Source organism: Pseudonaja textilis, chromosome 2 (assembly GCF_049901715.1).
Source record: "Pseudonaja textilis isolate UNSWEBS1 chromosome 2, rPseTex1.2, whole genome shotgun sequence".
Lineage (NCBI taxonomy): Eukaryota > Metazoa > Chordata > Lepidosauria > Squamata > Elapidae > Pseudonaja > Pseudonaja textilis.
In genome coordinates this window covers 7,950,877-8,020,342 of record NC_141991.1, presented here as the reverse complement: position 1 = coordinate 8,020,342, position 69,466 = coordinate 7,950,877, and the positions used below count along the sequence as shown (strand labels likewise).

The following is a 69,466-nucleotide window of genomic DNA, read 5'->3' as shown; positions in this document are numbered from 1 at the left end:
AAGGCAAAAAACCCCATTGGTGGTTCTTGAAGGTGCAGAAACTGACATCTCCATCCAAATCTCAACTTTTCTGGATGCCTACAAAATCCCACAGGTGTGTCTTTGCTGAGAAGGCAATTGTCAGCCATGCAGCTTTCCATCCGAGCTATACAAAGAACAGAGTTTGATGATGAAAGTTATAGGCTTTCAGGTTGAAAGCTCAGGTTACTAAAAGGAAGGGAAGGATGAATACATAGCATAGAACATAGAATGAAAGAGTGGAAAGGGACCTTGGGGGTCTTCTAGTCCAACCCGCTGCTCAGATAGAAAACCCTGTCCCATTTCAGACAAAGTGTTGTCCAATCTCTTTTTGAAAGCTACCAGTGATGGAGCGCCCACAAATTCTGAAGGAAAGCTATGCTTTTTCTCCCATTGTGGTCCCAATCCAGACTGAGTCACCCTTGTGTGCCCAAAGAAATATATTTGAATTATCGCAAAATAAAATTCCCACTTGCTAAGATTTATTTATTTTTAATGATTTTTATTGAGTATTTCCTAACAGGTTATAACACATATGGACTCTTCACAACCTTCCAGCATTGTCAACATTCATATTCACATATTAGTTGTAGTATTACTTTTCTTTCTATTATTTAACCAAATATACCAGGCGTCCCAGACTAAATAATACTCCCATTCACCTCTCTCTTTTAACTCAAGAGTAAGCCTGTCCATTTTCACTTTTTACTTTTTTAATTTATGTGATAGCCATCTCCCTGGTTTGTTTGCATACCCAAAGTAATTTTGTCTCACCATTCTAATATTTTGTGCCCATTCTTCTTGCATCAATAGATTTAGTTTGTGCCTAGCTAGGGCTTTTTCTTCTTTTATTTTGTTATTTTGTGGTTTCTTTTGTAATACTAATTCCAAACCTTTGAGTTTATTTTGCAATATAGTTTGTTGTTTTCTTTTTTCTTTGTTTCTTCAAGCAGTGTTAATCCTCTTATGTATGCTTTTGTAGTATCCCACAAGTTTTGAAGTGATATTTGTTGTTTCATGTTTTCTACAAAGAATACTTCCAATTCTTTTTTCATCATTTGAACATAATCTTTCTCTTGTAGAATCTTTTGGTTCAGCATCCATCTCATTTTATTTTCTGTCCTTTCCAACTTACTTTTATAGGGTTATGATCCGCCCATGTGTTTGTCTCAATTTCTATTTCCTCTATATCTCTTCCTAATTCCATATTCATCCACATGTTTGAGGGGCTGCCACAGAGAGGAAGGGGTCAAGCTATTTTCTAAAGTGCCTGCAGGCCAGACAAGGAATAATGGATGAAAACTGAACAAGGAGAGATTTAACCTGGAAATAAGGAGAAACTTTCTGTCAGTGAGAACAATCAACCAATGGAACAGAAGTTGCCCTCGGAAGTTGTGGGAGCGTCATCACTTCAGACTTTCAAGAAGAGATTGGACTGCCATTTGTCAGAAATGGTGTAGGCCAGGGTCTCCAGCTTGGCTGGTGTTGTGGTTATCCGGCAGCAGGTGCAGATGGCTGAGGAGAGTTAGGACTCAGATGAGGGACCAGAACCTTTAGGGAGTGATCTATTGCCTTCAGAGATTGAGGGGGCTGGCAGCAATGATGAGGTGGTTCCTGAGGAGCCTGTGCCAAATGTGCGTGCGTGCAGGATTGCTCGTAGGAAAGAGCAGTGTTGAAAGGCTGGAAAATGCCTTTCTTTTGAGGATTCGGTTTTCCTGCTGGGAGGGCTCCAGTACAAGGACACAGACAACTACTTGGAAGCAGGTTCCTTTAATTTTCAGGAAGGCAAGAGATAGCAAGAAGTCTGCGTTCCTGGGGCTAGCCATCTTTGTATAATAAACTCCTGATTTTTATACCTTTTCTCCTTTTGTGTGTGAGTGCTTGTGTTTGTATTTCTTAATGTTTTAAATCCTGTCAGGGGGTTGTCTTCATTTCCACCAGAGGGTAAACTCTGCGGGGTGGTTTGATTGGATTATCAGTTTCATCCTAATGTTTTCTTATATTTGTTTGGTGGCAATCTCCTGTCTGCTATGGAATTCATTTCGTATCTTTTGTCTATTTGTTTTGCTGATTTGGCATGACCTTTTTGTTTGTAAGGGATTTCTTTTTCTTGTTTCCCTAGCTTTCTTAATTACTTGGCTTTTGTCTAGGGGGCTTCTTTCAATACCTTTTATCAAATCTCTTTTCCTATGCAAGTTTGTTTTATGGCTGGCCTGATGTTCCCTTTGGGCTTTTCCTGCTTGGGTATCACCACTGTCCTCATGAAGTTCCCTTTCCACAATCCTTCATTTTTATTATTTTTTTAAAGGGTGGTCTCTGATTGAATGTCTGGGTATACTTGTTATTTGTGGTCAATCTGGATCATTATCATAGCTGCCTGTCTCCCCTTTAATTTTCTCTTCTGAGAGGGAATACAGGCCTTTAGGCAGCTAAGGCAGGGTGGTATGCATCGACAGAGGCAACACATGAGGGCTCCAAAGACACAAATGGTGACTGTGATTGTTATAAGGATTTTGAGCCAATGGAAATCTGGCATCCATGAGAAGAGCCATGAAAAGTCCAGGAATGATTGCTCCTGACCAATATTCTGAGATAGCTCTTTCAGGTGGTGGATGTCCCTCCCTACGAGTTCTGAGGTTTCGTCCAGATTGAGGCAACACATCCCTTGGAATTTTTCGCAGCCATAGTTATGCTTCAAGAGAAGGAAGCCTATTGCTGCCCAATTCTCCAAGGTGGCTTCTCTGACCTCCCTCAGTTCTCTGTTAAGGGCATCCAGGGCATGGGAGGTCAAATTCAAGCTTTTTTTGCCAGGGTACATGCTAGTCTATTCAAATTTTTAGAATTTCGCACTGCCAATCCAGGTACCCCTACCAAGGATATTGCCAATGAGATGTATTCTGTTTTTGTGGGAAGGGAGACTTTGGAATCACAGTCTGAGTCTAGGGTTTGGAAGGCTCTCCTGTGTCGTCTCTGTAAGGATGGCATAAGAATGGTTAACCTTCCCAAGGTGCAGGGGCCATTTGTGGCATTTGCAGGAAGGTATGAGTAGGTTTTTAAGCCACAAAGGAAAAACCATCCTGGTGGCAGCTTCAGGTAACTATATGAAAATGATATGGTCTCTGTATAGTTGCATTTTAGTTCTGTGTTGCTAAGACTGGTGTATTCTGTGACCCTAGGTGTGCTGCACCCAGTGACATTATGATTTCCCTCCTGCTAAGCAAACGTTAATGGTGTTGAGTATTTCTCTTGCTAAACATTCCCATATGTTTTCCTTTCTCTGGGATAAGCTTTGGTTCCAGGAACGCAGTTTCTTGTGTTACAAATGTTACAATTATTACAGAAAATAATAATAATAATATATAGAATATATTGCATTTCATGTTCCCTGTTGCTTGATTCCTTTTCTTCCCTTCCTCCCCCCTCCTCTTTTTTTTTTTTAAATAGCAATGAAAAAAAATGTAAAAGGTCGAGTATCAAAAAATTATGAGTAAGGTATGGTTAAAGTCCTTTTTGTTAAAAAAAAATGCAATGAAAAAAGGTTTTTAAAAAAGGAAAAAATGGAGAAGGTGAGACAAAAATTAAAAAAAAAAGTTTATAACTCAGCACCTGAGAGTCCAGTTTTGTGTAATGCAACCTTTGCACTTGGTTCCTCACAGTGGTGTGGTTCAACAGTGTTGAAGAATGCTGCAAGCGTCCATTGATCTGTGTCCCGATCTTTCTTGAGTTTGATGGGTGGGATTGATTGTGGTGGAGTTTGGCTATGGTCTATGACTGCTGGCTTTGCATGTGTCCAATGTAGCCAAAAGTCTCATTCTGCAAACCTTTATGGCAGTGTGTGTAGTCAGTAAAACTTGGTAGGGTCCTTTCCACCTGGGTTGTAGAGGGGAGGTTCTGGTGAAGAACTTGATCCACACCCAATCTCCTGGCTCATATGGATGCAGGGCTTCTTCCAGGGGTAAGGTCTGTGTCAGCGCACTCTGGGTCCAGAGGGTCTGTAGTCTCTTTTGCAGGGCTGTAAGATAAGAAGAGAGAACCCTATCCCCCTATCTAAGCAAAGGGAATGAGGATCTAGGCTGAGAATGAGGATCCTAGTAGGGTATGGGGGGTGACCAAAAATGATCTCAAGGGGGGAAATACCTATATCTTGTCTTGGTCTGGTTCTGAAATAAAAGGGCAATTGGGAACACTTGTGGCCAGGAGAGGTGTGTCTCCTTTAAGTAGTCCCACTTCTGATGTATCCCAGCCCCATAAGGAGGGTGGCAGGCTTTTTAAATCTTCATGAAGCCCTGTGTTGCTGGTTATCAGCATGATTGTCTTGTGTGTGCCTTTTCCTGGGATTTCCAATTGCAGCCCCTGTTTTTCACATGTTATGGTAGCTCCCATTTTACATAGGAGATCCCTTCCTAGTAGAGACAGTGGGGACTGGGGGCAAATAGTAAATGCATGGTCTACTGTGAAAGGTCCTAGTTCTACTTTACAGTTCCCTTTACAGGTCCCTAGTTCCCTTTACATTGTGGGTAAATTCTACAGGGATTATTCCTCCCCCCACTCCCATTATGCTATCCTGAGCCCCTTCAGCCACTGAAGCTTTATATGGTGGTTCAGTAATGAGGAGGTGGCTCCAGTGCCAACTAAGCAATTGTATTTCTTTCCTCCTATAAGAATGGTTACAATGGGTTCCCCTTCTGGGCCATTTTCTAGGGGGATAGCCAGCCCGTTAAAGGTAGCCATGAATTCAGTGCTTTCATTGTCATGTTCTAGTCAAGAAGTGGGTAAATCTTGTTCTCTCCTTTGCTCCCATTGATGTCTATTATTATTTATTGGAGGAAAGGGAGCACTGGGTGGTGCCTGGTGACTGAAACTTTGTTGCTCAGTGTAATGGACTGGATTATTGGCTGGCCTCATGTTCCTAGGTGGTGGGTGATACCGGTTGCAGGGGGTTGTTGCCTACATTGCTTGCTGAAATGACCTTCCTGTCTGCACCTATAACAATGCTGACATTTGCCGTGCAACCATCCTGCTTTATCGCAGTGCCAGCATTTCTTTGAATTATAGGGGGTTTTACCTGGCATTTGTCTGGCATCATGTTTCATTACAGCAAACATTTTTTTAAAGTCTTCCTGTCTTTCTATTCATCTCTTTCTATCTTTCTCTTCCTCTTTCAGCTTGTCTCTTTGATCATAGACAAAGTTAGCAATCCTGGGCAACTCTGCTATGTCTAAGGTTGGCCAGTTAGAGGTGAAGCGGTGGAAATGTTCTTTAATATCTAAGGTGGACTGATCCACGAAGGTTGAAGCTAAAATCCTTTGGTCCTTCAGGCAGCTAAGGTATAGGTGGGCATATGCAGTAGCTGCTTCTGACAGGCGGACCCAAAAGGCATCAGGGTTTTCCTTTTCCCTTTCTGTTGTTTCTTTTGAAATTCAGACTAGTTTAAAAGTTTTTTTTTTCTTATTTCCTCTAGAGCTTCTAGTAAATTATCTTTTGCTCTAGTGTATTTGTCCCATTGATTGGTATCATTATAATCCCAGTCTGGGTGATGTATTGGCCCTGCGATGTGGGCTGGGGCTGCCTGACCAGGGATAGTTGGTGGTTTGGCTATTTGGACTGTTTTTGTTTTTTTCCAAACAGTTTTAATAGTTCGTCTTTCATTAGAAAGACTTGTAACAGCAGAGTCATGTCACCCCAGGATGGATTATAGCTGTCTATGATAGATTTCAGGGTTTTAATAACTGTTTGAGGATCAGCCCTGAAAGCTGGGGTATCCTTTTTCCAGATGACTAGGTCAGAGGCAGAGAAGGGAGTGTGGGTAAAAACATATTCTAGTTGTCCCCTATTTCTGCCTGGCACTGGCTTGCTTAAAAGGGGGAGCCATAATCCGTGCCTCAGTATTCTCTTCCCTGAAATGGGTTTCAGGCTTTTCTTTCTTTTTTTATTTTTCTCAGTCAGGTCTTTGGTCCTAACAATTTCAGCCCAGCAGTACCAATAGGGTATTTGGCTGGGCTTAATGCATGTTCTAAGTGCTTTCAGGGTTTTATAATCTAAAGTACCACTATCAGGCCAAATTTGTCTACCCATGTCATCTCGCAATAAAGCCCACTTTTTGCAAATTCTTTGCGCTTCCTTTCTATTCATTCCAGTTAGGACAGGCACTTGCCTTTCGTCCCAAGCCTCAAGTAATTTATCCAAGGGGGTCTCTTCCATTGCCCTCGAGCTACAACTTCCCATATTCCCTACCTGATGTGGGGATTACTTTGGTTTAGCCGGGCTCCCGCCGTCAGTTTTCAGACAAAAGGTCTGGAAAGGACTCCGGTTTCCCTACACACAGAGTACGGGCCCCTTTCTCGTAGGGAAACTCCGCCGTCAGTTTTAAGACCCCCTAAAAATGGGATCTTGGAGGACCGTCTGCCCCCTAGCAGCACAGTACAGGCCCCTTCCTACACTCCACCGTCAGTTTTCAGATCTCCCTTAAAGGTGGGGATCTGGAAGGACCTGCTCTGCTTTGTAAGGCAAACTATTTCCAATTTTGTTTGCCAGCAGCCGGACGGGCCCCTTCTAAATGCACAGGGCTTTACTTGCGGATGCACTGGGACTATTTATTCTGCTTTCTATTTATTTCCCAACAACAGTTCCTTTCTCAGCCCACTCGGTTTTTCTTACATCCTTCAGAAGGACTCACACTCTGTGATTACCTCTGCGTTCCCAAATCCAGCCGGTCATGGCTTGTTGGAGCTAGCAGCTGGCTGGGGTGCGGCTGGCAATCACAGAGGAGGTGAGGTCCCACTGTTTCAGCAGAAAACCCACAATCACACACCTGGTACACTCACGCTTCCTCCCTCCCTAGTAAGATTATAAATTTGAAGTGGTACTCACCTGCTTTCAAGCAGCTGTTGAGCAGAAAAGCCCAAGGACTCCCTTTACTACCCTTTTGCCTTCCTGGCTGGGTCCGTGGATGTTTTCCCTGGACAAAGAAGGTCCATGCTGGCTGGGTTTGGATCTGCAGGCCCGGTCCGGTGACAGGGTTGGCTGGAAAACCTTCATGGTCGCCAATTGTTGAAAGGCTGGAAAATGCCTTTCTTTTGAGGATTCGGTTTTCCTGCTGGGAGGGCTCCAGTACAAGGACACAGACAACTACTTGGAAGCAGGTTCCTTTAATTTTCAGGAAGGCAAGAGATAGCAAGAAGTCTGCGTTCCTGGGGCTAGCCATCTTTGTATAATAAACTCCTGATTTTTATACCTTTTCTCCTTTTGTGTGTGAGTGCTTGTGTTTGTATTTCTTAATGTTTTAAATCCTGTCAGGGGGTTGTCTTCATTTCCGCCAGAGGGTAAACTCTGCGGGGTGGTTTGATTGGATTATCAGTTTCATCCTAATGTTTTCTTATATTTGTTTGGTGGCAATCTCCTGTCTGCTATGGAATTCATTTCGTATCTTTTGTCTATTTGTTTTGCTGATTTGGCATGACCTTTTGTCTGTAAGGGATTTCTTTTTCTTGTTTCCCTAGCTTTCTTAATTACTTGGCTTTTGTCTAGGGGGCTTCTTTCAATACCTTTTATCAAATCTCTTTTCCTATGCAAGTTTGTTTTATGGCTGGCCTGATGTTCCCTTTGGGCTTTTCCTGCTTGGGTATCACCACTGTCCTCATGAAGTTCCCTTTCCACAGCAGTTACAACAGCACGGGCAACTCGGGAGTAAGGCTGCAAGGTAATGGCCCCTCCCTCAAGAAGATAAAAGCCAGCTGTGAAACTAAACTTCTTTGCAGAAGGCAAAGAGATTTTGAAACTACAGCCTTGTGGACATTCCTGTATCCTGAGTTTGTATTTGAATCTTTTTTTATTGCAAATTATTTCTTGTCTGCTATCTTTTGGCAGGCCTTGCAGTTTGGCTTAGGAAGGCTTGTGCTTATCACAGCTAATTATTTTGTAAAAGCATTACAAAGTTTTTGTTCCTTTTGAATTGTGTTTGATTTGTTGGAAAAGGGCATGGGTCAGAAGAGGTGGGGGGGGTTGGACTACCATGTTTCTCACAAAATAAGGCCGGGCCTTATCTTTTTTTGAGCCTCAAAAAAACGGCTAGGATGTCTTTTCGGGGGTGAATTAATTTCTCCCCCCCCCCTCCCTGCATGCACCTGCACCGTTTCCAACAACAGCGTCTGAATCGCTCCCGCTTTCCCCCCATCCCCGTAACAACAGGGGAAAAAAGATTTTGAGGTACCTGGAAGCGCTGTGTGCTGCATTTTGGTTTAGTCCTGAGTGGCTGGGTGGGCGTGAGAAGAACTGAGCGAGCATCTCTGCTGCTGCTAGCCTTGGTGCTCCAGCCTCGGGCTCTGCAAGTTTGCAAAAGTCCCAGTGCGCAGCCCGTTCCTGCATTCTAAGCGCCCAGGCCAAGCTGCAACTGTCCTTCTCTCACCAGCGCCACCTCCAATAACAGCAGCAGCAGCAGCGGCGGGAGCCATGGAAGCGTTTCAGCCGCTTCTCGGGTGGGGGAGCTGCCTCCATAACTTCCACAGTTAACCTTTACCCTTCCTCATCTGAATAGATTTGTTTGGAGTTCAGTCTTTCCTTGATATATACCACTGTTCCTCTTATTTTTGTTGGGCAAGATATAAGTCAAGCTTTCCAAGTTTTGTAGATTCTAGACTTTTGCCATATTGCTTCTTGATTTGCACTCCTGTAAACATATAATGTCAATATTTTGTTTCTGTAATTTAGCTAGTGTTTGTTTCCTTTTTGATGGGGAATTTAATCTGTTGATATTTACTGGAAGCATCCTGATCTCCTCCTCCGTCTTATTCTTTATTTGTAACTTGCTGATGTCTATTTGTCCTTGTTTCCCTCTGTGGTGTTGTTCTTGCACCTTCTCTTTCAAAGCGTTCTGTTTTCTCCCATCTTTTTTCTTCTTCTCTGTCTCTTTCTCCTCTGATTGTTGTTCTTCCTGGCTCCTACTTTCAGTTTCTTCTCTGCTACTTTGGTCTTCCTCTGTCGCTATGTAGAGGTCGAAGAATTCCTGTGCCTTATCTATATTATCTATCTTGAATTTCCTGTCTTGCCAAGAAATCAGCATTCCGTCTGGGATAAGCCACCTGAAAAGTACATGTTTAGTTAGTTGTGACGCCAAGAATCGATAGTCTCTTCTCTGTTCCCTCACTCTTCTTGGGATTTGTTTCAGAGTTTGAATTTCTCTTCCCTTAAAAGTCAGTGGCTCATCCCTTGTTATTTTATAGATTTCGTCCCTTGTTGTTTTTCTGGAAAATCTTATGTAGACCTCCCTCGGTAGTTTATGTTGTCTCACATAATTGGTGTGAATTCTGTTCACCTCATCTATTTCACCTCTTGTCTGCTTCTCTGTAGCGTCTCTGCCAATAATTCTGACATAGTTCTCAACAGATCTTCATCTTTGATTTCAGCCACGTTTTGAAACCTCAGGAAGAAGATGGCTCTTTCCATTTTCAGGTGGACAATTGCTTCTTCCAAGGATCTGTTCCATTGTTTCAACTTTCATTTTGGTTTGTTCAGCCTTGGTTTCTACCATCTTTATTTTTTGTTCATTCTTGTCGATTGCCTGTTGTATTGTCCCGATCTTGTCATCGAGTTTGCAGATCTCACCCTTCATCTCTCCCATCTCACTTTTAAGTTCTTCATAATTTCTCATTATCACTTCTTGGGTCTTTATCATCATTTCCTGGATTGTTAAGAGGGTCATTTGCATGGTCTGCATATTTGAAATAGAACTTGATTTCTCAGAGCTCAGCATACCCTCAATTGATTGTTGGACCAAAAGGGATGTTATTGTCAGTGATGGATTAGATGTTGTTGTTTTTTCCTGCTTTTGTGATTGTTGCTGTGCTTGACATTTCCAAAGCTCTAAAAATATCTTTCAACACTATCATTAATTTTTTATCTTTCACCCCTGTTGTTTTCTGCTATCAGTTTGTTCTGTTCTATTTCTTTCCTATCTATTTGTATCAATTTAAGTTATGGATTCTCTTTACTATTGACTTCTAACGCTCTTCTCTGTTTCAGTATTCCATTACAATATTGACCCACTCTTTTTGTGCTCACACTCAAATGAACAATGATATATTCTGCTTCAATAGCCTACAGCAATCTATGTTGAATCAATTTGATAAATATTTATCTTCGTTTCACAGTTATTTCAATAATTCAATTTTGTATTATTAATTAATTAATTAATTAATATGGAAGAGTAATAATAAATTAGTATACTTGATCTGCTTAATATCTCAGTAAATAATTATAATAAATAGTATATAATTATTATTTGTGTACCATAAATATCAATATCCAATACACAATAATACAGTAAACATAAGTCTCTACAGTGTTTCTCACAAAATAAGGCCGGGCTTTATTTTTATTTTTTTTGAGCCTCGAAAAAATGGCTAGGACATCTTTCCGGGGGTGAATTAATTTCTCCCCCCCCCCCCATGCACCAGCATCATCTCCAATAACAGCATCTGAGTCACTCCCACTGAAACACTTCCACGGTTCCCACCACTGCTGCCGTTGTTATTGGAGACAGCGCTGGCGAGAGTGGGAGAGCTGCAGCTCAGCCTGGGCACTTAGAATGCAGGAATGGGCTGCGCACCAGGACTTTTGCAAACTTGCAGAGCCCAAGGCTGGAGCACCAAGGGTAGCAGCAGCAGAGACACTTGCTCGGCTCTTCTCACACCCATCCAGCTGCTCGGGATTAAATCAAAATGCAGCACATGGTGCTCCCAGGTACCTCAAAATGGTTTTTTGTCTGTTGTTACGGGGATGGGGGAAAAGCTGGAGTGACTCAGATGCTGTTGTTCGAGACGGCGCTGGCGAGAGAGGCGCCAGCACCAGTGGGAACCATGGAAGCTACGGAGGCCTGAGAAGCGGCTGAAATGCTACTGGACATCCATGCCGACGCCACCTGCCTGCTGACCTGGGTAAGGGAGGGGTAAGGGAGCCCCCCATGCTCCACCATGATTGGCTGTTAGGAGCAGCTGGTGGTGAGGCATAGCTGCCCACGGGGCACTCCTAATGGCAAGTTCCCCCCACCTTCCCCCTCCCCAATTTTGCATGTTTTAAACTAGGCCTAAATTTGGGGGGGCGGGGCTTAATTTTATTTTATGCCTAGAAAACATGCTGGCTCTTCCTATGGGAGGGTGGTGTATTGTTGGAGAAACACGGTATAGATCTGAAATAATAATTATTTCATGCTTCCAATCTTTAAAAATTACTAAAAGTAGAAGTATCCAGAGTTAATATAATCAAGGTATTTTGATCTATTGTTATATAGTTTTCAATATAAAATAAGTAAGTGTGTGTGTGTGTGTGTGTGTGTGTGTGTGTGTGCGTGTGTGTGTGTTTTCTTATGTTTTCATGGGTATTTATATGTATGGTATTCAGCTTTATTCGGGTATTTTCTCATGTCTTTATAGTTGTGCTTTTAAAGTTGTAGTGACGTTTCAGCAGAATCTCATCTGCCATCATCAGGCTTGTGTATTGGATTCATCTTCATCGTGTGTGTCAGGCTTTCGCAGAAATGTAATACTATAACAGCTATAATACTGTTAATTTTTACTGATGTACTGATGTATATTTTAAGGTCTTCTTTTAATGTTTGGCTACTTTTGTGAAGGTTTTGCGAAGCCATGGTGGTGCAGTGGTTAGAATGCAGTACCGCAGGCTACTTCTGCTGACTGCCGGCTGCCTTCAAATTGGCCATTCAAATCTCACTGGGCTCAATGTTGACTCAACCTTCTATTCTTCTGAGGTTGATAAAATGAGAACCCAGATTGTTCAGGACAATATGATGATTCTGTAACCCTCTTAAAGAGGGCTATAAAAGCACTGTAAAGCAGTATATAAATCTAAGTGCTATTGGTATGGCTATTTAGGACCAGTGGTCCAAACAGATTGATTGATTGATTGATTGACCCTAGTGGTTCTTTGCGATAGCAAAATGCTGGATTCAAAGAGCAGTGAGAAGAGTAGCAATATATAAGCCAAAGCAGCAGAAAAATCCCCACCCAATGGTCTTCACTGCAAGAGGTGGTCTTCATATGGAGAAGCATCTTTCCTAATGGATTTTTATGGATATCAAATTATAGTCTATTTTCTTTCTCTCCTTTTCAGGTCAGTTACACTTTTGCTTCACACATTCTGAGTGACAAGACTCAGTTTCCTTTTTTTTATCCAATGGTCCCCATTGAAGGAGTCCAGTATCCAGGAATTATCAAGCTTCTCCTCCATTTCAAGTGGACGCTGGTTGGTTTGGTTGCTCCAGACACTAGCAATGGCCAGAGGTTCATGAATACGTTGATTTCTATGCTAACAAAGAAAGGCATTTGTGCAGTTATATCAGAAAGTTTTGGTGTGATTGCCAGCAATATAATGGTAAAGGTTGGTCAATACAACAAATGGAAACAAGTCAATGTCTTTGTTTACCATACAGAGATGAGTTCTTTCCTGGAAGGCATAGCAGTTATAGAAAAAGTGCTCTCTGCCTTTAAGAAACCCATTGTTGGAAAAATTTGGATCACAACTGCCCGCTGGGACTTCACTTTAGGTCTGAAGTTTGCTATCTCTTTTTTTCACAACATACATGTCATTTTTTCCTTTCTCATGAAAACAAAGAAAGCAGCAAACTATGATGAATTTAAGCTGTTGTATTCTTTCATGGATCAATTTGTAGAAGAAACCTTCCAATGTTCCTATACAAAGGCCGCACCATCTGTGAAAGTCTGGAGATGGTGCAGAGAGAGAGAAGACAAGGAGCCCCTACCCCAAGAGAAGATAGAACAAATCCTGGCTCTAGACAGCTATTTCATTTATAACACGATCTGGGCTCTGGCGCGGGCCTTGAATTCTGCCAATTTATCCCAGTCTAGGAGACCAGTCAGAAAAGTTGGCCAGTGGTTGGAGGTTCAAAGCCTGAAGCCTTGGCAGGTATTTCTTCTCCATGAAATACATGTTTTCTGTGCAATTACTTTGAAAAACATAATTTATTCTAAAGAAAAATGAATCAGATAACAGATAATAGATAATCAGAGTTGGAAGGAAACTTATAGTTCATCTAGTCCAACCACCCTGCCCAAGCGAGAGGCCCTACACCATTTCTGACAAATGGCAGTCCAATCGCTTCTTGAAAATCTTAAGCGATGGCACTCCCACAACTTCCGAGGGCAACTTCTGTTCCATTGGTTGATTGTTCTCACTGTCAGAAAGTTTCTCCTTATTTCCAAGTTATATCTCTCCTTGTTCAGTTTCCATCTGTTATTCCTTGTCTGGCCTACAGGCACTTTAGAAAATAGATTGACCCCTTCCTCTCTGTGGCAGCCCCTCAACTACCGGAAGACTGCTATCATGTCTCCCCTGGTCCTTTTCTTCACTAGACTAGCCAAGCCCAGTTCATGTAACCGTTCTTCATATGCCTTAGTCTCCCGTCCCCTAATCATCCTGGTTGCTTTTCTCTGCACTTTTTCTAGAGTCTCAACATCTTTTTATAGTGTGGTGACCAAAACTGGATGCAATACTCAAGGTGTGGTCTTACTAAGGCTTTATAGAGTGGTATTAGTACCTCTCTTGATCTCGATTGTATCCCTCTGTTAATGCAATTTAGGATTGGATTAGCTTTTTTGGCTGCTGCTGCACACGGCTGGCTCATATTTAGCTGGTTGTTCACTAAGACTCCAAGATCCCTCTCACAGTTACTGCTATTGAGCCTGGTTTCACCCAGCCTATATGGGTACATTTGGTTTTTCTTGCCTAAGTGTAGGACTTCACTTTTCTCTACATTGAATTTCATTTTGTTAAATACAGCCCAGTATTCTAGTCTGTCAAGATCCATCTGGATCTTGAGCCTATCTTCTTGAGTGTTAGCTATTCTATAAAACATTCCTATGCCTGTTTTAGTAGTTGCCATTAAAAAGTGGGGGAGGAAGGAAATCTGGAAGAGCAATGCAACAGTTTGAAAGCAAAGGTGTCAACTCATAAAATATTTCTGTGGTCTTTTTAGAGTTGCCAACAGAAAGGTGGGGGGAAGCAGTGGGCAGCTTGCATTCCATAAATGTTTTCAAAGATAGCTTCTAGGTGACCAAAATTTCTGCCATAGAAAAGTCTAACTGGAGAGCATGACTGATGACTCTTGGCTATGGATGTGTCCCATTGGAGAATATGAATTATGATATACCCAGGGGATGAGGAAAACCACGGTCAAGGGTAACAATGAATGATGTGTCTCAGAGTCAGCTACACCCAGGCAGCTCCAGCATGTTTACTCCTAATAAATCTTCTTGTAGTTTGAAAATCCAGCTAAAGACTCATGATTTAAATGGGGGTAACTACCAGAGCCCTGACAGAAAGTACATTCCAACTCTTATCTTTAAAAGATTGTAACTAAAATACCAGAGTTTTTGCCAATGAATATATTTAATTGGAGAATGTGAATGATGACACCCACCCTTGAATTTGCTCATTTGGGGAATCTGGTTTATGAGACACCTGGGGGGAGGGGGGAAACAGGGTCACAAGTGATTGTAAATGACATGTGCCAGAGTTGGCTTCAAACAGGACAGTGCCAGTATGTCACCTCTAATAAATCCTTTGAAGTTTTTTAAGTTTGACTTGAGAATCATGTTTTAATTAGAGCGGTTGCTGGAATCCTGACATTATCTTCACTACCAGGCCATCTTTGTTCTTCATTTCATAGAACAACATCTGCTTCTTGAGAATACATCTTGTTCTCCTTTTTGAGGTTTTTTTTCTTTGCACACTGTCGCATGACTATCCTGTCCACTTGAGAGCTCTCCCCACTGATGGAGTGTTCATGTCTGCTGAGGAGTATAAGCTATCTGGTTCAACCACCTGCTGAATCTCAAGTTCTGGTCATCTCCATTAGACCAGAGTCTGTCTCTTTCCTTGGCTGCAGTCAGTTCTCTTATTCTGTCTGATTAGAAACAACCCATGAGGAAGGGTCAGTCCCAACTGGAGACATTCCTCCAGACACTCCCCTCCAGGTACAGGGTCACATGTCCTTGACTTTCTGAGAAAGAATGTTGTTGAGTCTAATCTTCCACTGATTCTTGAAATCCCAATTCCCAGGCACTAAATGTGGCAACCTTGAAGCTTCCAAGTAAAATATGGCTTCCAAGGCTGACAGAAAGAAGGGGGTGAAGGAGAGACTGGCAGAATAACAGAATAATAGTGTTGGGAGGGACCTTGGAGGTCTTCTAGTCCAATCCCCTGCTCAAGCTGCAGCTCTGCCATATGCAAAGATCAGGTCCACATAAGAAAGTCCAATTAAACTGATGTATTCCTAAATGGCCCATGCACAGGAATCTTCGAGACTAATGGTTAGCACTTGCTTGGAGTTGGATAATAAATGGAATTCAAGGGAGATTGGACTTAGTCCACTTGGGGGCTACATAGGGATTCTAGTGTGATCCTTCTCTTAACTCAGACCCAAGGATCTGCCAGTCCATCTCCTACAACAGGAGTGTCAAACACACACCATCATGATGGCGTCACATGGCGTATCAGGACTTTTCCCCCCTTCGCTAGACCGGGCGTGAGTACGGCCAGCATATGACATATCCGGCCCATCCTACAAGCATCCAATTCATCTTTCATATATGGAGTTATTGTATCTTCTCCAGAGTGGTATTCAGCAGGTTCTGACAGTTCTGGAAAACTGGTAGCACAGATTTTGAGTAGTTCAGAGAACTGGCAAATACCATCTCTGACTGGCCCCAGTCCCATCTATTATTTGCCTCCCGAGTCCCACCTGACTGGCTGGGTCTTCTTTTGTTGCTCTGCACAGGAGAATGGAGTTGGAAATCAGGTTAGTGGGGTGGGGAGGGAATGGGGATTTTACAGTATCCTTCCCCTGCCATGCCCACCAACCCACGCCCACAGAACCAGTAGTAAAAAAAATTGAATCCCACCACTGATCTTCTCCCCAAACTTCTTTAATAAAAGTCAAATTGCAATAAGCTAGAAGAGGAAGTGCAAATAATATTCAACTTCCTTCAAAAAGCCGAGGAAGGACAGAAGTGCAAACCGAAGCGGTGAAGAGATGGCTATGGCATAGATGGGAGCAATTTTGATTTACTTTCTAAAGCTTGTTCTCTCTTTTCCATCCCAGCTTCACTCCTTCCTCCAGAGTCCCCAGTTTTATAATAATTCCATGGAAGGTGTATACTTGGATGAGAAAGGAGATCTGGCAGCTAACTTGGACATCATAAACTCTGTAATTTCTGCCAATAAAACCATCATTAGAATGACATTGGGACATCTAGAAAGACATAACTTCACAATTAATCAAAATATTATTGCACAGATGGAAATGCTGAGCAAAGTGAGTATTGGATTTATTCCATACCTTCTAATGCCTTTAATAATATAGTTGCTCTTGATTTGGGAAGGAGGGATTCAATTGCCAGACAATTTTATCTCATTAGTTCTTGATGGTAAATAATATATTTATTGATACTGATCTATTATTCACTACAGTTATTAAGTGGATCATGTGCTTGTTAAGCAAATCCAGCTTTCCCCATTGACTTTGCATGTCAGTAGACAACTTGGAAAATATTCCCAGGAGCCCAGGATGTGGCAAATATCATAAATACATGTTTTTTGCCAAATGCCCAAATTTTGATTGTGTGACTTTGGGGAAACTGCAATAGTTGCAAGCGTGAGGACCAATCACAAATCACGTTTTTCAATCCCACTGTAGCACTTAGCCAATAGCACTTAGACTTATATACCACTTTACAGTGATTTACAGCCCTCTCTAAGCAGTTTACAGAATCATCCTATTGCCCCCCGCAACAATCTAGGTCCTCATTCCACCCACCTTGGAAGGATGGAAGGCTGAGTCAACCTTGAGCCTGGTGAGATTTGAACTGCCAAATTGCAGGCAGCCAGCAGTCGGCAGAAGTAGCCTGCAGTACTGCACTCTCACCACTGTGCCACCATGGCTCTTAATCTCGAACTATTGCTAAATAAACATTTATAAGTCTAAGACTACCTGTATTCCATCCAACCTTCATTGGAATAATGTAACATTAATCAATCAGAATAGAGCTGGAAGGGATCTTGGAGGTCTTCTAGTCCAACCCTCTGCTTAAGCAGGAGACCCTATACCATGTCAGGCAAGTGGCTGTCCAATCTGTTCTAAAAAGCCTCCAGTGATGAAGCAGCCACAACTTCTGAAGACAAACTGTTGATTGTCCTCACTGTTAGAAAGTTTCTCCTTAATTCTAGGTTGCTTCTCTCCTTGATTAGAGTCCATCCATTGTTACTTCTCCTGCCTTCTGGTGCTTTTGAAAATAAATTGACCCCCTTCTCTCTGTGGCAACCTCTCAAATACTGCAATACCGCTATTATTCACCCTGCCCCCAGTTCTTACTTTCTCTAGTGTAGAATGTCTCTGGAGATTCTCAAACATCCAGGTCATGGCTGTCCCAGAAGTGCTTTTCCATAAGTCAATAGAATAAAATAGAATTATTTAATTGGCCAAGTGTGATTGGACACACAAGGAATTTATCTTGGTGCAGATGCTCTCAGTATACATAAAAGAAAAGTTACATTCATCAAGAGTCAAGAACCATAAGGTACAACACTTAATAATAGCCATAAGGTACAATAAGCAATCAAATCATACTAGGAAACAGTCAATATAAAGATGCAAGCGACAAAGTTACAGTCATACAGTCACAAGTGGGAGGGGATGGGTGATAAGAAGTGATGAGAAGGTTAATAATAATAGTAGTGCAGACTTAGTAAATAGTTGGACAGTGTTGAGGAAGTTATTTGTTTAGCAGAGTGATGGCTTTCAGGAAAAAACTGTTCTTGTGTATAGTTGTTCTGGTGTGCAGGGCTCTATAGCGTTGTTTTGAGGGAAGGAGTTGAAACAGTTTATGTTTGGGATGTGAGGGGTCTGTAAATATTTTCACAGCCCTCTTTTTGATTCGTGCAGTATACAGGTCCTCAATGGAAGGCAGGTTGGTAGTAATTGTTTTTTCTGAAGTCCTAATTATCCTCTGAAGTCTATGTCTGCCTTGTTGGGTTGTAGAACCAAACCAGACAGTTATAGAGGTGTAGATGACAGACTCAATAATTCCTCTGTAGAACTGGATCAGCAGCTTCTTGGGCAGTTTGAGCTTTCTGAGTTGGCGCAGAAAGAACATGCTTTGTTCTCCTTTTTTGATAACATTTTTGATGTTAGGTATCCATTTTGGGCCATGTGATATAGTAGAACCTAGAAATTTGAAGGTCTCTACTGTTGATACTGTGTTGTCTAGTATTGTAAGAGGTGGTAGTGTGGGAGGGTTTATTCTAAAGTCTACCACCATTTCTACAATGTTGAGTGTGTTCAGTTCCAGATTGTTCCAGTTACACCACGAAGCAACTGGAGTTTTTTTAGTTTTTTCCCTTGAAAACATTTCTATTCTCATCTAAGGTGTTTCAGAACTAAAGAAGCTTCTTGGATGAAAAGCAAAATATTTTCAAGAAGAAAAAAACCTAAGAAAGTCCAGTTGTCTTTTGGAAAAACATCTTTAGGACATTAATGTAGAACTTAAATCTAGAAAAGAATAGTTTGAAATTTTGGAAGAGAAGATACCCCAATAAGCAATATATAGCTGAATCAGTGAGATGACCACCATGTTTTGGATAGGCTTCCAATTAAGCAAAGCTAACCTTAAACTAAAGATCACTATTCATTCCTTACTATTCTCTACCTCTCCCTCTCCCTCCCCTCCCTCCCTCCCTCAGCTTTGGAAGCCATATTGAGATCTGATGCTCCCACGCTGCCACATCTGAGCCTGGGAAAGTGGGAGGGGAGAATATATTGGAGTATATCTAGTTATACATAATAACATTCTTTTTCTGATTCAAGGTCAGGTTGTGTTGCGCATAAGTGAGAGGTCTTAACTTGGGACAGATGGTGATTGGGCCATGTGATATGATGATGGGTGCAAGGGATGGATTTTGTAGTTTTTACTTATTGCAAGCAAGCCCAGAACTTTCAGATTCAGGATTCCCCAGTTGTGCCAGTTACTGTCCAAATAAAAAGGAACCTTTGAGAAGATGTCTGTCTTGGGAGTTATTGGGCAGAATGGAATGTTCCTGGAACACTGACCCTCTCTCTTGAAGTAAATTCATTTCTTGGATGTTCTTCTTCTCTCTGTTTAGCCATTGCCTCCTTCCAGGTGTGTAGAAAGCTGTCGTCCTGGATTTGTGAAGGTAGCTCGGGAAGGAGAGCCCATTTGCTGCTACAACTGTTTTCGATGTGCAGAAGGAACCATCTCAGTTAGGGAAGGTGGGTGACATTAGAGAAAACAGGCAAATCTTGAGGAATGCCATCCACCAACATTCTCCATGGAAAGCTATACAAAGGGAATTCTAAGCTTGGTTCTTTTCTTGTCAATATTTTAAAAAGAACATGAAGAATTTATTTCACAATATTGGAGACTAAAAAAGGAAGAGATGGCATTGGATGTTAAACTTGGGCAGTACATAAAAAATATCATGGGACAAAGAGGGCCTGGGATTATAAGAAAAGGTAGCACACTGGTTAGAGTTTGCCCACTGCCAGGAGTTTGACCTCGATGGGATCCAAGTCCTTTTTTACTCAGTAAAAGAGGCAGAGTGCCTCAGTGACTTAAAGATTCTGGAGATGATCTATGCTCTGGTGATTCAAGTCCTAGCATCATGTGGAAGAGAGAGTTCCTGTTGCTTGCGTAAGCTTCTGCCCACCTAGCAGTTCGAAAGTATGCTACATGTGACTAGGTCAATAGATACCACTTTGGTGAGAAACATGGCAGTGTTTCATGCAGATGGTCAGATCCATGCTGGTGCTAGACCATCCTGGATGCGACACTCACCTGCCAGGTGACATCAGTGATGAGAGAAGGCCTTGGTGTCAGGGTTCCAACAGATGCCCTAATTAATTCATGTGCCTCAAGCCAAGTTTCAAAAGAAATCCAATTATTTATTAGGAGCAACATGTTGGTACTTTCCCGAGTGCATTCGGCTCTGCCCCATGTAATTTACTGCCCACCTTTGACCCTGTTTCCCCCATCCTCCCAGGGTGTGTCATAAATCACATTCTCCAAAGGAGCACTTTCAAGGGCTGTAGAAAAAACACCTCTCCAGCTGGTCCTGGTAACCTGGGATACAATCTGGAGAAAAGTATGTGTGGAATGTATTTCTGGTCATAGCAACCAAGCTGCTCCATCAATTCTCCCACCCTCCTACCTATGGCAACTCAAGAGCAGGCCAGGAATGCTTTACTAGTTGACACTTAGATGATGAATCTTGTCCTTCTGGTGCAGAGCTATTCTGCCTCCTGTGGTGCATCCTGGATAGTGCATAAGTGCAAACTATATGGACTAGCACTCTTCAATGGTCAAATAACTACTTTGTACTAATACTGTAGTCTCCTGATTAGTTGTACCTTTGCCATATGCTTTCTGAAAATCCCTTTCCACTTCAAAAGAGAAAGATTCCTTCTAAGGGCATGGAGAAAAGAGAAAGTGCATCTCCATTCCATGCCCTTTCCAGAATCATTGGCCATCAGCATTCAAAACTTTTATTTTGCTTCCTAGATATTTTAAGGCCTTTTGCCACATACATTAATTCATATTATCACTTCCGTCTTTTCAATCTTTCAATATAACCTCTCACCCAAACAACACATTTCGTATAATTGTAATGGTCTTTATTTTCTTTCTTTATGTTATTGATGTTCCTTATAGATGCAGAAACTTGTACCAAATGTCCAGAAGGTCAGCATCCAAATATAAACCAAGATCGTTGCATCTCCAAGGTTATAACCTTCTTATCCTATAAAGACTCTTTGGGAATTGTCCTAGCAACCATTGCCCTCTTCTTGTCACTAATCACCGGCTTTGTTTTAGTAATCTTCATTAAATTCTTAGAAACTCCAATTGTCAAAGCAAACAACCAGGACCTTTCCTTCATCCTCCTGATCTCACTCCTGCTTTCCTTCTTGACCCCCTTCCTCTTCATCGGTCAGCCAACCAAACCAACCTGTCTCCTGCAACAAATGGTCTTCAGCATCATCTTCTCAACTGCCATCTCTTCTGTCCTAGCAAAGACAATCACAGTAGTAATGGCCTTCTTGGCCACAAAACCAGGGAATAAACTGAAGAAATGGCTAGGAAAGAGCTTGGCCAACTCCATCATTCTTTCTTGTTCCAATGTCCAGGTTTTCATTTGCATCAGCTGGCTGGCCACTTCTGCCCCATTCCCTGACTCTGACCCGCACTCTCAACCTGGAGAGATCATCCTGCAATATAATGAAGGCTCTGCTACCATGTTTTATGTTGCTCTTAGCTACATGGGCTTCTTGGCTGTTGTCTGCTTCATGGTGGCTTTCCTAGCCAGGAACCTCCCAGGGGCTTTCAATGAAGCCAAGCTGATCACCTTCAGCATGCTTGTCTTTTGCAGTGTTTGGGTATCCTTTGTGCCTACCTACCTGAGCACCAAAGGGAAATATATGGTGGCTGTGCAGATCTTCTCCATCTTGGCTTCCAATGCTGGCCTGCTAGGCTGCATCTTCATCCCCAAGTGCTATATTATCATTCTGAAACCAAATCTGAATACAAAAGAACATTTGATGTTAAAATAAAACAGTAACTATTACAAATTACTTCTTAACAATGTCATTTGATAAATCCAAGTGAAGCATAACCTTATTTGACTAAAAGTAAATAAATAATGGGTTTCTCTATGTAATTTTGCATCTGCTTTCTTAGAATTATTGTGTGTCTCTACATCTCAATGCATATATTTCTTTAATTTAGGGGTCATTCATCTTTTGAATTGTTACTATTTGCATTATGTTTAATAAAAGCCTTATTAATTGAAGAAATATACAGTCAAGGTTTCTTCTAGCTTCACAAAGACTAGTGATTTTCTCAATCCAAGAACAGGCTATTTGTTGTTGTTTTATGGAAGGAGACGGATTGTACTTGAACTAACCAAGGCCAGCAAGGAGACATCTTCGCTTTCTCTTCAGTTTTGCTGATTTTTAAAAGGGATAAAAAGGAATAAAATTAACAAGAAATGTGTTTGATGATCCCCAATTTGTCAGCATAGTTAGTGTTAGGAATATAAGTCACCTAACAGGTATTTGGGTTAGAAATATATAAGCCAGGATAGACATTTTAGTATTATGTCTTTAAGAGATTGCAAAAACTGCAATTGGGTGTGGTTTCTCAAATGGCCATAAGATGGAGCCAGAAACCTGGGTTGTTTAGTCTGAGTCTCAGAAGAGAATGTGAGTGTATCTCTGTTTTCCTTCTGTTGGAAAGTATTGCCGTTGCTCCATTTTTCCTAATTGACTGCTATTTCTGGATTTAATGTAAGTCTAATACTGAACTGTTTTTGACACTGGACTTTCTAATTGGATTATCCCTGGATTGAAAAAACTGACTGATTTACCTGTGGATGACTTTGGATTGCTTGTTTGGACTTTGCTTAATATTTCTGGAAGTAAAAACCTACATTTACTGTACAGCATATCTGTGTGCTCTGTGTGTATTATTCCAACAATACTCTCTATACGTCTCCCTGTATGCACTCATTCTCCTAATGGGGAATTACCTCAACAGTTAGAAGGCAGTATTTCAGGCTAACTCACTGCTCACTCCAGGAGTTCAAGCCTGACCAGCTCAAGGTTGACTCAGCCTCCCATCCTTCTGAGGTTAGTAAAATAAGAACCCAGATTGTTGGGGGCAATATGCTGACTCTGTAAACTGCTTAGAGAGGGCTGTAAAGCACTGTGAAGCAGTATATAGGTTTAAGTGCTAGCGTTATTCAAAACAACAGCTCCTGGCTTCCTCCATTGCTCATCCTTCACTGCTAACTAAACCAATGTAGCTCTAATCCTCTATAAATCTAATCTACAGAGATTACAGCCAAGAAGAGAAAGTTCTAAGACCAGTGGTGGGATTCCAACTTCGTTCCTACTGGTCTGTGGTGGGATTCAAACTTTTTTTCTACTGGTTCTGTGGGCATGGCTTGGTGGGCATGGCAAGGGGAGGATACTGTAAAATCTCTAGTCAGAGGTGGTAATCAGATGTGGATCTCCACTCTGCCATGTGAATCAGCTGAGCTAAAAAAAACAAGAAATATATGACAGGAAAGGGCAAGGGTGGGTGGGTGGGGCCAGCCAGAAGTGGCATTTGTCAGTTCTCCAAACTATTCAAAATTTCTGCTATCAGTACACTAGAACCTGTCTGAACCTGCTGAATACCACCTGTGTCCGAGACTCACTAGAGTGCTGGAAAGGTCATAAGAAAATCTCAAATAATTAAGAACAACAAGCAGAGGGATGGTTCAGGTTGAGACTTGAGACTTTCAAGAAGAGATTGGACTGCCATTTGTCAGAATGGGCAAAGGGGTTGGACTAGATGACCTACAAGGTCCCTTCCAACTCTGATTATCTGTTATCAGGTTTTATTTTATGAGAAAAGAGGAGACTATCCTCGAGTGAAAAAATAACAATAGTGTCACAACTCCAACGATGATTGATATGGAGCTGAGACAACTGAGGCTCAATACACCAGCACTCACACCTCCCTTACCTTGAGGAATGAACTTGGCTGTGTTGGCATTTTGCTGAGACATTCCAATGCTTAGCGAGTTCTGATGACTTCCTGAAACATGATTAGATGACGTCAATGCCCTGGGCAGGAGTTGTGCAGCAGTGAAAAATCTCAGCTAAAGACTGCAATGATTAGAAGTCATGGGGGGAGGGGTGATGTAAATAGGTGGTGCAATAGGCACAGAAGGGGGTGAGTTGGTGACGAGGGTATATGGAGTTGCTGATAAGGGGCTGGGAGTTATTATTGCATTTAATTTCAATATTCTGGATGTTAGGCAGCAATGGTGGCCAGAAGGTAGCTATAACTATGTTGTAATTACATTGTCAGGCATCCAGAAAGTATCCATGATATCAATCACTCTGAGACCATTATCTCTCCAATTGATTTATTAGAAACAGATCTGGCATGTCAAAAGCAATTTCCCAAGTGAAAGTTTTTTTGCGTATGCACAGGGGGCATGGGGTGTGTGTGAACATGGTCTTCTTGGAGCCCAATAAGGTGAGCCACCACTGTTCTAAGTCAAGGACTACCTGTAATCTTTTTAGCTGGTTTTAACTGCCAAGAGGAGGGGATGACTCAGTGGCTAAGATGCTGAGCTTGTCAATCAGAAAGGTCGGCAGTTCGGCAGCACACACACCCCATGCCCCCTGTGCATGTGCACGCAATTACTCTGTGGGCCACATGTCTCTGTGCATGTGCACATGTTCACCCTGTGTGCCATGCATCTCTGCGCATGCATGCATGTTCATCCCATGCACCCTGTGCATCTGTGCATGCTCACAAGACCCCCCTGCATGCCCCATGTGATTCTGCACATGCACGTGCATCTCCTGTGCACCCCTGCACCCGCACATGTGCACCATATACCCAACGATCAGCAGGCAGGCAGGCAGGCGGTGTGCATGCATGCAAAGTGGGGCTCTTCCAGGCAACCTCTTGTATGCCAGCAGAAGTGGCTGTGATGACCCAGGGTGTGACACAAAAATAACAAAGTCACCAAAGTAGATAAATTCCCTTTAATGCCTCCAACTTACCCCCCAATGTCTAGTTATCCTCAGCTAGAGATCAAACTCTTCCAAAAACTGTCTATGAAGGGAAGAAATGCAGTCCGAACCCAAAGTAAAGATAATTAGAAATTAAAAAACCAACACAAACCACACTGAAATAATTAACACAACAAGCCAGGATGATAAATTGCAGACTTCCAAAAGGTAACATAGCACCCACAGTTGGGAGGATGCCAAAACCCAGATAAGCCTCGACAACGATAATGCACACTTTGCTTCCAGCAACTTTGCCATGTTCAGTTTGCCTTTTAAAGCAGTCTTCCCAGCTGCATCCCATGGAGGGAATCAGGGCCCTTTCCTCCCCCATAAACAATGTTGCTCCCTTCTCCATTCCTCCCTGTGTGCCCTAGGATGAAGAGGGGATGTCCTTGGGTCTTCCTCTGAATGCCCAGCCGCCTGTGCCCTTTCCCAGTTTCCTCCACAGCCACCAGATGCACACACCCACTCCCTATCAGCTGCTCAATCTCCCTCTCAGACTCCAACAAGGGCATGATAGCGGCTCTGCATGCCACTTCTGGCATGCGTGCCATAGGTTCGCCATCATGGACTTAGAACAATTCATGTAATGACTGTTTGAAGTTACAATGGTACTGGGAAAAGTGACATATGACCATTTTTTGCACTTACAACTGTTGCAGCATTCCCATGGTCAGGTGATCAAAATTTAGGTGCTTGACAACTATCTCATATTTATGATGGATGCCATATCCCAGAATAATGTAGAGAAAAGTAAAGTCCTACACTTCGGCAAGAAAAACCAAAAGGACACATGTGGACTGGGTGAAACCAGGCTCAATAGCAGTAACTGTGAGAGGAAGCTTGGAGTCTTAGTGGACAACTAGCTAAATATGAGCCAGCAGTGTGCAGCATCAGCCAAAAAAGCTAATCCAATCCTAAATTGTATTAACAGAGGGATAGAACTGAGATCAAGTGAGGTACTAATACCACTCTATAAAGCCTTAGTAAGACCACACCTAGAGTACTGCATCCAATTTTATTCACTACATTGTTAAAAAGATGTTGACACTCTAGGAAAAGTGCAGAGAAGAGCAACCAGGATGATTAGGGGACTGGAAACTAAAACATATGAAGACCGGTTACAGGAACTGGGCATGGCTAGTCTGGTGAAGAAAAGGACTAGGGGAGACATGATAGCAGTGTCCCAATATTTGAGGGGCTGCCACAGAGAGGAAGGGGTCAAGCTATTTTCTAAAATACCTGAAGGCCAGACAAGGAATAATGGATGGAAACTGAACAAGGAGAGATTTAACCTGGAAACAAGGAGAAACTTTCTGACAGTGAGAACAATCAACCAATGGAACAGAAGTTGCCCTTGGAAGTTGTGGGAGCTTCATCACTTGAGACTTTCAAGAAGAGATTGGACTGCCATTTGTCAGAAATAGTGTAGGGTGTCCCACTTGGGTGGGATAGGTTGGACTAGATGACCTACAAGGTCCCTTCCAACCCTGATTATCTGTTATCTGTTATTTTTTGTAACTTTCTGACAAAGTTAACGAGGAAGCCAGATTTTCTCAATAACTGTATTGTTAACTTAATAACTGCAGTGAATCACTTAACGGTACCAACAAAGGTTGCAAAATGGGGCAAAACTCCTTTATCAGATGTCTCACTTAGCAACATAAATTTTGGGTACGCGTGAACCTTTCTTTTTCAGTTGTACAGCTGTACAGAAGAACATGGACAGGAGATAAATGTGCATTGTTGCAAGACTGTTCAGATTCAAGTTTGGGGTCAAATTCTAATTTTCTAAGTTTGAAGCCACATCTGCAAGTTCTCCCTTTGGGCACCATCCTGCTGAATATTTTTAAGTTTCTAGAGGGGATTTTCCATTCTTTACAATTATTCTAATCATTGAGTTGCATTTGTTATCTTCCTATTAAGTCTCAAGAGACCTTTCTGGAATTATTGAGTAAATTGGTCAACAAGCACATCCAAAACATGTTTTGATGTCAATGCCAGGCACCAGAGTAATCCTGCATTACATCTTCTCATCAGAAAGGTTCATTGATAAATGGTTATGGAGAAAAAGGGAGCTTTGTAAGGTAGGCAGGGGCTGTGTTTATTCCCTTCCTCTTCAGATGTGAATCCTTGTCTGGCCCCTGAATTAAGAAAGCCAGTGAAGCTTGTATTTTGGAAGGCAGCTTTTATTTCCTCAACCCATTCTTCTCATTCTTTGAGAAGACATTTGCAATGCATCATGGTGGAGCAAGCCAGGAAGTCATGTTGCTGCTACTTCTCCTGGTGCTGCTTTTGTGGCCTCCGGCAGCTTCTCAGCAGCGCAAAGCCAAATGCCTCTTGACTCTGGAGCAGGAAGAAGTTTATTCACAGAATTATTACAAGCCAGGAGATTATCTCCTTAGTGGGATAATCTCTGCAACCCAGGCTAGGTTTCTACCATTTAGCTTCAACAAAACTCCTTCCATTCAGTTATTCTTGTAAGTCAGTTCCAGCCCTCTGAAAATGACCAGGTATTGTCCCCTTGAACTGCTACTTATGCTCTCTTTCTGTCCTATTATATCTTGGGGACCTATTTTACACACTGCAGTTGATGAGGCTCCTCGACACCTATCAAGTAAGATGATCAAAGTGGAGATCTTTGCTATCATTTCAACATGCAGAACAAACAGTCCCTTTCTTCACTTCCTTTAAGCAGAACTACCTTGGGCCTATGGAGTATGGAGTGGTCCCTCCTTACTCCCCTCTGGCCCCAGAAGACAGTCATCCTCAAAGTGATATTGATTCATGAAAATGACATAGAAATAATCTATTTTCTCCTTAAACTGGTGATGGGATGACCTTCACAATTCCTGTTCTATACTAAGATTTACTGTTGAGATGAAAGTCCCAAAGGTGCTTTTCAAAAGGCAACAGAATATAAAATAACACAACTGGAAGGGATTTTGGAGGTCTTTTAGTCCAACCTCCTGCTCAGGTAGGAAACCCAATAGCATGTCAGACAAATGGTTGTCCAATTTTGTCTTAAAAACTTCCAGTGTCGGAACAACCACAACTTCTGGAAGCAAGTCATTCCACTGATTAATTGTTCTGTCTGTCTGAAAATTTCTCCTTAGTTCTAGGTTGTTTCTTTCCATTGATTAGTTTGTGTCCATTTTTCCTTGTCTTGCCTTTAGCTGCTTTGGAGAATAGCTTGATTCCCTCTACTTTGTGGCAACCCCTTAGATATTGGAGCACTGCTATCACGTCACTGAAGAAGCAATTGAACACATTCCTTGGTTGGGAAGTGAAACATTTTCAAAGAAAAAACAAAAAAAGTCCAATTGCCTTTTGAAAAACACCTTTGGAACAACCATGACTTGGATGATTGAGAATCTCCATAGATTGGAGATGAAAGAATTACAGTTAAGAATGTACTCGTTCACTGATTTTGCAAGTGTATGAATAGAATAGAATTATTTTATTGGCCAAGTGTGATTGGACACACAAGGAATTTATCTTGCTGCAAATGCTCTCAGTGAACATAAAAGAAGAGATACATTCATCAAGGGTCAAGAATCATAGGGTACAACACTTAATGATAGTCATAGGGTACAATAAGCAATCAAATCATACTAGGAAATAGTCCATACAATGATTCTCATTGATGAATTTATGTCAAATATTTAATGCTACCAAGCTCAACAAAAATGAAATTCTAAACTATAGCTCTAATGCAAAGATCCTGATGATGACAATTGTGTGCTTGGCTTATGTTTACATCAAAAAAATTAGACAGTAGAATTGTTCTCCTAAGGATCCTTTCCAACATTATGATTCTATATTTAATATTGATGAATAGGTAAAATTTCCAAATATTAAAAGCTGGGGAAGATGATTTTAGAAAAGAGTGAGAAAAAGAGAATATCTCTTTAAACTAGATTGAATTCTTGGTCCAACTTCAAAGGAGAATCAGCAAAATCAGAATCAGCAAAAGCCAATAATAATTAGATTTGTTTAGAGATAACATGAAGTCAGTATATTGCTATCTCAGCACATCAACCATCCTTAATAGGGGAGAGTTAAATAATCCATTGTAAAATGCTATGAAATGTCATCAATCTGTTCATAAAATTGACTTTCTGTTCTTGTTATAAACTGAGATAGTACTTTTGAAACAAGACTTTAAAACTTTTAATACTACAATTTATTACCTTGACTATTTTTCTATATTAATATTTTCAGGGACGCTTTAATTGTCACATAAGAACTCTTTGATAGTGGGTGAAGTAGAATATTGAATAGTATTTCAGCAAAATGTTCTTTGGATTCATTTCCTAATATGTTTATATGTGCAGGGGACAATACACCAAATACTGGAAAATGCTCTCTTTCCTTTCTGCTGTCCACCAGTTCAACCAGGACTCTAGGAGTCTCTCACTTAACATCACTCTGGGTTACAATATCTATGAACACTATTTCAGTGAACAAATCACTTTGGATACTCTTCTGGACCTGCTTTCAGATGGGGAGGCCAACATTCCCAACTACAGGTGTGGAAAGCAGAAAAGCACGCTCACCGTTCTGGAAGGGGCCAATGCTGACATTTCCATCCTCATTTCAAACATGTTGGGCACCTACAAAGTCCCACAGGTATTATTTCTTTACTGAGAGGATGATATTTAGCCATAGAAACTTAAATTCAAGAGCAGAGTATTATCACAGACCTTGGAAATGAGGGATCAGGATTCCCAAAGGCAAGATAAGAAACAAGGGATGGAAACTAATCAAGGAGAGAAGCAACCTAGAACTCAGGAGAAATGTCCTGAGAGTGAGAACAATTAATCAGTGGAACAATTTGCCTCCAGAAATTGAGAATGGTACTAATACCACTCTATAAAGGCTTAGTAAGACCACACCTAGAGTATTGCATCCAGTTCTGTTCACCAGATTACAAAAAGATGTTGAGACTCTAGAAAGAGTGCAGAGAAGAACAACCAGGATGATTAGGGGACTGGAGACTAAAATATATGAAGAACGGTTGCAGGAACTGGGCATGGCTAGTCTAGTGAAGCAAAGGACCAGGAGAGACATGATAGCAAGGTTCTAATATTTAAGGGGCTGCCACAGAGAGGAAGGGGTCAAGCTATTTTCTAAAGCATCTAAAGGCCAGACAAGGAACAATGGATGGAAACTGAACAAGGAGAGGATCAACCTAAAAATTAGGAGAAACTTTCTGACAGTGAGAACCAATGGAACAGCTTGCCCTCAGAAGTTGTGGGAGCGCCATCACTTGAGACTTTCAAGAAGAGATTGGACTCCCATCTGTCAGAAATGGTCTAGGGTCTTCTGCCTGAGCAGGGGGCTGGAAAAGAAGACCTCCAAGGTCCCTTCCAACTCTATTATTCTGTTAAAAGGAGAAAAGAGAGTAGACCTCTTCATCTGTCTATGGAGATTCACAGTCTTCCAGGTGATGGTTGTCCCAAAGATGCTTTTTCAACTGGACATTTTTCTTTGAAGACATTTAGCTCCTCATCCAAGAAGCTTCTTCAGAACTGAAGAAGTTTCTTAGTTGAGAAGCAAAGCATCTTTAAGGAAAAATAAAATCCAGTTGCTGTCAACTCATAAAACATTTGTATGCTTGTTTTAGAGTTGCCATGAATGGGAGTGGGGAGGATTTGAAGGAGCAGTGGAGCAGTTTAAAACCAAGGATTGTAACTAACCTACCGGAATTTCTGCCATGAAAATCCCTAATTGGAGAATGTGATTAATGACACTTAGTTATGAACTTGTTTTGTTGGAGAATATGAATTATGATACACCCAGAAGGGAGGGGGGGGAAACAGGGTCATAGGTGATAGTGAATTACGTGTCTCAGAATTGGCTTCATATAGGTCATGACGACATGTTTGCTCCTAATAAATCCTTTGAAGTTTTTGAAGCTTGGTTCGAGGCTCATGATTTAATTAGGGCAACTGCCAGAATCTTGACAGCAAGCCGATTTTGAAAAAGCATCTCTGGGATCTTCCATTCTGCTATGATCCCAATCTAGATAGGAGGATTCTTCCGACGCTTTGGAATAACAAAATGGTGCACTTAGGGAGCAAGTGGAAAGAAAAGCAATACCTGAGCAGAGAAATAAAGTCACCGTGTGTGATTGGCATTGAAGGTTCCTTCAATGGCCATAAGATGGAGCCAGAAACCTGGTTTGTTTTCCTTGCATTTCCTGTATTGCCCTGTTGCCTGATCGTTGTTCTGCTTGGATTGCTGTGAGTCTTGCAACTGTTAGCAGACTCCATTTACTGAACTCTGTTTAAGATAGTTGACTTTGTTTTTGGATTATCCCTGGACTGATACTAACTGCTTTAACCATGTATGATTTGGATTGTTTGTTGGACTTCGTTTACCTGTTTACTGGAAGTAAAACCTACATTTTACTATTCAGTGTATCTGTATGCTGGTCGTGTGTTATTCAACATCACTCTCACTACATTTCCCTGAGTGCACTCATTCTCCTAATGGGGAATACCTCAAAACCGTGATCTTTATTTCAGAAGTGTTCAGTGGGAAGGGGGAATGTATGAGTCACTTAATACATTTGTCTTCCTTTTTCAGATCAGTTACAGTTTTGCTTCCCCAATTCTGAGGGATAAAACTCAGTTTCCTTTCTTCTACCTGATGCTCCCTGCTGAAGGAGTCCAGTACCCAGGGATGGTCAAGCTGCTCCTCCATTTCAGGTGGACCTTGGTTGGCCTAATGGCTCCAGACACGGACCAGGGGGAGAGGTTCATGAGGACAATGACCTCCATGCTGATCAAGAATGGCATTTGTCCAGTTTTATCTCAAATGTTTTCCATAAAAATCAGTAACTTGGTGTTGAGTTTGGAACCATTTGCCAAGTGGAATCAAGTGAATGCCTTTCTTTATGGTGTAGAGATTAGTTCATTCCAGATTGGAATATTCATCATGCACGTCATGCTTATACATCTTAAGGAACCTGTTACAGGCAAAGTCTGGATCACAACAGCCTGCTGGGATCTCACTTGGGATTTCATGGAAAGCAGTATCTCTACCTTCCGAAACATTGGTGGCTTTTTTTCTTTTCTTGTGCAGACAAAGAAAATGGTGACCTTTGACGCTTTTAAGCAACTTCACTCCTCCATGAAACTCTTTGTCGAGAAATCCTTTACGTGTTCCTCCATCAAGGATGTCTTGTCTGTGAAAGCCTGGAGACGGTGCAGGGAAAGAAAGCTGGAGCTTCTACCCCAGGGAGAGATGCAACAAATCCTGTCTTTTGACAGCTCTTTCACTTACAACATAATCTGGGCTGTGGGGCTGACCTTGCATTCAGCCTATTTCTCCAGATCCAAAAGGCCAGTAAGACACAGTGGTGAGAACCTGGGAGCTCAAAGGCTAAAGGCTTGGCAGGTATTTTGGTGCACAACTCAGTTCCAAACCATAAAGAGGGAGGGTTCTGCATCCAGATGTTTTCTATCTGAAATAAACCAAAGGCTGGAAAGTGAAGGAGAGAACTCATGACTGGCTCAATGCCTATGGAAATTTTCAGTCATCCAGGTTTATTAGTATTATTAGCATATGGCCTTGTTACAGTGCAGAGTACAGAGTACAGAACAGAGACCACAATGCTATTGCAGAGTAGTAGTTTGGCTTGCCAAGGTGACAGCCCTGTTATAGGAAATGCTTGTGCACTTCCAAGATGTGCCACAGGAGGGCGACCTGGCTTCATACCAGAGGGAAAGATGAGCGGCTCTTTTTTCGGGATCACATAATGCCCCTCCCTTCTGGCAGCTGCCTAACAAATGGGTGACACAACCAGGAAGATTCGGAGCCCTCAGGAATTTGACTGCCTGCATAGAACACCAGCTTGTCTCCCCATCAAAGTGGTACCTATCTATCTACTCTCATAGAACATGCTTTCATCAGAGGTGGGATGCTACCGGTTTGGCCCAGTTCTATAGAACTGATAGATCTGAAGAGCAGCAGTCACCAAACTGGTTTGCTGCAATGACCTTTTGGTTGTCTTTTTGGCCCGCCCGCCCGCCTGGGCTCTTTATTTCCTGCTTTTTCAACCTCAGCTGCTTGGAGTGGCACAGCTGAGGTTGAAAAAGCAGGAAAGAAGAGGATTTTCAAAGCTGTGCACCCCGCACAGTGCTTGTCAGCTGTCTGGGCGGCACAGCTAATGTTTTCTTGCAAATGCTGTACACGTGCGCACAGCGCACAAAACGTACTCTCACTGAACTGCTAGTAATACCAGTTGAATTCCACCCCTGGCTTTCATACTGTTAGCTTGACAGAAGCTAAAGCAAGTGACAGGAGCTCACCCTGTCATGCAGAACTAGGGCTCAAACCATGAGAACTAAAACCATCTTCAGCATCATTAACCCACTGAGCCATTGTGCCTCTGGATCATCCAAGTCATGGCTATCCCAAAGGTGCTTTTCAAAAGGACAACTGGACTTTCTTAGTTTTTTTTTTTCCTGAAAATATTTTGCTTCTCATCCAAGAAGCTTCTGAAGAACTGAAGCTTCTTGGATGAGAAGCAAAATGTTCTCAAGAAGAAAAGTGATAAAATCCAGTTGCCCTTTGAAAAGTATCTTTGTAATATCATGATTGGCTCTAAGATTTCTTCAGTAGTTTTACCAACTGAAAAATACAAGCTCCATTCTCCTTTGCAAGAGCAACAAAGGAAGACCCAGCCAATCATCTGGGACTCAGGAGGCAGATAATAGATGGGGGTGGGGCCACTCAGAGGTGGGTTTAGCTGGTTCTCCGAACTACTCAAAATTTCTGCTACCAGTTCTCCAGAATTGGTCAGAACCTGCTGGATACCACCTCTGGTTTGTATGTATTTAAGCAGAAAATTAGTAGCTGTTATGGTTCAAATATTTACAGTTTCTGCCCTGAAGGAGTAAATAAATCTAGAATCTGGACTTTGTATAGAGAAATATTCAGATCAGGCATCAGGCAAAACATACCATAGGACTTCTGGGTTCCTTTCCAAATATTCCCCATTTCCTCTTCCTTTTCAGTTTCATGCTTTCCTTCAAACCCGCCAGTTTTATAATCATTCCATTGATGGGGTATATTTGGATGAGAATGGAGAGCCGGCAGTTGACTTGTACGTTGTGAACTGGATGGTTTACAAAAACAAGTCTGTCACCAGGATGAAATCTGGGCATCTAGAAAGACAGGGAATTCAGGATTCCAAACTGGTGATCGACCAGAACAATATTGCTCAGATGGAAAAAATGAACAAGGTGAAGAAAACCTCTTTATTTCACTCTTTCTTACATTCTCCTAATGGGGTGATAGTGGTTTCAAGGACTGACAACTCAAAAATATTTCTCTGGTCTTTTAGAGTTGACAGCAGAAAGGGATTGGGGGATTGCATTCCTTAAATGCTTATAGATAATTTCTAGGCAACTGAAGCTTCTGGAGTGCAAGATTATTACTCGAGAGCACAATTGATGACTCTTGGCTATGAATGTGTCCCATTGGAGAAGATACATCCAGGGGGTGCAGGGAAGACTAGGGTCAAGGGGGAAATGAATGATGTGTCTCAGAGTTGACTGCATCCAGGTAATGCTGGCATGTTCACCCCTAATAAATCTTGTTTGTTTGTTTTTACTCTGAGAGATGCAGGAAGAGACTCATGATTTGAATGGGGTTGGGTAACAGATAATCAGAATTGGAAGGGATCATATAGGTCATCTAGCCCAATCCCCCATCCAAGCAGGAGACTCTACACCATTTCTGACAGATGGGAGTCCAATCTCTTCTTGAAAGTCTCAAGTGATGGTGCTCCCACAACTTCTGAGGGCAAGCTATTCCATTGGTTCTCACTGTCAGAAAGTTTCTCCTAATTTCTAGGTTGAATCTCTCCTTGTTCAGTTTCCATCCATTATTCCTTGTCTGGCCTTTGGGTACTTTGGAAAATAGCTTGATTCCCTCCTCTCTGTGGAAGCCCCTCAGATATTGGGATACTGCTATCATCTCTCCCCTGGTCCTTCTCTTTACTTCAGGCCCAGTTCCTGCAACCGTTCATCGTATGTTTTAGTTTCAGTCCCCTAATTATCCTGGTTGCTCTTCTCTGTGCTTTTTCTAGAGCCTCAACATCTTTTTTATAATGTGGTGAACAAATGCAGGATGCTGGAGCCCTGACAGCCTGCTGATTTCACTTCAGAAATTTCACCTTTTTCTTGACCTTTCCTTGAAGAAGTCAGTATCAGCATTCCAACTAACAAACTCCAAACCAATCTAAACTAATCTAATTAAAAAACTTGTGTGTGTTCTCGTCTGTAGATGGGGTGGGATACATTGGCGAGTAGCCTGAAGATTATTCTTTAGGTGAGGCTGTCGATCCTTTCCTATTTTTCTTTAAATAAATTCGCTCTATCTCTCCCTCCTCAGCCCCTGCCTCCTTCCAGGTGTGTGGAAAGTTGCCGTCCCGGATTCAGGAAGGTAGCTCAGGAGGGGAGGCCCATTTGCTGCTATGATTGCATTCCTTGTGCAGAAGGAACCATCTCTACCCAAGAAGGTGGGTAACATTGGGGACCTCAAATAGGTGTTCTTCAATATAATTTTAAAGGTGTCATTGCAGGATGTAAGCTGTTCTAAGTAAAGCTGCCATTTGCAATTGACTGGATGTGATTTTGTCAATGCCGATAATATTCAAGTGGTGTTCCAGATGTTTTGGACACTGATTACTATTGGTGCTATCTTTGCTTTCTTTTGCCACAGTTGTACTTCTCTTTGCAGGTCTTTATATTTTGTGATTTTCTCCCATTTCCCTTTTTCTGTACCACTATACTACATCTGTTATTCAGATTTTTTGTCTTTCTTATCAACAATGGTTAAGTCTGGGCTATGTGGCTATTTGAATTCTATACACTTTAACTTCTTCATTTTATATTTCTACTTTCTCTATTTTATGGTCCCACCAGTTCTTGCTGGTGGGCAAATGGTATTTATTGCAGATCTTCCAGTAGCAATACCAACAGCATTTAGACTTATATACTGCTTCACAGTGCTTTTATAGCCCTCTCTAAGCACCTTACAGAGTCAGCCTACTGCCTCCAACAATCTGGGTCCTCATTTTACCCAGCTTGAATGGATGGAAGGCTGAGTCAACCTTGAGCCTGGTGAGATTTGATCTGCCAAATTGCAGGCAGCCAGCAGTCAGCAGAAGTAGCCTCCAGTATTGCATTCTAACCACTGTGCCACTGTGACTCTTAACCAGTGTTGCTATTTTATCATGCCATTGCTGGTTGTTAATCTGGGTGATCTTGCAGCAGCTAACCGGGTGGTCTATTGTTTCTTCAGCTTCTTTGCAGAGGCATCATTTGCTGTCTGTTGCTATCTTCACAATTCTGGTTTTGAATGCTTTGGGATATTTTTAAGGCTTGATGTTATGCATCAAGCCTTAAAAGTTACCCCCTTATCTCTTTGAGTTGAGTTACACCCCTATCTCTTCAAATGTCCTGCTTATAACTATTGCCAGGTCTTGCTGTTATCTGCTCTGTGTGTGTGTGTGTGTGTGTGTGTGTGTGTACTGGCCATGTCTCTTTTCTATTCTTCATTTGGTCTTTCCTGTAGGCCAGTTTGGTCTTTCAAATTACTTAATAAGCCTTCATATGTACTAACTTCAGTGCATCTTAAATATTCTTCAGCTAATTTTTCAAATATCCTTTTTCCCTCTTCAATCATCTATTGTAACATTCCATGCCCACATATACTCCTTTGTAAGTAGAGCCCATCAATATTACTTCCAATTGTTGGGGGGGGTGGAATCCAGTCCAATTCCAAGTTGGGAGAAAGGCACTGGAAATAAAATGGAGGCTGACTGGAAAGAAGGTTTCTGTTTATTGATGAGAAGAACCAACAACAGCATGTAGTTCTGGGACAGCTGACAAATTGGTTTGATGAGTACATGGGTTTTATAGGGTTCTGAGATGCTGCAGGAGGTTGTGCAATGTAATGAGCCTTGTGCCTTTTGCTATTCTAATGGTGGTAGGTTAATCCTATTATGTCCTAAAAGTCATGTCCTGTCCTTCTTAATCCCACCAGCTGGAGCTGACGGGGTTTTGTTTGTGAAAGGATTGGCCCAGTCTTTCTTAATGGGCACAAAATAACCATCTCTAAAGACATCAGGCATCTGCTGGAGGTTATTAAGAAAGACTGGGTCTGCTTTCTGCCTTTAAGAACATGCTGCTCCATTTCTCCTTTTAGGAAATATAATATTCTGCCTCTTTTAATATTCCCCCCAATATTTCATTCTTGGGAGGGCTTCCTACAATTCACTCTTTGTGCCAATAGTTATTTCCTTTTTAAAAAAACAGTTTTTATTAGTTTATTAAATAGCACACAAAGAAAATGCAAAAGTAAATAGTAGGGAAAATAGGAAGAGAAAAGTGAGGGAAAGAAAAGAGGGAAAAGAAAAAAAGGCATTGACTTTTGATTCTCTTTGGTGCAGTAGAATAAGGCATTAACATCAAACCTCAACTTTTTACTGTTACATAATAGTAAAAATAGTATATATAATAGTGTAAACTAGCCATTTCTATTGCAGCAAATCTATCTAATTGGTAAAATCCAAAGTTTCATTTTTTTTCCACCTCAAGCACAAAGTCCAGAAGTGGTTTCCAGGTAGAAACAACATTATTTGTATCTTTTTCTTTGAGCAAAACAGTCAATTTAGCCACCTCTGCTAACTCCATCAATTTTTGCAGTCATTCATCCATTTGTGGGGATGAAAGTGACCTTCCATTTCAGTGCATGCCATCAACGTATATAATATGATATCAAAGTTCTAAATTTTTTGCAACTTTATTATTTCCAGTGCTTCCTTGATTTTCCTTGCCTTTAGGTGATTTTTCTTGATCTGTTTTTTTTTAATCTTCTTGTTTTTCAGCTTCTTTTCTTTAATCTGTTTTAGCTCACTTATACCTGATCTTAGCATGCTGATCTTATTTTCCAGGCTGATCTTCCATTTGAATTTTATTTATTTATTTATTTGATTTAATTTGATTTGATTTGTCAGTCACTTACAAGATAATAGGTATAAGTACAAACATGAGTAAGAATGTAGGAAATAGGTATGAATGGGGACAATAGGACAGGGACGGTAGGCACGATGGTGCACTTATGCACGTCCCTTACAGACCTCTTAGGAATGGGGTGAGGTCAATAGTGGATAGTTTAAGGTTAAAGGAGTGGGAGTTAGAGGATGTAACAATAGAATCAGGTAGTGCATTCCAGGCATTGACCACTCTTTTACTGAAGTCATACTTTCTGCAGTCAAGTTTGGAGCGGTTTACATTGTATCTGTTGTGTGCTCTTGTATAGTTGTGGTTGAAGCTGAAGCTGAATTGTGAACTCTGCAGAGTTTGCTGCAGGGGAAATACCTTATCTAGCATGGAGCATTCTGCTTCTTCATTCTTGCAGCCTCTCTGTGAACAGCATTAATTCTTTACTAATTTTATGCAAATAATAGCTTCAGTAAAAGGTGAAAGAACCAGTGGTAATATTCTTGCTCTTTTCAGATTCTGAAAAATGCACCCCTTGTCTAGAAGACCAGCATCCAAATATCAGACAAGATCGTTGTATGCCTAAGATTAAAACCTTCCTAAGTTATCAAGAATATTTAGGGGTCATGTTAATTTCCATTGCCGTGTTCCTGTCTTTAACCACAGCCTTTGTTTTGGGGATCTTCATTAAATTCCTAGACACTCCAATCATCAAAGCCAATAACAGAGACCTTTCCTACATTCTCCTGGTCTCCCTCCTGCTTTCCTTCTTCACTCCCTTCCTCTTCATTGGCCAGCCAAGGAGAGCCACCTGCCTTCTCCGACAGATAACCTTTAGCATCATCTTCTCAGTTGCCATTTCTTCCATTTTGGCAAAAACAATCACAGTGGTGCTGATTTTCTTGGCCACAAAACCAGGGAATAAAGTTCAGAAATGGCTGGGGAAGAGCTTGGCCAACTCTATTATCCTTTCTTGCTCTGGTCTTCAAATTGTCATTTGCAGCAGCTGGCTTGGCACCTCTCCCCCATTTCCTGACTCTGACCCACACTCTCAACCTGGAGAGATCATCCTGCAATGCAATGAAGGATCCGACACCATGTTTTACTGTGCTCTTGGCTATATGGGATTCCTGGCTGCCATCTGTTTCACGGTGGCTTTTCTGGCCAGGAATCTGCCTGGAGCCTTCAACGAAGCCAAGCTGATCACCTTCAGCATGCTGGTCTTTTGTAGCGTCTGGGTCTCCTTCATGCCCACCTATCTCAGTACCAAAGGGAAGTACATGGTAGCTGTGCAGGTCATCTCCATCTTGGCCTCCAGTGCTGGCCTTCTGGGCTGTATCTTTTTCCCCAAATGCTACATTATTATTTTGAGACCAGACCTCAATACTAAGGAACAACTAATCACGAAAGCTAAAAAAGAAACATGATTCTAATAAGTGGTTCATATGTCACAAACAGCAAAAAGAACTCTTTGTCTTCTCCCTACTTCTGTCCCTTGTGCCCATTCAATGGTTTGGATTTATCAAGAAATTCCTCAATTAAAAGAACTTGTTTCATTTTCTTCCCATCTGAAAAACATCTAAAATTGTTTATTACTTTTGTTTCCTAGCTACTACTGTGTGATTTAGTAATTAAACATTAAGTTTAATAATAAAACTGACAGTGGTGGGACTCAATTTTTTTTTACTACTGGTTTTGCAGCGTGGCTTGGTGGGTGTGGTGTGGCTTGGTGGGCAGGCTTGGAGGGTGTGGCAGGGGAAGGATACTGCAAAATCTTCATTCCCCCCCTATCCCACTAACCTGCTTTCGAGCTCTGTTCTCCTGTGCAGGGCAACAAAACAAGACCCAGCCAATCAGCTGGGACTCAGGAGTCAGAGACTAGATGGGGGTGGGGGCAGTCAGAGGTGGTGTTTGCTGGTTCTCTGAACTATTCAAAATGTCCACTATCAGTTCTCTAGAACTGGTGAGAACCTGCTGAATACCACTTCTGGATAATAGGTACAGTAGATAGAAAGTTTTCTGACCAAGGCTTCCTGAAACAGTAACAATCACACACTGCTCCCAAAAACCTTTTGTTTTATTTCAACAACTGTGAATTATATGCATTCACAGCCCGTAATAAGTCCCAAACAATTTATTTATTTATTTATTTATTTATTTTTATTTGATTTCTCAATTGTTTACAAGATAATAAGTATAAGTGTATACATAGTTATGAATACATGAAATGGGTACATATAAGAAAAGAAAAATAAAAGAAACAATAGGACAGGGACGGTAGGCACGTTGGTGCGCTTATGCACGCCCCCTAGAGACCTCTTAGGAAAGGGGTGAGGTCAATAGTAGACAGTCTAAGGTTAAAGTTTTTGGGGTTTGGGGAAGAAACTACAGAGTCAGGTAGAGTATTCCAGACATTGATCACTCTGTTGCTGAAGTCGTATTTCCTGCAATCAAGCTTGGTGCGGTTAACCTTGAGTTTGTATCTGTTGTGTGTTGTTGTGTTGTTATGGTTGAAGCTGAAGTATTCATTGACAGGTAGGACATAGCAATGTATGATTTTATATACCATGCTTAAATCAGACCGAAGACAGCGTAATTCAAGGTTTCTAGTTCTAGAATTTCAGGTCTGGTGGCATAAGGTATTCTGCAACGAGTATTTATGAATAGTCCAGCAGAAGTCTGCCACAGTCTTTCGGGATAAAGCTGATAAGCACCCACCTTATCTCCCTTGAAACACTGCCAACTACTAAATTGCCAATTAGCTGTACAAGGCCAAATGGACCACAAAGTCAACACGGAACTTGAGAGTTTAAACCAACCAGAATGAACAAAGTTGCTTCCTGCAAAGGCTTTGTTGTCCCTTTGCTCCTCCTTTATGGGAGTGGACAATCATCTCCAAGCCTTACTCCCGAGTCACCTCTTCTGTCTTAACTAGTCTTGCCTTCTCACGGTTCTGCACAAGAGCGCTGGGAACTGGCTCTCCCTGTTCCTCTGCCTCGCTGATGTCAGATTCTGGAGGCTCTGGAGTCCACACATAACTCTCAGATAGCACTGGTCCCATCTTTGTGTAGGACACAGATCCCTTGTCCAAGCCGTTCCCAGACTCCAGAACTGGCCCATGTTCCTCCCCACTGTCCGACTCTGCTGCTACCTCCACAGGCTGCTGATGGACCACAACAGAAAGATAGAATTCTCAAGGACCTTAAATTCTGTTTACAATTTAATGAACTCTCTTTTCATGTTAATGTTGTAATCCTGATCCAAAACAGTCCCAATGAGCTGTGGATGGGAAGGGATGAGATATAGGGCCATCCACCAAACAAATGCATTCTAATAACAAATTTTATTAGAGGGTGTTCTGACCCAGACCCTTTTCCAATTAAACAAACACAAACCAAAGGGAACAGAGACCTTCTTACGAATCCCCAGTTAAAAGGCTGATGAAAACTAATTAACTTTGATAAGCATGAGCCTTGCCAAAACTGTGTGAGGCTACCAAGAATAACAGATAAGGTTACCTAGAAATATTTTGCAACACAAGAGTTTTCAAATACTAAGATACTGCAATGTCCACAAGGCTCGAATTTCAAAACATCCTTGCTTCCTGCAAAGAACGTCTGATTCACAACTGGCTTTTATCTTCTTGAAGGAGGGGACATTACCTTGCAGCCTTACTCCTGAGTTGCCCATGCTGTTGCAGCTGCTGTTTCTGCAAGCAGCCCTGCATGCACGCAAACTTGGCACAGGCTCCTCGGGAACCTCCTCATCACTGCTGCTAGCCCCCACAATCTCTGAAGGCAGCAGTCCACTCCCTAATGGTCCTGGCCCGTCATCTGAGTCCTTGCTCTCCTCAACCATCCGCACCTGCTGCTGGCTAATCACAACAGAGGGTATGACTAGTTTCCATTCCCATTTTAGGTACACAGCTCACAGTTTTGGATGCCCAGAATTGTCTATGGACATTCTCAATCGTTCAGGTCAAACATTAACTGGAGTTCCTTTATTTATTTCATTTATTTATTTAATTTGTCGAGCATGTATTAGATAACAGATATAAGTATAATCATGATTGTTAAAATATGAAATGGATATGAGTAAAAGAGAACATTAGGACAGGGATGGTAGGCATGTTGGTGAGCTATGCACACCTCTTAAAGTCCTCTTAGGAATGGGGTGAGGTCAACAGTAGACAACAGTACTATTAATAGTACTATTAACAGTAACAGTACTGTTGAACAGAGGTCAACAATAGAGTCCTTTGTTGTTGTTTTTTCTTGAAAACATTTTGCTTCTCACCTAAGGAGCTTCTGAAGAAATGGACAAGCTTCTTGGATGAGAAGCAAACATTTTCAAGAAAAAACAAATAAAACCCAGTTAACTTTTGAAAAGCAACTTTGGGACAATGCCCAGAATTGTAGAAGGAAGTAGAATTATTGGACAAAAGTTAGAATTTTGCAATGATTGAAGGTTGCCAGTCCAAGCTAATCTCAATCTCCACCTTGGGTTGACCAGCCCCCAAATGGCGTTAAGGAGGAATATGATATATGCCCTCCAGAATATAGATTGTGCTTAATCACTGGATCTGATTTAGAGCTTTAGGTAAACATTGAAAACACCAGAAGCTGGTAGAGTCCTACCCTCTTTAGTTACTCATTGAGTTCAAACACTTTGCAAATTGTCCCAGTTTGGTGTGGAATGCTAGTATCTACAGATGATGACTTTAGAGCAACCAACAGTGAATTTTACTTTAGGTAAATTTGGGGGGGGGGAGGTTATTTGTTTGTTTGTTATTTGTTTAAGTAATAACATCTCTGTGTATATACACTTTTCTCTGAAAATAACTAGCAAAAATATTATTAGCAAGTACTTAGTATTTATGTTTTGTTGAGTTCTTTTGTTCCAAATTTTAATGAGTTCACACTCATTTTCTGTCTTTTCTTTTATTGGCCTCTATTGACAAAATCAGAGATAGGAGAGGAAGTACTTTCTTTCTTTGGTATCTGTTAAACTACAGGGTAAGAATTTGAAAAACTCAATCACAGCATTAATCAAATATTGATTGTCAATGCACAACATGTGTACAATGAAATTGAAAAGCATGAGATGAGTTATGTTCCCTCCAGCAATAATAGCATCCTTCACATGTGTCCACTCTTTTTGAACTTGCCTCATGAGGTCACACATCTGTATGTAAGAAACAGAATTTACTCTGAGGCTGCATTAATAGAGTGATAGCATCAAGATACTGTGAAGTGTTATGTCAGATGGTGCTCCATTCAAAATCCAAGAAAGACACTCTTTGGATCCATTAGTATAGAGAAAAGAAACTTTTACTGGAAATCAATTCCATCAAAGGAATTCTAGATCTGAGGATTTACGTGTGAAAAACACATATACAAAGTGATGGCAACATTCCCATCCACAATAGTTCAAATAGTCCATCCAATCGAAGATGTGTATAATGTCATATGGGGCATCTTCAGGTGGTGATGCAGTCATCTGGCTGTTGACCTTGACCTGGTTTGATAAAGAGCTGTAGTTGTGCAGTAAGCAAGTAAGTAAGCATAAACAATAAACTTCCCCCCCAAGCTATATAGTTCATTGTTCCAGTGTTGGACCATCCACAACTTCTGGAGGTAAGTTGTTCCACTGATTCATTGTTCTAATTGTCAGGACATTTCTCCTTAGTTCTAAGTTGCTTCTCTCCTTGATTAGTTTCCACCCATTGCTTCTTGTCCTGCCCTCAGGTCCTTTGGGAGAATAGCTTGACTATCTCTTCTTTGGGGCAGCCCCTGAGATATTGGAAGACTGCTATAATGTCTCCCCTAGTCCTTCTTTTCATTAGACTAGACATAGCCAGTTCCTGCAACTGTTCTTCATATGTTTCAGCCTCCAGTCCTCTATTTATCACCTTCCTTGATTTGCAGTAAGAGTTGCATGAGTAATTCTCCACTGGCTCCAGCACATGGGTTCACACAGACCTTAAGATTTCACACAGGTCATGCTAAGCCTCACAATTATTAGAATGTCTGTGTTTTCTTCATTACCTTCATGCCAAGGGATTCTTTCCCCCTCTGGAAACTGGCCTTGAAATAAACAGACTCAGGGGCAACATATAGTAATATTTACCTGCAGTAAAGTTATTGCATAAATATATCTCCTGCCACTGGGAAGCTGGACTGAGCTTCCCAGCCGGCAGGTGTTGTGTTACTGTATTGACTCTGGTTCTACCACTGGGAAATCCTTGCTGGATTTCATATGACTTAGATAACCCACTGAAATGCAATCCTGTTTCACAAGACTCTGTGCTTCTCCTAAGGTGATATAATCCCTCAGATCAGGAATGGTCTGGCTGCTTCTGCTTCTCATGCTGCTCTTCCTGTTGCCACAGGCTACTTGCAGGATACTCAGTGCCAAATGCCTCTTGACTATCAGGAGGAATGCAGTAAACCCAATCAATTATTACAAGGCAGGAGACCATCTCATTACCGGGATCTTCTCTGCCACCAATCTTGCGAAAATTCAGCCATTTAGTTTTAATGCGAGTCCTTCTACAAAATTTTATGGGTAAGTCATCCCACAGGTGATGGCACTACATCATGGTCTGTGCTTTTTATCTGACCTTGGCACAGTACTATTTTATGCATTTATCAAGCTGGTATTGTGTGAAATTGATTTTCTTTTTAAATCTCAATTGTTTACTAAATAATTGTTGAATTGAACTTTTCAGAAGAGAGAGTCTGATTGCACAATAACTCTTGACGTTCCTATTTCGATATGTTTCTATTTTTTTGTGAGTTTGCTCTTAAGTTACAGCACTGTTTTTTGTGGTTCTTTGTTTTCTTGCTATCCTCTGTTCACATCTTACACTGTTAGGTTGCTTATCTTCTATCTTCTTTCCAGTTTTTGATTTCCTCACTCAGCTGATGTAAGAAAGACCATAAAACTTTGATTTATTCATTTTATTTATTATTTGATTTGTCAATCGCTTACAAGATAATAGGTATAAGTATAAACATGAGTAGGAATACAGGAAATAGGTACAAATAAATGGGGACAATAGGACAGGGATGGTAGGCATATGCATATTTTGCTCAGCGATTTCTGAGTTGTATTTCTCCCCCACTTTTAACTAAGTAAAATGGACAGAATTGCACAAAACACACAAGTCCTGATTGCTCAATTAACCCGTTTTCTGGGATTATCCAATGCATTTGGTTGCAAGCTAACTTAATAGGCCTGCTGCATACCACACACTAACCAACACAAACATGAAGTAAGATTAACCTTAACAAAGCTTTGCACACATTTTCTGAAATGCCACTTGAGATCTTTCACACATCAAATTAAGTCTCTTGTATGAGCTACCCAAATAAACTCCAAGATGGGCCAAAGCTAAGATCTTAGGAGGGAACTCAAAAGCTAATACAGTCCTTTAGTTGTATAAACAGAGGCCTAGAGTCAAAATCATGTGAAGTATTAGTAACGCTCTATAAAGCCTTAGAAAGACCACACCTGGAATACTGCATCCAGTTTTGGTCATCACATTACAAAAAAGATGTTGAGATTTTGGAAAAAATTCAGAGAATAACAACTAAGAGGAACAAAGGCCTGGAGACTAAAACATATGAAGAACACTTGCAGGATCTGGGTTTGGTTCATCTAGAGAAAAGAAGGACAGGGGTGACGTAATAGCAGTAATCCAGTATTTGAGAGGTTGTCACAAAGCACCAGAAGGCAGGACAAGAAACAATGGATGGAAACTAATCAAGGAGAGAAGCAACCTGAAACTAAGGCGTAACTTCCCAACAATGAGGACAATTAACCAGTGGAACAGCTTCCCTTCAGAAGTTGTGGGTGCTTCATCACTGGAGCTTTTTAAGAAGAGATTGGACAGTCACTTGTCTGAAATAGTATAGGATCTCCTGCTTGAGCAGGAAGTTGGGCTAAAAGATCTCCAAGGTCCTTTCCAGCTCTATTTTGATTATTTGACTTATTGGTTTTATTAGATTTGAGCACCACCCAACTCCAAAACAGCTCTGGGCAGTTCGCAATATCAACAGAGACAAAACTGATAAAAACAGAATGTAAAACAAGATTGGTGGAATAGATAAGCAAGATGACATCCGGTCACTTCATAAAATTCATAGACAAATGTGCAAAAATGCATCCCACAAGGGACACTGAGTACATGAGTATTCTCAGGAAATCAAAGCAAGGTGGAAATGCAAAAAAACATATTTGAAGGTATACAAGAGCTAGTAATTCACTACAATTCTTCACGTAGTTTCCTTCTTCACATGGCTTTTCTCCTGATCTGTCTCATACACACACATTCCCACACACACATTCCCACACAAGCCATTCATACGTTCAATTATAAATTGCAAAGTTCCCAAGGAGTGACTGGACTGTGAGAAAGCTGTTTCATAAGACCCAGGAAGGTAGAGAGATGCCTGATCAGTACCAGGAAGCATTTGGGGGCCAAGATAGTCTTTGATTTACAATTGTCCAGGTTGCTTCAGTTCTAACAGAATAACAGAGTTGAAGGAATCTTTGAAGTCTTCTAGAGAATGCTGAAACTACTATTATGTCATCCCTAGACCTATTTTTCATTAAACTAGACATACCCATTTCCAGCAACTGTTCATTGTATGTTTTAGCCTCCACTCCCTTAATCATCTTGGTTGCTCTTCTCCGCATTCTTCCCAGAATCTTAGAGTCTAGAGTTCTGTTTTAATTCAGCAATGCAGAGAAGTAGAATTAGGCAGGGATCCTTAATTCAGGAACCTTACTTTTCCTCAATGCGGAATGATGACACAATGTGCATATATTTTCAGGGAAGGAGATGTGATGTACTGGAAAATTCTGTCCTTCCTTTTTGCCATTCAGGAGATCAACAAAGATTCCCACCTCTTACCCAACATCACTCTGGGATACAGTGTCCAAGACAACTTTAAAATCAGACGAATGACTATGGATGGTCTGTTGGACTTGCTGTCAACTGGAGAGGCCAATGTTCCCAACTACCATTGTGGAAGGAAGAAAAACATACTGGTTTTCCTGGAAGAGACTGATTCTGACATATCCATCCACATTGCTGCTATATTGGGGATATACAAAATAGCACAGGTATGTGAGTGGAAGGATAGTTTATTGTTTTCTTCATATGAGACTTTTACTCAGAAATGTCTACAAATGCTGCGTATTTATGGACTCATATTCCTAAACAAGACATACATATAACAAAAGAGTTGGAAGGGACCTTGGAGGTCTTCTAGTCTAGCCACCTGCTCGATCAGAAGACCCTATACCATTTCAGATAAATGATTGTCCAGTCTCTTTTTGAAAGCCTCTAATGATGGAGCACCCACAATTTCTGAAGGCAAACTGTTCTATAGGTTAATTGTTTAGGTTGCTAGAATCTTAGTTGCTTCTCTCCTTGGTTAGTTTCCATCCATTGTTTGATTTCAGTCCATGGTTTGATGTTCATTGATTGATGGGTGGATTGATTGATTGATTGCATGACTTTAAGTTTTTGTTTTGTTTTGTTTTCTCCTAATGACCACACATCTAAATTTTATCAATGGCAATCTATTCCTAACCTGATCTGTTAGGTCTTCCAACAGTGCACTCATTGATGCTGCAACTGAGACCTTCCACCTTGTTGTCTTCTTCTCTTTCTTTCCCCTCATCTTTCCCAGCATTAGAGTCCTAAAGAGACTGGTGGGAAGAGATGTAATGTCTAAGGGCTGAGAATCAGTGTTCCTCAAGAGCAATCAACCAATGGAACAACTTGCCTTCAGAAGTTGTGGCTGCTCCATCACTTTCAAACAGAGACTGGACAATTATTTATTTGAAATGATTCCTTTAAAACCAAGGTCCCTAGTTTCACAGTAACAACTACCATGTTGAACCTAATATTCAGGCTGCCCTAAAGGCTAAAACAGAACCGTATTTTTATTTTACACCCAGAAAACAATACCTCTCAGCCACATTGAATGAGCAAATATAACGCAATACTACAGAATTTATATTTGGGCAGATCTCAAATTATTCATCTTGACATTCACTGTCACTTCGCATAAGAGGAGGTGCCTGGAACAAGATACCAGGAAGCGAAGCTATTCAAAAGACTACAAGTTTATTCCATGCTAACTCTCTATAAGAATCTGAACTACTAACAGTCAAGGCAAGTTGGCGGTAGATAAAAATTCAATGGAATTCCAGGAGGGATGAATTTACTGTAGATCGCTTGGAGGCATAAAGTAACTCATGCTTGACTCCTCCCTTGGGCTCAACCTGGTCATCTCCTACAAAAGTCTTGGATTTCTTCTCAATTTTAGCCTTCGTAATGTCCATTGATGAGATGCTTTTTTTTAAAGCTCTAACTTTTGAAGACAATTTGTTCCACTGGTTTATTGTTCTCACTGTCAGGAAATGTCTCCTTAGTTCTAGTTGCTTCTCTCCTTGATTAGTTCCCATACATTACTTTTTGTCTTGCCTTCAGGTGTTGTGCTGTCCCACTGTGTCCATCAAGTCATCCAGTCATTTTCTTTTTTCTTTATTCATATGTAAACATTTTGAATACAGTGTATTGTCAGGGCATATCATTTACAAAAGAAAAGAGAAGAAGAAAAAAAGAAATTGTAACATAAATGCTAATAACAATAGTAGTGGTACAACAGAATGATTTCAACCAAACTTGTCTTTATGTTAGCTCATTTATAATCCTGTTGATTATATTGGCATACTTATAGTTATAAACCATCTTTATGGTGAATTTAAAACTAGACAGGAACTACAAAACCAAGGGGTGGACTTAGCTTGGTGGCCACACTTGCAAATACAATCAAGATATAAGAAAGATGTGAAAATGTGGGGTTTTTACAAAGAGCCAATAGCACTTGATAAGATGTTATTAGGAACAGATGAAAAACTGATTTAAAAGATATATAATTACTATATTACATTATAAAATGGAAGAGGAACAAGTTAAAGAAACAATGATAGTATGGGCAAAAAACTTTTGAGTATATTGTAGAATTAGACAAATGGCAAAAACTGTGAGATAGGAACTACAAACTGACAATGGCTACTGCATAGAAGGAAAATCTGTATAAAATGTTTATAGGTGGCATTTGTCACCGGCAAGACTAGCAAAAATGTTTAGCAATATGTCCACCAAGTGCTTGAAGTGTAATCAGACCTCAGATACTTATTATCATATGTGTTGGACATGTATGAAAGAAAGAAAATATTGGATGAAAATACATACATGGTTGGAAAAGATGGTTAAGCAACATATAGATTTGAAACTAAGAAATATTTTTATTAGGCATAATACCAGAAAGCTATAATAAAGGGACTATATCCTTAATTTGACATGTATTGACAGCAGCGAGAATTGTATTTGCACAATATTGGAAAAATGAGAACGCTTCATTAGATGAAGATATAATTTGGGAAATTTTGGACTATCCAGAGATGGATAGACTGACAATAAAAATAGAAGACAAAGGAGATACAGAATATTACTTAACATTGAATAGATTTTATGAGTGGTTAGCGATAACAGGTAGAAATTAGATGAAGAAAGATAATTGCTATGTATGAATTAAACATCCAGTCAATTCTTATGACTACTTTTTCAGTACCATATCACTAAGCATCGTTCTTCGGTTTTCTATTTCAGATCAGCTACACTTTTACTTCACCATCCATGAGTGATAAAACTCAGTTTCCTTTTTTCTCCCAGACCGTCCCCAAAGAAGGGGCCCAATACTTGGGCATTATTAAACTGCTCCAATACTTTCGGTGGACATTCACAGGGCTCTTTGCTGCTGACACTGATAATGGAGAACATTTCATTAGGACATTCACTCCTGTGCTGGCACAGAATGGCATCTGTGTTGTTTTCGCACAACCCTTTTTAATGAATACCAAGAATTTCAAATATCTGTTTTCTGTTTTCCACAAATGGAGGCAAATCAATGTATTAGTTTACTATGCAGAGTTTACATCTTTCATAAATGGAATACTTATTACTGATTATATATTTGAACGCTTGAGAAAACGTGTTCTAGAGAAAGTTTGGATCACAACAGCTTTATGGGACCTCACTAAGGAGATAAAATATAGTGATTTCCCTTTCAGATATACCCACAGTATTTTTTCTTTTCTTATCCAGACCAAAAAATGGACCAGTTATGATGGTTTTAAATATTTCTATAATCTCATGAGGAAGTTCACTCATAAACATTTTCACTGTTCATATGCAAAGCCTGCCTTGTCTGTGAAAGGCCGGGCAAGGTGTTCAGAGAAAGAGAACCTGGAGACTCTGCCTCAAGAGAAAATTGAGAGGATCTTCTCGGGCTAGACACCCTTAATTACAATGCCATGACAGTGGCTCCGTCTTGAATGCAGCCTCATTCTCTCATCCTGAGGGACAATAACAATGGCAAGAAAAGATACGTTGGAAGTTCAAAAGCTTCAGCCATGGCAGGTATTCCCTTCCCCGCCTTGCACAAAAGGTTGAACCCAGGGGTGGGCTTCAAAAATTTTAGCAAAAGGTTCTCTGCCCAGTTGTTGGTGGGCATGGTCATGGGGCAGTGGTGGGATTCAAAAAATTTTACTACCAGTTCTGTGGGCGTGGCTTGGTGGGCGTGGCAGGGGAAAGATACTGTAAACCAGTGGTCCCCAACCATACATTCTTTGCGGCCCAGTAAAATAAAAATGAAATGATCCACGGACTGGTACTGGCATCAGCACACACGACCAAGGCAAGGCGCTCCGAGCAACCGGCCAGCCAGCCGTCCCCCGCTTCTCACTGCCACCTTCAACTCCTCCTTTGTACCTTCGATGGGCTTTTCGGGCTCTTTCTTAATCTCCTCCTGAGTAATGCGAGACTCCACCGCCATCGGGATGGCTCTTCATTCAAAGCCGCCCCCACTTTGATGAAAGTAAGGTGCGAGGATTCCTTCAGCACCCAAACGCCACTTTCCAACCAGAAAAGCTCACCCGGAAGCACTTTCTCAAGCGTCGTCGAAACAAGATGGCGGCGCCCAAGTACCAAAGGCCCGGTACAAATTGATCCACGGACCGGTACCAGTCCAGGGCCCGGTGTTTGGGGACCCCTGCTGTAAACTCTCCAGTCAGAGGTGGTATTTGCCAGTTCTCCAAACTACTCAAAATGTCTGCTACCGGTTCTCCAGAACTGGTCAGAACCTGCTGAATATCACCCATCATGGGTGTGTGTGGCCTAGTTGGCCTCCAGTACCATAGTGAGGGGGGCATTTTGTCTGTGAAATTCCAGCCAATAAGCCTTGCCTCTTAACCAATGCACTGCCCTATAGATTGATTATATCTACCCCAAATTCTGAAACCAAACACAAACATTCAAAACAAAACCATCCCTTTTGTACACAGAATGATTTGTAGGCACCATTAGAGATGCAGATGTGGTATTTCCATGACTGAGATAACAAAACTGATAATGTATCTTCTACATTGCTCCATCTTCTCTCTGTAGCTCCACCCTTTCCTGAAGGACCCCCAGATCTACAATAACACCATGGACGGAATGTATGCGAATGGAAATGGAAATTTGATGGCTGACTTTGACATCCTGAGCTGGGTATGGTTTCCAAATAGGTCAGCCACCAGAGTGAAATTTGGAAGTCTAGCAAGAGAGAAATCTGCAAGCATCAAATTCAGCATTAACAAGGAAGCCATTATGTGGTCCAAATGGAACAAGCAGGTGAAGAATAACAAAATTTAAAAAGTTGGAAGGAATCTTGGAGGTATTTAGTAGCCTGCTCAAGCAGGAGAGCCTATATCTGTGATGGTGAACCTATGGCACGCGTGCCACAAGTGACACGCAGAGCCATTTGTGCTGGCACACAAGCCGCAGAGCAAACTTACCTCACTGCATATGCGTGCACCTCAAGCTTTTTTTTAGTTGGTTTAAGGTCTTTTTGGCCTCCCAGAGACTTGGAAAAAGCCTCTGCAAGGCTTTTCAGGTCAAACTATAGGCCTGTTTAATCACTTCCTGTAATACCGGAAGTGGTGAAATGGGCCTATAATTCATCCTGAAAAGTCATGCAGCGGCTTTTTCCAAGCCTCTGGGAAGCCGAAAAAGGCTTCAAACCACCCCAAAACTCAGCTGTGAGATGCACTGCAGGTAAGGGGCTGGTGGGAGGGAGGATTGTACATGCATGCGCAGGGGGCCTGGGGAGAGGGCACACGCATTGCATTCTGGATGCTGGCACATGTGTACGCACTGGTGCATGTGCAATTTTTGGCACAGGAACCTCAAAAGGTTAGCAACCACTGGCCTATACCATTCCAGACAAGTAGCTATCTCTTTTTGAAAGTCTCCAGTGATGGAGCACACACAGTTTTTGAAGGCAACCTGGGTCACTGATTAATTGTTCTAACTGTCATAACATTTCTCCTTAGTTTTAGGTTGCTTCTTTCCTTAGTTATTTTCCAGCCATTGCTTCTTGTCCTGCCTTCAGGTGCTTTGGAGAATAGCTTGACTCCCTTTTCTTTGTGGCATCCCCCTTAGAGATTATGTCATTCCAAGTCCTTCTTTTTACCAGACTAGACAAACAAAATTCCTGAAACTGTTCTTCCTATGTTTTAGCCTTCAGCCCTCAATCTTCTTTGTTGCTCTCCTCTTTCCAGTCTCAACATCTTTTTTATAATATTGGAAGACTGCTATTATATCATCCCTACTCCTTCTGATCTGTATATAAGTTTCTCATGAAGGCAATGAGATTTTAAGAGCAGATTCCACAGCTTGTTTTGACTGACACAATCAAAAGGCTTTTTTTTTTATAATTGATGAAGCACATACTGTCTTTTTCTTAGTATTTTTTGGCTTCCTCAGTTATGTAGCATGCATCAGCAATAATGGAAGTGCATTAATATTCCTTTCATTCAGCATCAACAATGGGCAAGGTGTTTTCTAGACTCTAAGAAGGAAGTTTTGTGTCCCAAAGACACAGGGAGAAATGACACAAGAATAAAAGGAAATGGGGGGAAGATTTAAGAGAAGTAAAACTGTGTTTGTTCATTTTCACGCATATAGATTCAACAAGTTGAAGCTGTGGCCAGAGATTTGATAGAACAGATGCTGGGGAATTCTAGAATTTCCATTTCGTTTCAGAATAGTAATGATATAGTTGTTCCAGAGCTGCTTTGGCAATATTCCAGAAGTCATCTTACAAATGGGAAGCGGTTGGTACTGTTCCAAACAATAGGCCACCCACAAAGTAGCTCTACTTTGTCCAGAATACCATGACTGGATTATCACAAATGCTTTCCAAGTTCAAGAATTACTTTCAAGAAAATTATTGGACCAACCTGGACTGGCCAGCTTAACATGGTCCTAAGGAGAAATGAATCTTCCAGAGTTTTCCAGAATATTCCATTTCTGGAATGGTCGGTTTTGCTCAATCTAGCAATAGCACTTAGATTTTATATACCACCCCATAGTGCTTCACAGCAGTCCCTGGGCAGTTTACAACATCGGCATATTGGGTAGTGCTATAAAAAAAAAAAAACCTGGCTCCTCATTTTACGACCCTTGGAAGGATGGAAGGCTGAGTCAACCTTGAACCCATCAGGATCGAACTCCTGACTGTGGGCAGAGTTAGCTTACAATACTGCATTCTGACCACTGCTCCATCACAGCTTGTTCCTATTTTGTCGACTCCCTTCCAACTCTATGTCTCATTTCATAGTTGATCAGTTGTGCTGATGGTTCTAAATGCCAATTCCATTCATTTTCAGCCCTGGCCACATTCTCGATGTGTGGAGGCTTGTCAACCTGGATACTTCAAGGTAGTCCAGGAGGGAAAACCAAATTGCTGTTATGACTGCATCCCCTGTGCAGAAGGGAGCATCTCCACTCAAGAAGGTGAGTGACTTAAAAATCAAGGTAGTCTTTGGGAAAAGAATCAAAAGTCCCTAGAGATCTTTTCTATGAAGCATTTTTGTCATTGAGATATTTTTCCTCTCTTCTCTCCCTCTTCCTCTATTTATCTTCTTACATTTTGGTCTCAACAGTCCTCCAGAGAAGGGAAAAAAGGCAGGAAAAATCCTCCAGGAAACGAGACTTTTTGGCAAACAAAGTATGTCTTGCTTCAGACTCTACCCCTTCTTAACCCAGCTACCTTTTCTCTCTATCAGTTTTTGGTAACTTACTTGTGCAGGCAAGAATATACACAAACACACTGTCAGTGTTCCAACAAACAAACTCTAACTCAAGAAACTCCAACACAAGCATTTCTTCAAAGTTCCATTTTATTAGAGTTGTCGTATTGGCACATCTGGGAAAACCCAAATCTGAGAGTTCCAGGTTTTCCCTTCCCCAAAAGAAAATAAAAGATTCATCCCCTGCACTCACAAGTCCATTATATGGTCCAATCAAACATTAGTCTCAACTGGAGACATTCCTCCAGACATTCCCCTCCAGGTGCAGGGTAACATGTCCTTGACTTTCTGAGAAAGAATGTTGTTGAGTCTAATGTTCTACTCACAGGGGTGGGATTCAAATTTTTTAATAACCAGTTCTGTGATGGCTATGTGAGCATGGCCATGTGACTGGGTGGGTGTGGCTTCTTTTTTTGCAGCACCCCCTCCCCATTTTTTTTTTGCCTCCTGGGCCTCAGGCAGACCTCGGGGGCGGGGGCATTTTTGCTCCCAGAAGTCTTCCCTGGGGCCCAGGAAGGCAAAAAAAATGGAGTGCAGCACACACAGACATACTCCGCACACCCCTTTTTGCCTCCTGGGCCTCAGGGAAGCCTCCTGGATGAAGCAGTAAGACAGTGAGGGGGATCCCGGCACATCTGATCATCAGAACAGCTGATCATTGGGAGGGGGGAAGAAATACCTTAAGGAGTGACTGGGCAGGGAGAAAAGAGTCAGTGATGTTGGGCATATGCATGATGCGCAATAAGAACTGACTGGAAGAAGAGGGCGGAGAGGGGAGGGGCCAGTCAGGGGCACGATTTGCGAGTTCTCTGAACTGTGCAGAATCATAACAACTGGTTCTATAGAACCGATCCAAACCGGTAGAATCCCATCCCTGTCTACTCACTAGAAAATCCCCCTTCCCAAATTACCAGGCACTAAATGTGGCAGCCTCAAAGCTTCCAAGTAAAATATGGCTTCCAAGGCTGACATACACACTCATGACTCTTTCTCTCCTCTGCTCCCGTGAAAACAAATACACCAAGGGTTACGTTTGAATTTTCTGAGTTCAAAATATGACTCCCGTACTATAAATTATCATTCCCATGTCAATTTGTAAAACATTCCTACGCCTGTTTTTGAGTTGCCATAAACAAGGGGGGAGGAAATCTGAAGAAGCAGTACGACAGTTTAAAACCAGAAGCACATTCCACCTTTATCTTACAAATATTGTCGCTAGGCTATTAGATCTTCTGCCTGCAAAAATCCTTCATTGGAGAACGTGATTGATGATACACCCAGGGGGGAGTGGGGAAACAGGGTCAAAGGTGACTGTAAATTACATATACCAGAGTTGGCTTCATTTAGATTAATAATGCTGACATGTTGCTCCTAATAAATCTTCTGATTTTTTTTTTTAAGCTTGGCTTGAAGCTCATTATTTAATTAGGGCAAACGCTGGAACCCTGACAGCCCACTATATACATTTATAGAAGATGTTACGCTTGTTCTTTGCAGATGCAGACCACTGCACCAAATGTCCAGAAGATCAATGTCAGAACAAGAACCGAGACCAATGTATCCCCAAAATCATCACCTTCTTGTCGTATCAGGAGAATTTGGGGATCATCCTTACCTCCTTTGCCCTCTTCCTAATCTTAACCTGCAGTTTTGTTTTGGGAATCTTCAGTAAATACCGAGAAACTCCCATTGTCAAGGCCAACAACCAGGATCTCTCCTATGTTCTCCTGGTCTCCCTACTGCTTTCTTTCTGCACTTCTTTCCTTTTCATTGGTCGGCCAAGGAGAGCCACTTGCCTTCTTCGACAAACAGCCTTCAGCATCATATTCTCAGTTGCTGTCTCTTCTGTCTTGGCCAAAACAATCATGGTGGTGCTGGCCTTCCTGGCAACAAAGCCAGGGAATAGAGTGAGGAGATGGTTGGGGAAAAGTTTGGCCAATTCCATCGTGCTTTCCTGTTCTAGCATCCAGGTCATCCTTTGTTCCATCTGGTTAGCAGTCTTGCCCCCATTCCCTGGTTCTGACATGCATTCACAGTCTAGGGAGATCATTCTTCAGTGCAATGAAGGCTCCACAGCTATGTTTTACATTGCTCTCACCTACATGGGCTTCCTGGCCACCATCTGTTTCATAGTGGCTTTCCTAGCCAGGAACCTCCCAGGGGCCTTCAATGAAGCTAAGTTGATCACTTTCAGCATGCTGGTCTTCTGCAGCGTCTGGATATCCTTTGTACCCACCTACCTGAGCACCAAGGGAAAGTATATGGTGGCCGTGCAGGTCTTCTCCATCTTGGCTTCCAGCGCTGGTCTGCTGGGATGTATCTTCATCCCCAAGTGCTACATTATTTTACTAAGACCAGATCTGAATACAAAAGAGCAGCTAATATTGAAAAATGAAATGGGAAACTGAATCTGAAATTGAATCTGAATTATATATAGAGGAATCCCTTACCCAAAAGCTGAACAATTACTATAGTACGACTTTATAAGTGTCCAATCACACTTGGCCAATAAAGAATTATAGTTCTATCTATTCTAGTCATTTCTTAGCAGCATGAACTACTAGAGGGCTCCCTCTCCCAACACCAGAAATCCCAGCAACCTCGTAGCTTCAGAGCCTGGAAATTTTGCTAGAGCTTGTTGCAAAGGGGAAATATTGTGGGTTGTCCCCTGGTGTTTGGGAAGGGAGGCAGGAGCAGGAAATCGGAGTCTGCATCCAGAGTTTGGCCTATCTGGGAGGAAGGTCTCATTTCCCTTCACTTTGCGGTCCTAGAAATCAGAGGCCACCGGCGGGAGAATCCTGAAAGAAAGGAGACCTGGTTGTGAGAGGAACCGCAAGCTCTTCTTCCAATGTGAGCAATACCTGACCAAAGAAAACAAACAAACAAAATAGGGACTTCTGGCTCAGAAGAAGCACTGGTAAACAGGAGTAGAGACATTAGAAAGCTGTTGTGCAGCTGTTACAGTGGTGGGATTCAAAAAAAAATTACCAGTTCTGTGGGTGTGGTTTGGTGGGCATGGCAGGGGAAGGATACTGCAAAATCCCCATTCCCTCCCCAACTCACTAACCTGCTTTCCAGCTCCATTCTCCTGTGCAGGGCAACAAAAGAAGACCCAGACAATCAGCTGGGACTTGGGAGGCAGAGAATAGATGGGGGTGGGGCCAGTCAGAGGCAGGGTTTGCCGGTTCTCCAAACTATTCAAAATTTCCACTACCGGTTCTCCAGAACTGGTCAGAACCTGCTGAATACCACCACTGAACTGTTACCTCAATGTGTGTTTGTGTTGTGGTTAGCTGGCAGCAGGTGCGGACAGCTGAGGAGTTTGGGCATCCAGAACTGTGAGCTGTGGGAATGGAAACTAGTCATACCCTCTGTTGTGGTTAGCCAGCAGCAGGTGCGGATGGTTGAGGAGAGCAAAGACTCAGATGAGGGGCCAGGACTGCTGCCTTCAGAGATTGTGGGGTCTGGTAGCAGTGATGAAAAGGTTCCCGAGGAGCCTGTGCCAAGTGTGCATGCACGCAGGATTGCTCGCAAGAAAGAGCAGCTGCAACAGCATGGGTGACTCAGGAGTAAGGCTGCAAGGTAATGGCCCCTCCTTCAAGAAGATAAAAGCCAGCTGTGAAGCGAATGTTCTTTGCAGGAAGCAAAGACATTTTGAAACTCAGCCTTGTGGACATTACAGTATCTTAAGTTGGACTCTGGTGTTGTGAAATATTTCTTATTTGTGATTCTTGGCAGTCTCGTACAGTTTTGGCAAGGTTTGAGGCCTTTTTCGGCCTCCCAGAGGCTTCAGGAAAGCTTCTGCAGTCTTTTCAGGCCAAAAACCATTTCATCACTTCTGGTATCTCCGGAAAAATAGGAAGTGACAAAATGGGCCTAGTTGAAAAGCCTGCAGAAGCCTGCAAAAGCCTTCCTCAAGCCTCTGGGAGACAAAAAAGGGCCTCAAACCAGCCGAAAATCAGCTGTGAGGCGCAGGCATGCACAGTGAGGTAAGTTTGCCTGCAACTCGTGTGCCAGCACAAATGGGTCTGCATGCCACCTGTGGCACACATGTCATAGGTTTGCCATCACAGATATAGACTCTCCTGCTAGAAGACTAGAAGACTAGAAGACCTCCAAGGTCCCTTCCAACTCTGTTATTCTGTGTTTCAAATGCAGCAAAAGCTATGTTAAGTATTTGAAGTGTTGATGGGGCATGTCTGAGAGTAATACAGATTAGAGATTGCTCCAGTGCTCCAAGAGGAGAATAAAGCTTTTTTTAAAAAGGGGGGGGAACCACAGAAACAGCTTTTTTCTAATATTATCCCCAATAAATGCAGAGCCAAAGGACCCCCCCCCTTGATGCTCCATAAGAGAGTCCCAAATGACCATTAGAGCATTAGTATTTCGTATATTATTATTATTAACACTCTCTGATGCTAAGCAGTTCTACTCCTCTTCCCCACCTGAAAAGAAATCTCTTTCAAATGCAAAACACAAGCAGAAGAGTTTCAGTTTCACTTTTAGGTTTTAGCTTTAGTACAGAACAGTTGAGCTAAGCCCAGGCTTCTTGCTGTCTCCTTCTTGCTCATGCAGCAAATACTGTTTCACTTTCCAAACAGCCCACAACTCTCTCACACACTGACAGGACGCTAGCCAGATGAATTTTGACAGATGCTGGTAGGCAGAGGCAGAATTTTTTTTCCTTATTTTCCTCCCAAAAAGTAAGCCCGATCACATAGTTTTATAGCGAAGCACAGGTATCGATCTAGTATTTAAATATTTAAAAGGTCTGAGTTGAGAAATATTTCATACATTTAACAGCGTATTGAAGTTTAGAGGAAAAACTACACTACACAGTCCAAAAGAATTCCTCCTAGTTAAACAGCTCTGTGTTTGATTGAGAATTAATAAAACCTTGGAGGAATGTTAGATGAGAATAACTGTAAACAAGTCAGAGGGAAATATAAATATGATGACTATAAAATAGATAAATATAGAAAAGAAATGTAATTGAATAAGAGTAAAAAGAAATAATGAGAAATTTGTTAAAAGATATTTATGTGTCCATGTGGAAATGTGATAAATTAGAATTATGTGATATAAAGTAATGTTTTACCTGCCCGGTAAAGATTTACAATGGAAAGAGGTTTTATGTTTTCAATGTTTAATGATGTTTTGTTTGTCTTTAAAATTAATAAAATTGGTTTCAAAAAAAAAAAAAAAGCACCCACACAGGTGAAAAGCCTTATGTGATGACTCGTAGTGTGACACAAACGTAAGAAAATCCAAAATGTAAATAAATGTCCTTTAATGCCTCTAACTTGGCCCCACTGTTCAGTAATTCTCAGTTGGAGATAAAACGTATTCAAAAATAGTCTTCAAAAGAAAGCAATACAGTCCGAACTTAATGAGGAGACAGAGGTGAAATAAAACACTAAAACAAGCTACAATGAAGGAATTTCCACAACGGACCAGGATAAGTAATTACCAACTTCAAGGAGATAACAAGGCACAGTCTGGTGGAAGGACACCAACCAAGATAACTTTAGCCCAAAATAAAACATGCTTTGCTTCTGTCAACGCTGTCCTTTAATCATCTCTCTTATATAATATTCTCTCCAGCTGCAACCAATGAGAGGGATCATGGCCACTTCCTCTCTCATAAGCCAAGTTGTTTCCTTCTCCGTTCCTCCCTGTGTGTCCTAGGACGCCGAGGGGATGGGCCTGCTTCTTCCTCAGACTGCCCAGCCGGCCTCTGCCCTTCTCCAGCCTCCTCCACAACCTCCGGAGCCACACCTCCACTCCCTGTAGGCTGTTCCTCCTCTCCCTCAGCTCTGACTCTAACAAGGGCATGACCTCTTATAAGTGCCTTGAATATGACAAATGCTTCACCAGTTCGTAGTCCCCACAAAAGGCTCCACACTGGTGAGAAACCATATGAATGCCGCATGTGTGGAAAGAGCTTCAATGAAAAAAATGGCTATATTGTAGGAAACCCTTCTAAGCACCAATTCCACCAGTGCTTTTTACAATTTTGTAAACAACAAACTAGGTCAAGGTCCATCCCATCCCTGATAGGACCTAATGGTAAAGATTGCAACGATGACACCATTAAAGCCAACATCTTTAACACATTTTTTGGCTCAGTATTTGTAAACAGCAATGGATCATGCCCAGTATTTTCTAGCCAAATCACAGATAACTACAATGATCTAATACATATCGATTTTACAGAAGACAATGTTGAAAAAGCACTTCGCAATCTAAAACCATCTCTATCTATTGGACCGGATGGAATATGTGCCTACTTCTTTAAAAAGCTACCCACTGCCATAGCCAAACCTCTAAGCATAATCTTTGAAAAATCTTTCAGGACCAGTTCTTTACTTAACCTATGGTCACAAGCCACAGTCATCCCCATCTTCAAAAAGGGAGACCCCAGCCTAGTTGAAAATTACAGACCACTCTCCTTATGCTGCATCACCTGTAAAGTCATGGAATCAATTATTAACCAATCCATCATCCTCCACTTAGAGACAAACAACCTACTCTCCAATAAACAATTTGGTTTCAGAAAAAAACTATCCTGCAATCTGCAACTCTTACACTGCAAAAACATATGGACTACACAACTTGATCAGGGCAAAACAATAGATGCAATCTACATAGACTTCTGTAAAGCTTTTGATTCACTGGTACACAACAAACTACTACTAAAAATAAAATCCTATGGTATCTCTGGACAACTGCATAACTGGATAGAAGCATTTCTGTCAAACAGACAACAAATGGTCAAAATTGGGAGCGTCCTATCAAATTCTGTACCTGTCAATAGTGGTGTCCCCCAAGGAAGTGTTCTGGGACCAACTCTCTTCATACTCTACATAAATGACCTCTGTGATCATATTAAGAGCAACTGTGTTCTTTTCGCTGATGATGTAAAGCTGTTCAATACCACAGACAATACTGCTACCCCTCAAAAAGATCTTGACTGTGTATCAGAATGGTCAAACAAATGGCAACTTCAAATCTCAACAAATAAATGCTCTGTCTTACATATTGGCAAAAAAAATCCGAAAATAAAATACAAGCTGAATAGTCAAGATCTTGTTGATGATCCAAGCTCTGTAAAGGACCTTGGAATACTCACCTCTAATGATCTAAGTGCTAGAGCCCACTGCAACTACATAGCCAAAAAGGCATTAAGAGTTGTTAACCTAATCCTATGTAGCTTTTTCTCTGGTAATATCACACTACTAACTAGAGCATACAAAACATTTGCTAGACCAATACTCAAATACAGCTCATCAGTCTGGAACCCACATTACGTATCTGATATTAGCACAGTTGAGAAAGTCCAGAAATATTTCACAAGAAGAGTTCTCCACTCCTCTACTCATTGTAGAATACCTTATGCCACCAGACTTGAAATTCTAGAACTAGAAAACCTTGAATTATGCCGTCTTCGGTCTGATTTAAGCGTGGTATATAAAATCATACATTGCAATGTCCTACCTGTCAATGAATACTTCAGCTTCAACCATAACAACACAAGAGCACACAACAGATACAAACTCACGGTTAACCGCACCAAGCTTGATTGCAGGAAATACGACTTCAGCAACAGAGTGATCAATGTCTGGAATATTCTACCCGACTCTGTAGTTTCTTCCCCAAACCCCAAAAACTTTAACCTTAGACTGTCTACTATTGACCTCACCCCTTTCCTAAGAGGTCTCTAGGGGCGTGCATAAGCGCACCAACGTGCCTACCGTCCCTGTCCTATTGTTTCTTTTATTTTTATTTTATTTTTCTTATATGTACCCATTTCATGTATTCATAACTATGTATACACTTATACTTATTATCTTGTAAACAATTGACAAATCAAATAAAATAAATAAAAATAAAATAAATAGCAGGACCCACGCTGGGGAGAAACCATATCAGTGCCAGGAGTGTGGAAAACACTTCAGTGATTCTGGAGCACTGACGATCCACACAAGGATCCACACGGGAGAAACCCTGTAAGTGTACAGAGTGTGGCATGAGTTTCAGGAGAAGTAGTAGGAAGTTAGCACCCACCCCTCTTCTAGAAAAATGAAATATCCTAGGAAATATTAAAAAGGCAGAATATGTTCCCTAGAAGGGAAGTAGGAACTCAGAGAGGCAGAAGCTCACCCCCCCCCTACACACACACCCCTTTTTTAATGGGTGGGCCATTAAGGCCTGGGCCAAAGTATTCTACATAACAAAGGCCTCTTCCCATCTCACCTCCTGGCCTGGGAAGATTGCATCAGCCAGCACTCAGGTGAAGCCAGTGGTCCAGACAAAGCCTACAAAGTTAGCTGAGACCCCCGCCCCTGGGAGTCTGACAGCCAATGGGATGCATTTCTTGCACAGGAACAGGAAGCACTGAGGTGGGACCTCACAGAGGGTATATAACTAAGGGTCTCTCAGCATCTTGCCCCTTCTTTTCCTTCACCTGACATCTTGAAGCGTGTGATTGTCCTTTCCACTTTGAAGCTCCAAGACATGTGGTCCTGTCCACCACTAAACCATCTTTCCAAACAGGCCTCTGAGTTTCCAGTGTCTTTCTTCCCCACTTGGAACTGAACCCAGAAGGATATTTCTTCCAATACCCACAAGAGGATCCACACTGGGGAGAAACCATATAGATGTCATGAGTTCAGAAAAAGCTTTAATCAAAATAAGTCACTCATTTTCCATAGAAGGCTTCACTCAGGGGAGAAACCCTATAAATGCCTGGAGTGTGGAAAATGTTTTAGTGTAAGTGGTCAGCTTACCTCCCACAATAGGATCCGCACAGGAGAGAAGCGTTTAAAAAGCATCGAATGTGGAAAGAGTTTCAAAGACAGCAGGAATCTGCATATTATTGGAAGATGGATTTATGTTTTTATGTTTTTGTCTGTATATGTTTGTCTTAAAAAATAAAAATTAAAAAAAAAGATGAATCTTATACTGCATAAAAGAATCCATACAAGACAGAAGCCCTTTCAGTTTGTGGAGTGTGGAAAGAAATGCAGAACCGAGAGTGACTTTAATCGACATAAGAAGATGCACAGCAGGAAAAGATGTTAATTGGTTTGTGTTGGTTCTCAAAATTTCCTTCATGGCCAGGGGAATTTGTAGAAAGGTATGGTGTATGGGAAAAGGATTCCAGAGTAGTAGTAGGTTTTTGATCCATTAAAAATAAGAGTTTCCTTATATAAGTAGGAGTTCACTTTTGGATATCCTGGGACGTTTCCAACTCTTGAAAATACAGGCCAGTTGCAAAGTGTCTGAATTTTGACCACATGACACAGGGATGCTGCAAAAATTCATAAAACATTTTTTTCAGTGGCGTTGTAACTGTGAATGGTCACTGAAGAAAGGATAAGAAGTTGGGAACTAATTATAAAGCAGCAATTCATTATTTGTGATTAAGGCAGAATCATGAATGTTAAAAATACGTTTTTTCAGTCTAGCTGACAATTGCCCATTCATTGAAACTCACCTTGAAAAACAAAGGGAAGGAATCTGGTAACATCAAAATCCATCAGGCCTAAATTAGGAATCTCCAAACCTGGCAACTTTAAAGATTTGTGCACTTCAACTCCCAGAATTCTTCTGGCACACATGTTACCAAGCTGGCTGGGGGATTCTGGGAGTTGAAGTTTACAAGTCTTAAAAGTTGCCAAATTTGAAAACTTCTGTCTTCAACTTATGGAATTATGGTCTTGTTTCTAGTGCCTTCTTGCTGTAAAGTATTTCAATGTCCAATACATTGAAAATGGAGAAAGAATTTTAGTCAATATTTCCTTGCTCTTCAAGAGAAGGATTACAAGCATTAAGAAACCCCTGAATCGTCTAAATAAAAAGTTAAAAACTCAAAATGTATTATGGGAGAAGGCAAAAGGCACAAATAGGAGAGATTTGAACACCTCCAAAAAGAAGGAGGATGCCGGAAATAGGAAATATCATGGAAAGCTATTACTACCAAAGCGACATTTACAAATACATTGATTGAGGTTTCTCTCTGCACACATTAGGATAGATTTAAATTGTTTAGTGGAGCTCTGTGTTACACGTATGCAGGAAGGCTAAGATGTGAGTGTAAAACAGGCCGGAATTACTGTAAAGGGAGATGAGAAAATTCCTTCTGACTCGGACACTTGTAAACTGTGTGACAAATGTTGTGTAAAGCCCTCCAGTGGGTGTTGGTGGGGTGCAAAGGCTTTGAGGGAGATTTCCTTGTATTACTTTTTCTGCAGAATAAAGTTTTTCCTAACAATCTTGTCTTCAACATCTTCAATTTGAGGCTGGGCACATCTGGCAAAGCGCCTGGATCAGGAAAGGTGAGGAAAACCAAAAGTGTCTTTGAGTTCAGAAGGATCTCTTCCCTCCTTTCAGCCATTTTGGAAGCGCAATTCTTGAGGGGGAAATGGGGAATCCGCCAGGATCCTCCTCTCCGCAAACTGGAAACAGCTTCATTAGGCTTGGAGCTGTTTTAACTGGGAGAAATATTTTGTAGAGGTAATTGACTTATGAGCACAAGTGAGCCACAAACTTTTCTTGTTAAGTGAGACGCTAAGTCAATTTTGCTCCATTTTGCGACCTTTCTTGCCTCAGTTGTTAAGTGAATCTGGTTTCCCCATTGACGTTGCTTGTGGGAAGGTCGCAAGAGGAGATCACGTGACCCCTGGACTCTACAAGGGTCATACATGTGATTCAGTTCCCAAGGATGACCATGAGGAAGCTTCAACTGTTTTTAGCGCGAGTGATGGACATAAGACAATTTTGGGGGGGGGGCAGTTGCAGCTCCCAAGGGCCACTAAACGATGGTCACTAAGTCGAGGACTACTTGTGAGGCAGCCATTATTCGTTATTATGGCACAAATCGTGAACGTTCGTCATTTGAGGAGACGTGTTGTTATTTGAGGACTGCCCTGTTAGACTCAGTGGAGAAGGCAGCCTCCTTTTCCTGCCTACTCCACTTTCCTTCCAAAAGGGGGGTCCTCTTCCTTCCCCTCCTCCCCTCCCTGGGCTCCGTCCCCTCCCTCTCTCTCCCTTTTCTCTGACTGCCTGGGGATTGGACTGGTTTACACTCACATCTTAGCCTTCCGGCATACGTGTAACACAGAGCTCCACTAAGCAATTTAAATCTATCCTAATGTGTGCTCAGAGAAACCTCAATGTATTTGTAAATGTCGCTTTGGTAGTAATAGCTTTCCATGATATTTCCTATTTCCGGCATCCTCCTTCTTTTTGGAGGTGTTCAAATCTCTCCTATTTGTGCCTTTTGCCTTCTCCCATAATACATTTTGAGTTTTTAACTTTTTATTTAGACGATTCAGGGGTTTCTTAAATGCTTGTAATCCTTCTCTTGAAGAGCAAGGAAATATGGACTATAATTCTTTCTCCGTTTTCAATGTATTGGACATTGAAATATTTTACAGCAAGAAGGCACTAGAAACAAGACCATAATTCCATAAGACCTTCTAAGGTCCCTCCCAACTCTTGTTATGCTGTTAAAGAACGATTCCCTCCTAACTTTGCTGCTCCACATCCCTTTCCTTCCCCTCCTCCCCTCCCTGGGCTCCGTCCCCTCCCTCTCTCTCTCCCCTTTCTCTGGATGCCCGGGCCAAAGAAGCAATGGACTCCTGGCCCAGCTCACCATCCCACCCGGGACCCCCCCGAGTGGGCGGCGCTGTCCGCGGTGTAGAGAATGGGAGGAGCTAGACGGAGAGGGGAGGAGCTATAAGCGCTTGCCACCTGGGCTCCGCAAACTCCTGACTGGATCCACGTGCGTGGCCGGGAAGGAAGGAAGGAAGATCCTTTCCTGTCCGCATCTCTTGGGGAGCGGAGTCTGGGCGAGGAAAAAGCCGCATGTTTCCTATCGAGCGCCAGGTTAGAAGCTCCTTCCTTCCTTCTTTCCTGGGAAATGCCGGGACAGGTGAGCCTTTCGTGCAGCTTCTTGGGGCGCTGCTAAGATCGCTGCTGCCGTCCCCACTTCTTTCTTTCTTTCTTTCTTTCTTTCTTTTCTTTCTTTCTTCTTTCTTCTTTCTTTCTCCTTCTCTCTCTCTCTCTCTCTCCATTCCTTCCTTCCTCCCTCCCTTCCTCCTTCCTGGGAAATGCCGGGACAGGTGAGCCTTCCAGGCAGCTTCTTGGGGCGCTGCTAAGATCGCTGCTGCCGTCCCCACTTCTCTCTCTTTCTTTCTTTCTTTCTTTCTTTCTTTCTTTCTTTCTTTCTTTCTTTCTTTCTTTCTTTCTTTCTTTCTTTCTTTCTTTCTTCCTTCCTTCCTTCCTTTCCTTCCTTCCCTCCCTCCCTCCCTCCCTCCCTCCTTCCTGGGAAATGCCGGGACAGGTGAGCCTTCCAGGCAGCTTCTTGGGGCGCTGCTAAGATCGCTGCTGCCGCCCCCACTTCCTCCTGGGGGAGATGATTCTTATTCTCCTTTCTTTTCTGCCGGCCCTTCCTGACCGTTTCCCGTCGCTTCCTTTGCTCTGGGGCCGTTTCACACCCAGGAGGCTCGGAGTTGAAGGGCTGCGAAACCGGCGGGGAGAAAAGGGGGGCGATCCCTCCCAGGCGCTGCTGTTTCGGGGAGCCGCTCCAGACGAGCCCCCTCCGGAGAGAGCATCGGCTCAAGGCTCCTCCGGACGCCCTTCCATCTCTTCGCCCGCCTTCCTTTCCTCGTTCCCATCGTTCAATTGAACTGCATTTTTGGGTGCATTTAAAGAGGCGTCGCTCTTTCCTGTGGGCCATTGTTTCTCAGCCTGGGCAATCTTGTGATTTGTGGGATTCCACTCCCAGAATTTCCCACGTGTGTTGAAAATCCCCATATCTTAACCGTTGCCAAGGCTGAAGAAATATTGCTCCTTTCATCCTCAGGATGGACTTTGCCTGAGTTTCTTTAGTCCCTGAATTCCTTTTCACAGTTTAACTGTGTTGGAAGTTATGATTCCCCTCTCTTCTAGGAAAACATTAGAAGGTGAAGGAAATTCCCCTAAAAAAAGAAAAGAAAAAGAAAGGAAAAGGTGAAAACACATGCAGGGTCAGCTCCATCAGCCCCCACCCTTTGTCAAGTAGGGCTATTAAAATAGCTGGAGCCAGCTTACTTTTCACAACAAAGGTAGGAGAAAATTCCAGGCATGAAATACAGAGGAGGAAAAATCCTACAAACTAGCTAGGATCCTTTCCCATAGAAATCAAATAGATAGCAAGCTACAAAAAAAAAAAACTTGTGAAAAGCAAACAGCGTAACAGGAAACTCAAGATATTGCAACCAGGTGCAAACTGATAGCTACAAAGGATCAGGGAAAAACAGATTGGACTGTAAAACAATTACTTCCTATCCAGATCCCAGGAAGAGATCCCAATCTCAAAGAGACAGGAATTCAACACACATAAATCAAAGACTTCGCTTACAAATCAAAGAACCTGAAGTGTATAAGAGAGAGGTTTTCCTACTTATTAGATTAATCCTAGGAATGCTGTGAGATTTCTTCTTATCTGCCTTCCTATTAATAAACTGATACTGACTTTCAATGCAGCTGACCAAATCATTTTGCATTAAAACCTCCCAGCAGGGAAATTTGAATCCACAAAAGGAAAGAACTTTGCCTATCCCTTAAAGGGCGAGGCTTCTTTTTCCTTTCCTCAACTGTGTTTTTAAAGCCTTGTGTGCATTTAAAAAGACTTATGTGCATTTAAAAAGGGGTCACCCTTTTCCTGTGCACTATTGTTTCTCAACCGTGGCAACTGTATGACATGTGGACTTCCACTCCCAGAGTTCTTGAGCCAGCTGTGTCAGGAATTCTGGGAGTTGAAGTCCACCAGTCCTAAAAGGGGCCATACTTCCTCACTTTTGCTGTAGGCTATTCCAAAGGGAAAATCCCAGCTAGGAAAAAAAGACTTTTTGTCATCTTCCCTGATTATCTGATAAGGGAGGGTGGACATCCGGATTCTGAGGACCAAGATTCTTCCATTGAAAGGGCTGAAAGAAAGGAAATCTGTCCTGGGTGTAGGGAAGGGTGACAGAGGAACCACAACAGCCTTGCTAAAAGTCTTTATTGCTATAGGATGTCAGCATGGCTATTTTGGTACTTTCCTTAGTGTATCTCCTGTCAACCAACCAGCTGTATTTCCTGCTTAAATTACCCTCAAAACGATGCTACAGAGCACTGCACAACAGAACAACTAGACACAAGGACAGTTTTTTCCCCAAACAGGATTATGGTCAGCCCATGCATTCAGCAAGATCTGTATATTTTCAATATTTTCCATTAAGCCTGGGTCCATCCATATCTGATCTATTCTGAACCAAGAGTGGTGGGGATTGGAAAAGAAAGTGTATTGCTTTTTAGTTGGATACAATTCTCTCCACACATCCTTCAAATTTAATTCCCTCACCATGTTGTTAAAAGAAGATGGGAATAGTCTCCTTTTATTTTTATTTTTTGGGGGGAACTTCTATAGTGTTTATCCTTGTCTGAAACAGCATTTAAATCTCCTACAATACATATACTTGTATATTCAGTTTCTATTATCTTGTGATGGAGTTTGGTATAGAATTCTTTTTGATTTATATTCGGGGCATATACTGTAGCTAATAAAATCTTTTTCTGATTTAGTATTATTTCTATAAATATTTATATAAATATAAATTTCTATTCTCCCTTCATCATCCTTATATACTTGTTTGTGTTGCAGCCAATCTTTTACATATACTACAATACCCCTTTTTCTTTGATTTGAAAGAGCCCAATACCTTTTACCTAAATTAATATCCTTTAGAAGGTGTGCCTGTTTATCTATAATTGTACTTCTTGTATACAAGTTACGTCTGCATTTTGTTTTTCAAGTTTTTCAAATGACTGTTTTCTTTTTAATGATGAGTTTAAACCATTGATGTTAACTGAGAATAGGGTAATTCCTCTGTTCGTGTTACTGTCTGTGTAGAGCATTTTTTATTTCTGTCCTTGTTCTGGGTTCTCTTGTTCTTGGTCAGTTGTCCTCTAATTCTTCTCTGAGTTTCTGAGATTCTAACTGTGTTACATATTCTTCCTCTTTGGAGAATTGTTCTTCCTGACTTCTCGTATTTGAATCTTCTCCACTTTCATGTTCTTCCTCAGGTCCCAGATATTGTTCACGAAACTGATGTGCTTTCTCTATTGTATCAATTTTATATTTTTTGTCCTGCCATACTACTAGGAGCCCTTCTGAGGTGAGCCATCTGAATGGTATACCATTCTTGATTAACTGAGATGACAGAAACTGGTAGCCCCTTCTTTGCTCCCTGAATTTCCTGGGTATTTGCTTCAACGTTACCACCTCGTGATCTTTATATATCAGTGGCTCATTTCTGGTCTTACTGTATAGCATGTCTTGTATCGTCTTTCTCGCAAATCAGATGTGAACTTCTCGGGGTAGTCTGTGTCTTCAGGTATAATGTGTGTATACTCTATAAACCTCATTGATGTCATTTTCGATTTCCTATTTGTCTTTCTGTAGAGCTGTTGTTATTAAATTCACCATTATTTCACATAG

The 69,466-nt window shown here is 41.6% G+C and overlaps 6 protein-coding genes across 6 annotated transcripts in view; all 6 read left to right on the top strand.

The window, feature by feature from the left end:
- Window positions 1-10,904: 10,904 nt before the first annotated feature.
- LOC113452315 (vomeronasal type-2 receptor 26-like) lies at window positions 10,905-21,667 on the top strand. Its single transcript, XM_087923054.1, has 3 exons — window positions 10,905-10,949; window positions 19,207-19,333; window positions 20,772-21,667. Exons 1-3 carry the CDS (start codon window positions 10,905-10,907, stop codon window positions 21,665-21,667), a joined length of 1,068 nt encoding a protein of 355 aa, XP_087779180.1.
- Window positions 21,668-24,122: 2,455 nt separating this feature from the next.
- On the top strand, window positions 24,123-39,143 carry LOC113452316 (vomeronasal type-2 receptor 26-like). Its single transcript, XM_026723771.2, has 7 exons — window positions 24,123-24,146; window positions 29,084-29,323; window positions 31,286-31,579; window positions 31,784-32,047; window positions 33,721-33,948; window positions 35,102-35,228; window positions 38,233-39,143. The coding sequence occupies exons 1-7, from the start codon at window positions 24,123-24,125 to the stop codon at window positions 39,141-39,143; spliced, it is 2,088 nt and encodes a 695-aa protein (XP_026579556.2).
- Window positions 39,144-43,918: 4,775 nt separating this feature from the next.
- Window positions 43,919-50,101, top strand: LOC148126656 (vomeronasal type-2 receptor 1-like). Its single transcript, XM_087928376.1, has 3 exons — window positions 43,919-44,283; window positions 46,557-46,848; window positions 49,412-50,101. Exons 1-3 carry the CDS (start codon window positions 44,060-44,062, stop codon window positions 50,093-50,095), a joined length of 1,200 nt encoding a protein of 399 aa, XP_087784502.1. The 5' UTR covers window positions 43,919-44,059; the 3' UTR covers window positions 50,096-50,101.
- Window positions 50,102-50,175: 74 nt separating this feature from the next.
- LOC148126655 (vomeronasal type-2 receptor 26-like) lies at window positions 50,176-56,462 on the top strand. The gene is made up of 4 exons (XM_087928366.1): window positions 50,176-50,221; window positions 51,248-51,475; window positions 53,515-53,641; window positions 55,435-56,462. The coding sequence occupies exons 2-4, from the start codon at window positions 51,290-51,292 to the stop codon at window positions 56,343-56,345; spliced, it is 1,224 nt and encodes a 407-aa protein (XP_087784492.1). The 5' UTR covers window positions 50,176-50,221; window positions 51,248-51,289; the 3' UTR covers window positions 56,346-56,462.
- Window positions 56,463-65,734: 9,272 nt separating this feature from the next.
- LOC148126653 (uncharacterized) overlaps window positions 65,735-69,466 on the top strand; it is a 46,321-nt gene continuing 42,589 nt past the window's right edge. The window contains exon 1 of the mRNA XM_087927979.1: window positions 65,735-65,875. Coding sequence (XP_087784105.1) covers window positions 65,809-65,875 — 67 coding nt within the window. The 5' untranslated portion in view covers window positions 65,735-65,808. The remainder of the gene's footprint in view (window positions 65,876-69,466) is intronic.
- The window catches only part of LOC113452095 (uncharacterized), a 69,482-nt gene continuing 65,802 nt past the window's right edge, over window positions 65,787-69,466 (top strand). The window contains exon 1 of the mRNA XM_087927714.1: window positions 65,787-65,829. The gene's annotated coding sequence lies outside the window, so the exon portion shown is untranslated. The remainder of the gene's footprint in view (window positions 65,830-69,466) is intronic.

Bases quoted from the DNA above. Each gene is read 5' to 3' on its own strand.
- LOC148126655 (XM_087928366.1), top strand. From the start codon at position 51,290: ATGGACGGAATGTATGCGAATGGAAATGGAAATTTGATGGCTGACTTT. The intron at 51,476-53,514 runs GTGAAGAATAAC...ATTCATTTTCAG, and splicing joins GGTCCAAATGGAACAAGCAG to CCCTGGCCACATTCTCGATG. The intron at 53,642-55,434 runs GTGAGTGACTTA...TGTTCTTTGCAG, and splicing joins GAGCATCTCCACTCAAGAAG to ATGCAGACCACTGCACCAAA.
- LOC113452315 (XM_087923054.1), top strand. From the start codon at position 10,905: ATGCTACTGGACATCCATGCCGACGCCACCTGCCTGCTGACCTGG. The intron at 10,950-19,206 runs GTAAGGGAGGGG...CTCTCTGTTTAG, and splicing joins CCACCTGCCTGCTGACCTGG to CCATTGCCTCCTTCCAGGTG. The intron at 19,334-20,771 runs GTGGGTGACATT...TGTTCCTTATAG, and splicing joins AACCATCTCAGTTAGGGAAG to ATGCAGAAACTTGTACCAAA.
- LOC148126656 (XM_087928376.1), top strand. From the start codon at position 44,060: ATGGTCTGGCTGCTTCTGCTTCTCATGCTGCTCTTCCTGTTGCCACAG. The intron at 44,284-46,556 runs GTAAGTCATCCC...ATATATTTTCAG, and splicing joins CCTTCTACAAAATTTTATGG to GGAAGGAGATGTGATGTACT. The intron at 46,849-49,411 runs GTATGTGAGTGG...TTTCTATTTCAG, and splicing joins GGATATACAAAATAGCACAG to ATCAGCTACACTTTTACTTC.
- LOC113452316 (XM_026723771.2), top strand. From the start codon at position 24,123: ATGGTCTTCTTGGAGCCCAATAAG. The intron at 24,147-29,083 runs GTGAGCCACCAC...GCTGTCCACCAG, and splicing joins TCTTCTTGGAGCCCAATAAG to TTCAACCAGGACTCTAGGAG. The intron at 33,949-35,101 runs GTGAAGAAAACC...CTCCCTCCTCAG, and splicing joins AGATGGAAAAAATGAACAAG to CCCCTGCCTCCTTCCAGGTG.